General features: G+C 49.8%; 1 protein-coding gene, 1 long non-coding RNA gene and 1 other non-coding gene across 3 annotated transcripts; 1 reads left to right on the forward strand and 2 right to left on the reverse strand.

The window, feature by feature from the left end:
- Positions 1-6,396: 6,396 nt before the first annotated feature.
- LFNG (LFNG O-fucosylpeptide 3-beta-N-acetylglucosaminyltransferase) lies at positions 6,397-30,844 on the reverse strand. Its single transcript, XM_038762845.1, has 8 exons — positions 30,302-30,844; positions 14,517-14,565; positions 12,927-13,026; positions 12,596-12,749; positions 11,987-12,072; positions 11,281-11,446; positions 9,320-9,405; positions 6,397-8,389 (listed from the first exon to the last, which is right to left on the reverse strand). The coding sequence occupies exons 1-8, from the start codon at positions 30,824-30,826 to the stop codon at positions 8,323-8,325; spliced, it is 1,233 nt and encodes a 410-aa protein (XP_038618773.1). The 5' UTR covers positions 30,827-30,844; the 3' UTR covers positions 6,397-8,322.
- A 2,835-nt stretch (positions 30,845-33,679) lies between these two features.
- LOC119942392 lies at positions 33,680-53,261 on the reverse strand. Its single transcript, XR_005455357.1, has 3 exons — positions 53,169-53,261; positions 34,136-34,304; positions 33,680-33,951 (listed from the first exon to the last, which is right to left on the reverse strand). It is a non-coding gene; the product is annotated as an uncharacterized LOC119942392 (long non-coding RNA).
- A 4,567-nt stretch (positions 53,262-57,828) lies between these two features.
- Positions 57,829-57,966, forward strand: LOC119942980. Its single transcript, XR_005455470.1, has one exon. It is a non-coding gene; the product is annotated as a small nucleolar RNA SNORA7 (small nucleolar RNA).
- The last annotated feature ends 13,043 nt before the right edge of the window (positions 57,967-71,009 follow it).

Consider the following 71,009-nt stretch of genomic DNA (forward strand, 5'->3'; position numbering starts at 1 on the left):
CTGCACACAGTAAGCGCTCAATAAATACGATCGAATGAATGAATCTAGTGCCTGGCACAGAGTAAGCATTTAACAAATTCCACAATTATTGTTATTATTATTATTGTTATCTAAGTAGCCGGGGTAGAAGATCTCAGCGCGGCTCAGTGGGAAGAGCACGGGCTTTGGAGTCAGAGGTCATGGGTTCAAATCCCAGCTCTGCCACGTGTCTGCTGTGTGACCTTGGGCAAGTCACTTAACTTCTCTGAGCCTCGGTTACCTCATCTGTGAAATGGGGATTAAGACGGTGAGCCCCACATGGGACAACCTGATCGCTTTGTACCCCCCCCCCAGTGATTAGAACAGTGCTTTGCACATAGTAAGCGCTTAACAAATGCCAACATTATTATTATCTCAAACAGAGGGTGGTTCTAGGCCTTAAGTGAAATGGCGTTGAGAGAGACAGCAGAAAAGGATGTCACCTGTCTACTTGTTTTGTTTTGTCATGTCTCCCCCTTCTAGACTGTGAGTGCGTTGTTGGGTAATAATAATAATAACAATAATAATGATAATAATGATGGCATTATTATTGTACATATTTACTTCTCTATTTTGTTAATGATGATGTGCGTAGAGCTTTAATTCTATTTATTCTGATGGTTTTGTCACCTGTCCACTCGTTTTGTTTTGTCATGTCTCCCCCTTCTAGACTGTGAGCCTGTTGTTGGGTAATAATAATAACAATAATAATGATAATAATAATGGCATTATTATATTTACTTCTCTATTTTGTTAACGATGACGTGCATAGAGCTTTAATTCTATTTATTCTGATGGTTTTGTCACCTGTCCACTTGTTTTGTCATGTCTCCCCCTTCTAGACTGTGAGCTCGTTGTTGGGTAATGATAATAATAATAATAATAATGGCATTATTATTGTACATATTTACTTCTCTATTTTGTTAACGATGATGTGCATAGAGCTTTAATTCTATTTATTCTGATGGTTTTGTCACCTGTCCACTTGTTTTGTTTTGTCATGTCTCCCCCTTCTAGACTGTGAGCCCACTGTTGGGTAGGGACCATCTCTATATGCTGCCAACTTGTACTTCCCAAGCGCTTAGTCCAGTGCTCTGCACACAGTAAGCACTCAATAAATACGATTGATGAGGATGAAAAGGGCTGTAGCCCTGGAGACTCAGCCTGCAGGCAAAGGGACAGGGCCCTGAAAAAGCCCCCTGATTCGCCGCCATTTAGATTTCAGTCAGCAAAGCGGGGAACAGAGGAGCTGGAGCAAAAAATAATATCAGCCTAGGGTGGCTGGGCTTCCCCTGCAGTGGCCTCCCTTCTCCCACTCAATCCAGTGTGTGTGTACCTATCTATTCTATTTATTTTATTTTGTTAGTATGTTTGGTTTTGTTCTCCGTCTCCCCCTTTTAGACTGTGAGTTGGGTAGGGACTGTCTCTAGATGTTGCCAATTTGTACTTCCCAAGCGCTTAGTACAGTGCTCTGCACATAGTAAGCGCTCAATAAATACGATTGATGATTGATGATGATGTTTTCTCTCTCTCTGTCTGTCTCTCCAGTGCTACCCACGGACAGGCAGAGGTGAGACAGGCCGGCTGGCGGATCCCTATTCTCCTCTTGTCTCCCCTCACCATTTCCCGATCCTTCCTCCTCCGGGCGCTGCCAAAAGCGGTGCCAGGGGCGGCTGCCGGGGCATTTCCTCCCGCCCGGCGGCGGGGAGCGAGAGCATTTGCGGACGTCGCGTCCCGCGATGTGGGCTCAGAGGGTGCCGGGGCTGAGCTGCCGCTAGGCCTTGTGCCCGCTGACCTGCTCCCCTGTCGAGTTGGGTGGGGACCCGACACCAGGAAACGGGGGGAGGAGGAAGGGTGGAGAAGGAGGGGGAAGTTGAAAAGCAGGGTGCCTCAGTGGGAAGAGCACGGGACTGACTGACAGTCTGGAGATCGAGTGCTCGTGTTGCCAATTTGCACTTCCCAAACGCTTAGTACAGTGCTCTGCACATAGTAAGCGCTCAATAAATACGATTGATGATGATGATGATGATGATGAGATGATGATGATAAACACCACTGGTGATGGACGGGATCCTGAATCTGCCACTTGCCTGCTGGGGTACACAGCTTAACTCCTCCGTGCTTCTTTCCTCATTTGTAAAAACCGGTTCTCCTTTCTATATGTTTGTACATATTTATTACTCTATTTATTTATTTTACTTGTACATAGCTATTCTATTTATTTTATTTTGTTAGTATGTTTGGTTTTGTTCCCTGTCTCCCCCTTTTAGACTGTGAGCCCACTGTTGGGTAGGGACTATCTCTATATGTTGCCAACTTGTGCTTCCCAAGCGCTTAGTACAGTGCTCTGCACACAGTAAGCGCTCAATAAATACGATTGATGATGATGATGAAAACAAAACAAGTAGACAGGTGACAAAACCATCAGAATAAATAGAATGAAAGCTCTATGCACATCATCATTAACAAAATAGAGAAGTAAATATGTACAATAATAATGCCATTATTATTATTATTATTACCCAACAACGGGCTCACAGTCTAAAAGGGGGAGACAGAGAACAAAACCAAACATACTAACAAAATAAAATAAATAGAATAGCTATGTACAAGTAAAATAAATAGAGTAATAAATATGTACAAACATATATACATACATACAGGTGTTTTGTTTTGTCATGTCTCCCCCTTTTAGACTGTGAGCCCACTATTGGGTAGGGACTGTCTCTATATGTTGCCATCTTGGACTTCCCAAGCGCTTAGTACAGTGCTCTGCACACAGGAAGCGCTCAATAAATACGATCACTTAGTACAGTGCTCTGCACACAGTAAGCGCTCAATAAATACGATTGATGATGATGATGATGATGATGATTCATTCATTCACTCAAACGTATGTGTTGAGTGCTTACTGTGGACCGAGAAGCAGCGTGGCTCAGTGGAAAGAGCCCGGGCTTTGGAGTCAGAGGTCATGGGTTCAAATCCCAGCTCCGCCAATTGTCAGCTGGGTGACTTTGGGCAAGTCACTTCTCTGGACCTCAGTTCCCTCACCTGTAAAATGGGGATTAAGACTGTGAGCCCCATGTGGGACAACCTAGAACAGTGCTTTGCGCATAGTAAGCGCTTAACAAATACCATCATTATTATTTATTATTTACTGAGCACTGTACTAAGCACTTGGGAGAGTACAATATAACCACAGTTGTAATTGTAATTCCCTGCCCACAATGGGCTTACAGTCTAGAGGACTGGAAGCACCTGAGGGACAGGGGCTGTATTGTATTCTACCTAAACCAGTTCTTAGCACAATGCTGGGCACACAGCAGGTCTTTAACAATATTCTAGTTGTGATTATTTCTGCACTTGGACCTGGGCCTTGAATCTAAGAGGCAGCAGGCTTGAGGGAAGGGAGAGGAAGAAGACGGCTCAGTTTCTGCGCCCTCTCTCTTCCCTCCAGCACAATGGGCACAAGAACAGCACTGAAACCCCCTTCGACGCACTCTCATTCTGACATAGCAAACTTCCCTTTCGGGGCTAAAAATACTGATTCCTCGTTAATGGGAAATGTCAGCCTAGTCTGAAATCTAGAAGAGGAGTGAATTTACGTAACCAGGGGGGAAGGAGGGGAAGAGAGAGAAGGCTGGTTGGGCAAGGAGCAGGGTTGTTTTAAAGCAGGAGGTGTTTCTTCCTGCTATGGTGGTGGGGGTCTCTCAGGAGTTTCCCTCTACTCTCTATCCCTTTGAAATCCCAAAACATCCCCATCCGGTTTCCTGGAACAGCACCTCTCTGTTCTATCCCCAGTGAGGAATAATAATAATACTGTTGGTATTTGTTAATCCCTTATTATGTGCCAAGCACTGTTGTAAGCGCTGGGGTAGATACAAGGTAATCAGGTCGTCCCATGTGGGACCCACAGTCTTCATCCCCATTTTACAGAGGAGGTAACTGAGGCACAGTAGGCCTAAGCTAGGGATGTAAAACACTGACTCATGTATCTTAAGTCAGTTACTCAGTCAAAAGTATTTATTGAGCGCTACTAGAGAAGCAGCGGGGCTCAGTGGGAAGAGCCTGGGCTTTGGAGTGAGAGGTCGTGGGTTCAAATCCCAGCTCCACCACAAGTCTGCTGTGTGACCTTGGGCAAGTCACTTAACTTCTCTGAGCCTCAGTTACCTCATCTGTAAAAATGGGGATTAAGACTGTGAGCCCTATGTGGGACAACTTGATCACATTGTATCCCTCCCAGCGCTTAGAATAGTGCTTTGCACGTAGTAAGAGCTTAACAAATGCCATTATTATTATTATTACTGTGTGTAGAGCATGCAGCATGGCTTAGTGGAATGAGCATGGGCTTGGGAGTCGGATGTGGGTTCTAATCCTGGCTTGCCACTTGTCTGCTGGGTGACCTTGGGCAAGCTACTTAACTTCTCTGTGCCTGTTACCTCATCTGTAAAATGGAGCTGAAGACTGTGAGCCCCATGTGGGACAACTAGATTACGTTGTTATCTACCCCATCATCATCACCATCAATCATAATCGTGAGCTGTATTTTTTTAGGCAGGTTCCATGTGCCAGCCACTGTACCAAGCGCTTGGGTAGATACAAGCTAATCAGGTTGGATACAGTCCAGGTCCCACCTGGGGCTCACAATCTTAATCTCTATTTTACAGATGAGGTAAGTGACTGAGGCACAAAGAAGTGACTTGCCCAGAGTCATCCAGCAGACAAGTGGCAGAGTCAGGATTACAACTTCGGTCCTTCTGACTCCCACGCCTGTGCTCTATTCACTAGGCCATGCTGCTTTCTACTAATAACCCTTGTTGTTTCTCCTTCTCAAGGCCTGTCTCGGTATAAATTCAAACCACTTCTTCCGTCTGCCTTGCTTAGCAGCAGGGCTCATCTCAACAGGCTTTCAGCGGCCCGGTCACGTGAGGAGAACGGCGACGGCAAGTTTATGAATTGGTCACAGCCTGGCCAGGTGTGGAAGCGCTGTGTGCCCCTGAGCAACTCACTCACCTTCTATGAGCTTCACCTTCTTCAACCACACCCAAAGAGGAGGTATGATTTCCTTCCTTTCTTTTACTAGAGTGGCTGGGTGGACGGGCCTTTATTCCCAGGGATGCCAGGCTGGAGGGTGGGTCTTGAAAGGGGAAATGACCTCATTCAGTGGTCTTTAGTAGTGGTAACAGTATTTAGTGAGTCCCCGACAGATTGCACTTGGGAAAGTACAACAGAAGCCAGACACATTCCTGGCTCAAGAGGTACTGCGTCTAGGGGTTGCTTTTATTAATGTTCTTCTAGCTTAGTTGTATGTTTATGTATTTGACATAATACGTAGACTGTACGCTTGTTACAGCCCAGTTTGCCCAGTAGACTTCGGAAGGGAACAGGTCTACCACCTGTTATATTGTAGTCTCCCAAGAGCTCAATACAGTGCTCTGCAGTAAGTGCTCAACAGATAAGATTGCTTGATTGCCGTTTGTTTCTATGATGTTGTAATCCCTTTGGGACAGGGGCCTTCCTCTAGCTCTCCAGAGCATTTTGCCTGCTCTTCTGCACACGCTGGGTGCTCAGACCACAGTTGGAGGACTGAAATGACCCATTTCCTCCCTAAGAGTCTTAGCTGTAGTTTTTCAGCAACAAAAAAAAACCCGTTGGCCAGAGGTCAGGTTAGGTCAGTCAGTCAGTGCCCTGTTACTTGTTCACTTGTATTTGTACATTGCCTAGAGGTGGGAGGCACTAAGTGAGCCCCTGCCGGGGAGAAAGCATCCAGAGGATCTGGGTTCTAATCCCTGCTCCACCACTTGTCTGCTGAGAGACCTTAGGCGAGTCACTCAACAACTCAGTGCCTCAATTTCTGTAAAATGGGGATTGAGACTGTCAATCCTGTCTGCTGAGAGACCTTAGGCAAGTCACTCAACAACTCAGTGCCTCGGTTTCTGTAAAATGGGGATTGAGACTGTCAATCCTATGTGGAACAGGGACTGTGTCCAATCCAATTATCTTATATCTACCCCAGTGCTTAGTACAGCGTCTGCAAATAGTAAACACTTAATGAATACCACAAATAGTAAGTACTTAACAAATACCACAATTATTATAAGCTCTCCTTTCTTTGTACCGGGGAAGGGTTAGGCCAACAGCAGACGTTCAAAGTTGTAAAGTCTATTCTCTGGTTTTCCAGCGGGAGTAGTGAGTCGGTAGAGCTTGGAAAGTTATTGTTGGAGAGTAGAGAATTCAAGAAATGGAGGGGGAAGGCAAGACCCCCACTGCGGAGAGCGGAGAGGCTGACTGGGGATAACGCACAGCCCTATGCGGAAGCCAGACAGGGCCCCATCCACCCCCAGCAGGCCCTCCAACACGACCACAGCGGACGGTGAGTTACCAGCAAATAAGCTGCTTTATTGAAAGCCAAGAACGATGGATGCCACAGGGCCCACCATGTAACGATCAGGTTTAATTCCCTGAGAACTTTTATTTCCCTTGTTATTTATTTGTTTTCCAAACTCTAAGTCTTTGTCGGAACAACTACTAAGTAGGAAGGGGACAGAATGAAATTCCAGATACTGGAAACATATAAATTAAGTTGCGAGTTAGACATTTCAATTTCATTTGAAAGACAAGATTATCCGAAGTGGGTTGTTTTTTTTTTTTCCGATCCACAGAAAAGATAAAATTAAAAACAAGAACAAAAAAAAAAAACTACCATTTAAAAAGACACAGTAAAAAATACTGTCACAGTACAATATTTACACACGCACACCCAGTATGGGCCAATTTCACTCAACCTCTGATGGGAAACATTCAGCTCTAAGTCCGCCCCACGATCGGGAGGGTCTCTGTACCAGGTAGCATTGATGACAGCAGCAGGGTGTGCCCCTCTTTCTCTCCCCAGGCCCAGCTTGGCTTTTCTCCCCCGGCAGCGGGGTAGGAACTGGATGTTTGTCCAAACAGCTGCTCTAAGCCAAGGTGGAGGGCCCGCACCTCTTTTCTGGATTGGTGCCCGCAAAGGTTGTGGGGAAGGAGGTGGTGGAGAGCAGAAAGCCCCCTCAACCTTCTATCTCAGGAGCAGAGACCCAGCCCACTCCATCTGAGGAGGGAGCACAAGCCTGCTGCTTTGCTCAGACTCTTAGGCCTTAGGTTACCGAGTGACGACGGACTCTGCAACACCCTCTCACTGAAAAACCCCTCCAGAGGCTATGATAGCTGGGCACTGATTTCGCCTTGAAGGGAGACATTAACCTCAGACGCAGGAGCCCACGCAGCTCACTGTTGTCAATTTTTCTCCCAACCTCCGCTTCCCTTAGAAAAAGACACAAACAAAAACACCTATACATCCTTTTCGCCAATTAACTGTTGCCAATTAATTGTCTATAAATACTGCATAGCTTTTATCTGAGACTGAAAATAGTTCAGTCGATAAAAAGCTCCTTTGGCTGGAGCAGACAAGGACCCTGGGCCTCCTCCCACCTGCCTCCCACCCCTCTGCCGGGTCTCCTTTCGATGCAGGGAGCTGGAATTTCCAGTTCTGCACACAAACTGTTCCCCTATTCCCCCACCCCTCCTTCCACACCTAGCACCTGCTTCCCAGGCCCAGCGTGACACCGACAGAAGCGGCCCTCTTCAGGCTCGACGGTCCCTTGTGTCTTTCAGCTCCTAGCGCTCCTGCGTGTGCAGGTGTGTGTACAAACACGCACAGCTGAGAAGAAAGTTCAGAAACGGAGACTAAGGCATCACCGCACTCCCGCTCCCCACGCCCAACCTCTTGCAAACGTAAACCTTCATCTGACACAGAATCTGGAGTCTGGAAGCCGGTGAGGCCAGGAGAGGAAGGAATGGAAGATGAAAGTCCAGTGGCCGTGGAGGACAGGGCAGAAGGGAAGAAGCACGGGCAAGCCGGGGACGTATAAAGCGGGTGAGAAAAGCAAACCTGGACAGAAAGCAGCTGAGGCAAGACAGAGAGTAAGACTCTGTGATCGTTGGGCGACCCTGGATGGTGGCTCACCCAGAAAAGTCCTCATGGCTCCACCCCAGGCGGCACCAATTGGGGCGGTGTGTGACGTCTCCTCTGCCTCCAGCACAGGAGGAGGGCAGCAGGACTTGGTCCTCCAGGCCCCCGACCCCGCCTGGCCGGGGGAGCTCAGGCCGCACAGCAGCCTATTAACACATATACACACACACACTGTGCACGGGCACAGCAATAAACACTCCATCGCTTCACAGCAAGGACAAGGACAACGCGGGTCCCGCGAGCCCTATGGATACCAGGGGCTCTCGGGACGAGGGTAAGGAAGGACTGGGTGTCTCCTAGTACACGACGTTGGCGGGGCACCACGGAGTGTCCGGGTACAGCAGACAGTGGATGGAGCGGAACCTGCGAGAGGAGCAGACGGAGTCAGGCACTGACGCTCAGGCCCGGCCTCGCCTCAGCTCACCAACCCCACCGCCACGGGGGCTCCTACGGACAGAGCAGGAGGCCCGGTGTAAAACATTCCTGCCACCCCCTAAGCTAAATAAGCACAACGCCTACCCCGCCATTCTAGGGACGGGACAAAAAGTCAAAATGAAATCCACTGCAGGCCAGTAAGAATGTTGGTTAAAATGGAGAACTGAAGGCAGAACACCTCATATATACATGTGTGTGTATCTATGTACGAGATGTTCTGCCTTTTGTTTATATATATATATATATATACACACACACACAAAGAACATAAGCAGAACATCTCTCTCCACCTCTCCCTCTCTAGTGGAGCAGCATCGAGTGGAAAAAGCACAGGACTGGGAGTCAGGACCTGGATTCTAATTCCAGTTCTACTTACTGGCCTGCTGTGTGGTCTATAGCAAGTCACTACCTTCTGTCTCAGTTTTCTCATCTATAAAATGTGACTGAAAATATGAGTTTTCCCTCCTTCTAGACTGTGAGTCCCATGCTGGGACGGGGACTGTGTCCAACCTGATTTAACTCGTATCTATCCCAATCCTTAGTATAGAGTAACTTCTTATGTGCAGAACACTGCACTAAGCACTTGGGAGAGTACAATGCAGAGGTGGTAGTCACATTCCCTGCCCTCTACAGGCTTATCGTCTGGAGCAGAAGGCAGACTAACGTCAATAACTGAGTAAATAAAAATAGTAAGCACTTAAATGCCATTTATAAGACTTTAGCCTCAGTCAGACAACTGGTCTTTGCCTGGAACGCGCCGCCCTTTGTCTCTGGGACACGGGAAAGGGTTAGAGGAAGGAGCCTAGGTTGACCTATTTTCTACACTCATAATCCAGGCTACTGGATCAGGAGTTTTACCTGGACGGATCTGCCTCCACAGAGAACGCGCCTTTCATGTGGATGGAATTCCGCTTGTTTTCAAACATGCCGTAGCTCAACGTCACCTGGAGGTTGGGGGAGGAAGACGAAACAGGTGAGTGGAATTAGGAACAAGGACCAGGAGACTGTGGTTCACAAGCCAAGAGCCTGGTCTCCTTTTAAAAGGAAGCCAGCGCCCAACAATAAGAGTGGTAATTGTGGTATTTGTTAAAGCGCTTGGCACGTGCCAGGCGCTTGTACTACGTGCTAGGGTAGATACAAGATCGACAGGTTGGGCACAGCTTTTGTCCCGCGTGCGGCTCACCTCGAGGGTGGGGTCAAGGATGAGGAAGAGACAGCCACAAGACCCAAAACTGGTGCAGAAAGGAGGAAAGCTGACATTTGAGCACCGACTGCTGCCATTTCAAACACGGCAGTGTGGTCTAATGGAAGTTTGGGGGTTGAAGTCTGTTGAGTCAGACCTGAGTTCTCAGTCTCTGCCCTGCTGTGGGACTTTGGCAAGTTTACTTGCCTGGGCTCTCTGTTTTCCTCATCTCTTCTAGAAATATCTGCCTCTCCCTACCTCATAGGGATTGTTGGAAAGTATTTAGCAGACTAAAAGCATGCTACAAATTCAAGGTGCTGTCGATGGGTCTGGAAATCAGAAGGGACTGGATTCTAATCCCTGCTTCACCATTTTTCTGCTGTGTGACCTTGGGCAAATCTCTTCACTTCTCTATAGCTCAGTTTCCTCATCTGTAAAATGAGGAATGAGACTGGGAACCCCACGTGGGACAGTGACTGTGTCCAACGCGATTATCTTGGATCTACCCCCAGCACTTAGTACAGTACCTGGCACAGTGTAAGCACTTAAATACCACAGTTGTTATAATCATCGTCACTTTCATGAAAGCAGCATTGAGAGAAGGAGTCTAAATGAAATATAACTCATGTAAAGACCATTATAATGTGCTCCCAGGATCCAAAAAACCCTGACCAAAACAAGTATTTTAAAATGTGAATAAATAAGAGATCCACATGACAGATAGCAATGAAGACCAATACTGAGAGATTTCTAAGTAGATGTTTGTGGGTACTTATGTAAATAAAGTACTTAAATTTCCAAAGTTATCTTTTAGGGCTATTCCAGGAGATCTACTTAGCATAGATAGTGACAGGAATGAAATGGCCTCTCATCAAGTCACTCAAAATATTTCAAAGGAAGAAGAGTAGTGTTTAAATCCTGAGGTAAAGGTCTGCAGGGAATCTCCTCAGGGGATGGCTGTGTTAACATTGTGAAGCTTTTGTTGTGGGCAATGGCTCAGATTAAGTGCAGATTAAATCCAGGGCCCGCTCTATAGTACAGATTGATTCCAGGGCAGAAAAGCACGTGGAACCTAAAAAGAATTCAGGCTGGGGCAAAGGAAAATGTTCAAATCCCACAGCACGGGTTGCTAAACTTTAAGCTGCAGGCTGTAAGCTCATTATGGACAGGGAACTGTGCCCATTAATTCTGTTGTGCTGTACTCTCCAAAGTGTTTAGTACAGTGCCCTGCACATAGTAAGCACTCAGTAAATACCATCCATTGATTGACTGATTGATTAAAGCAATCTAGGCTTCTTCAGGGGCACTGAAGGAGTTGGTCGGAATCGTATTTATTGAGGGTTTACTGTGTGCAGAGCACTGTACTAAGAGTTTGGAAGAGTACAAAGCAACAATAGTCACATTCCCTGTCCCCAACGAGCTTATGGTCTAGAGGGGGACATAGACATCAATATAAATAAATTACAGATATATACATTCATTCATTTAATCATATTTACTGAGTGCTTACTGTGTGCAAAATAAGTGCTGTGGGGTTGGGAGGGGGGATAAAGGGAGCAAGTCAGGAGAACTCAGGAGGGAAGAGGAAAGGGTCAGGGAAGGGCAGGCAAAGGCAAACAGCAAGATCCCACATTACCTGTTTATGGAGCTCAGACTTGGGCACCTGCTGGAGGTTTTCCAGGTGGGAGTGAAAGAGGTTACTCCGGATGAGCTTCACTCCCAGTACGGACTCAATGATGTAGCCAATGGTGCAGTCGTCCGGCAGTCGGATCTTCTCTGCAGTGCTCATGAAGTGGCCACCACTGACAGAGAAAACAACTGGCGTTCCTCATCGAGGTCCATACGGCCAGGACCTGGGTTCCGGAGACCCTCCCCATTTTCCCACTTGAATCATTGGGCAGGCCTTCTCTATAAGCCCAGCTCTGTCCCAGAGAAAGGATGAACGAGATGGACTCAACAGATAGCACTGTGGGTGAACATGGTGTCATGGATAGAGCACAGGCCCGGGGGTCAGAAGGTCATGGGTTCTAATCCTGACTCCACCGATTGTCTGTGTGACCTTGGGCAAGTCACTTCACTTCTCTGGGACTCTGTTACCTCATCTATAAAATGGGGATTGAGGCTGTGAGTGAGCCCCACAGGGGACAGGGACTGTGTCCAACCTGATTTGCTTGTATCCACCCCAGCATTTAGTACAGTGCCTGGCATACAAGCAGCACTTAAATACCATAATTATTATTACATAAGGCCCTACACAGTACCGCCCGACCCCACCTTTCACCACCTCCTCCACCCCAGAATACTTACTGACGTGTTGGGGGGGACCCTTTCAGTGGTCTTACCTGGCCCAAGGACTCATCTTCAGAGCCAACCCACGGCTGATACAAAACCCGGCTCCACCAGTGGCGAACCAGAAATGGACAGGCTGCTGCAAGGAGGAGGACCCCGAGTCAACACTAAAGAGCTTAGTACAGTGCTCTGCGCACAGTACACACTCAATAAATTCCACCGATTGACTGCACCTTGTAACCACCCCATCCCAGCCAGTCTCCCGTCCTATGCTTTCCTCTCTCCCTGGCCGGAATTCAAACCTGACGCTCTTTTTCTGAATGGACCCATTTCCTGAACGGATGGGCAAATCTGTCTCCTAAATCCAGTGTCTTTGGGTGGGTTGGGGTGGGGGAGCCGGCTCCAGGGCCTGTCTTTAAAAACAAGGGGGTCTCAGGGGCAGCTCTGCCTGGCAGTAGTGATGCACAGAGTCTGTGAGGCTTATAATTCTATGGGAATCCACCACCGCTCGTAATCTGGAGGGATTCTTCCGGTGACTGGGCAGGAGGCCGAACCGAGGACATCTGCTGAAAATGGCTCTGACGCTTTTCAGTAGTTCTTCATAGCCGGGCCCCAAAGACCCCCCTACTGCACCCCTGAATGCTCCCCCTCCGGCCTCTCACCATCTTATTCTCGTTGATCCTCTCGGTGGCCTGGATGGGTCTATCGAGGCTGGGCTTGCCGATGTAAATGTCCTGTGTGTGGGGGTAGCTGGACAGCAGTTTCACCAGCATCCGGACATTCACGTAGTTATCATCGTCTACATGGCAGAACCACCTGAAGGAACAATCAGAAACCCAGTCAGATCAAGAGCCATTGGGGGCAAGAATGGGAATGTAAACGGAAAGGGGAGATAGTGTCAACACAAGTCTGGGGTATGGGGGGGACAGGGAGAAGAGGGGTTGGAACAGGAGCTGAGTTGGGAGTCAGACTGGAAATAAACAAGTCACTTACTTTCTCCCAGACTCGATGAACTTGTCATACTCCACGGCCATCTTGCAAGACAAAGCTTGGCGGCTGTGGGCTGCAGAGCAATTTGTGTTGATCACGTTGCCTGTGGGAAGGAGCATGAGAGGCGGGACATGAGCCCGGGGGGTTGTTGTGAAGAAAAGGCTATGTGGGGAAATGTGGGGAACCCACCCAGGCCCCCTAGCCCATGAGGTTGCTGCTCTCCTAGAACCATGATGGCAGGCGAAAGAAATGGGCTATTTTCCTTTGTGGGACAAGGGGCAGGAGCCAGGCTAAAAAGCAAGCAAGGATGAAGAGATCTGGCAGGGATCTCTACCCCCTCACCAGCCCCATCTATCCCTTTCTGTAAGTTCCCGGCCCCAGGTCTGCAGCCCTCCGGTAAGCTCTACCGTACTCTCCAAGTGCTTAGTACAGTGCTTTGCATACAGTAAACGCTCAATAAATATGATTCATTGAATGAACAGAAAGAGGCTGGACTCGGCACAGACCGGCAAGACTCTCTAAATCATAAGCAAAAACAAAATACAACCCCTAAGAAATGTCCTCAGGAGAAATCACCACCTCCCTCATCCCAAAGGAAGAGGACAAGGAAGAAATGCCATCCCAGACCATACACCATGGCAAAGGTCCTGCTCAGAGAGAGAGGCTGTGGGCATGGTTCACAGGGGAAGGGAGGAGGAGGAGGAGGGATGACAGCAGGAGAACAGGACCAGGACAGGAAGGGTCCCAGGGCTCCCGATGGGGTGTGTGAGCCAGAATCCTGTCCTCCTCCATTCAGCCAGCATTTTCCCAGCATCAGCCACCTGTTACTTGCTGGGCCCTCTCAATGGGAATTGATTCAGGGCCTGAAAGGGAATCATTTACATGAGAAGAATTGGGGGGGTGGGGGGGGCTGACCCAAACAGGAGGGGAGGAGCTGATGTATAAACACACTGGGCAGCGAGTAAATCCCTGACCTAGTCTACACCCCCAAACTCCCAAGAGGATTTCAGTCAGTCCCAGCTTCCCCAGGGAGCCCCCTTGTTAATCTGGCCACTCTAGAGGAGGACAAAGAGGCCAGGGTTTAGGCCAACCCCTTGAGATCAGCTCCACCAAGCTATTCAAGTCCTGGCAAATCAGGTAAGAGTAGGCTCTTCGGAAATAGCAAGAGACTGTCTTTCTTGACAAAACAGGAAGGCTCAGAGTCCCTCTCATACCCCCAACTCTTTTACGGAGGTGTGGGGTTCACAAATTCTTCCATTCCCCAGTTCCTCTCCCCGCATCAGTGTCAAAGTATTGTTCCGGGCAGAAGAATTCATCAATTACTTGACCTGTGCTGTGGGAGATTTATTCAACCTATTCTTCCTCCCATGTTCATTGAGGCTCACACTCTGTGTTGCTCATTTCCTCAGAGGCCAGCTAGACCAGCAGGGGAGGAGAGGGGGAGGGTGGGGGGGCTGCAGCGGAGATGGACAGCACAGGTGCAGCAGCTGCTGCGGAGCAGAGCCGGACCAGCAGTGCAGCCAGATGGGGCCTCCCTGGGGCAGAGGAGGGAGAGAAAGAGGGAGAGGGCCGGAAGGGAATCAGCTGACTCACCCGTGTGTTTCTTCAGCTCCTCGTCTTCCCCGTCCGTGAAGATGAAAGTCTGAAAGAAGAAAGCACGACCCCGTGAGAAAAATCCAGTCACCAAGTCCCGCCTGGGCTCCCCCAGTCTCCCCGTCCACCCTGGGGAGGACGGACAACCTTGTGATCACAGCCCTCAGAGCAGCACGTGGGGGTTGGCTTTCCTGCTGACTCTCTGGGCCCAACTAGATGGGAGAGGGGCCTCACCCACACTCTGGACAAGACTGTGCATAGGATTGAACACAAAAACACACTGCAGCAAGAACACATCTCCTTCATGAGGCCTGCCCTAAGGTCTCCTCCCACTCCCACCTCCCCCTTCTCCCACTCCCTTCTGTGCCACCTTGCTCCCTTAATTCATTCCCCCCTCCCAGCCCCTTGGCACCTATGTACATATCTGTAATTTTATTTATATTAACTTCTGTCTCCCCCTCTATCACTGTAAGCTCACTGTGGTCAGGGAATGTGTCTGTTATATTGCTGTATTGCTTTCTTCCCAGCATTTATACAATACTCTCCACATAGCGAGCACCCAATAAATATGATTGACTGACCTGGGGTGCGGGGAGAACCGGAGGGGATGGGGCCTGAATTTCCAGGCCTCGGTCCCGAGGCCGTGTCAATTGGAACTGAATCTCCTCCCCAGCTCAACCTCCAGACCCTACTCAGCAGACTAACTGCCCAAGGTCTTTTTTCAGAGAAATCACCCAAACCCAGATTATGGCATCACCCAAATCCAGATTATGGTTTTTGTTAAGCATTTACTATGTGCTAAAAGCACGGGTAGATACCAGATAATCGGGTCTCACATGGAGCTTACTCAGTCTAAATAGGATGGAGAACAGGTACTGAATCCCCATTTTAGATGAGCTGAGGCACAGAAGTGAAGAGGGTTGCCTGAGGGCACACGGCAGGCCAGTGGCAGAACTAGGATTAGTACCCTGGTCCTACTGACTCTCAGTAGGGCCCACGCTCTTTCCACTAGGCCACACTGCTTGTCTCCTACCTCCCCTCCCCTCCCCATGCCCACCTTCCCTCTGCTCCAGCTGCAAGGCCCAGAGCCCCAACAGGCCTTGTCCCGGCCCTGTCCCCGCACCCCATCCCAACTGGCTGCTCCTGCATTTGAACTGAAGGTCGGGCAGCCCTGCAGCTGCTTATCTCCGGCACGAGCCCTGCCTCACCTTGCCGCACCCAACCTGGCGGGCTGAATGTCAGTCTCCATCAGCAGTCTCCCTGCACCCGTGCAGACACGCACGTGTGCTCGCACGCGTACACACACACTCTCCCTAGGCTCAGCTCCCTTTGCCGCCACTGACCCCCATCCCACTCAAACAGACCACACTCCCCCTTCTTCCCTGCCTTCCAGGTAACTGATTCACCGCCCCCCTCCCCACCAGCAGCTTGAGCCCCGGCCAAGAACCGCCTGCGGCCTCCACCCGCCCTACCTGGGCCACCTGCTTGCCAACACGCCCTGTTGACATAGCTAATTCCCAGCATCTGCTGGCAGTCTCCTGGGGAGTAGAGGGGGGGAGAGGGAGGCACTCCCTCCTGCTCTTCTGGAGGGAAGCTGGGGGGAAGGGCGGGCCAGGGGACGGATGAGGGGACTCCGGGCTTTTGGAAGAGAAATCTCAATCAGAGGCGGACAAAAGCAAGAGGAGAGGGAGAAAAAGCAGCCCTGATCAGCTGCCAAGGAGCATAAAAACCCAAACTTGCACAAAAGGGCAGAGAAAAGAGAGAGAACACACAAAGCCGGCGGTGGGAGGAGGAAGCGAGCCCTTGGAATGATGAATTATAAGTGAACTGGAAAGCCGCCACTGTCGGCGCCCAAGTCCCACCCCGGGCATTGTGCTGGGCGAGGGCTGGGATGGTGGGGAGAGGAGGGTGGAGGGAGGGAAAAAGGGGAGAATGGGGTCGGTAACAATGAATCCTGCCAACCCCCGCTCCCCCCCAGCCCCAACTTTAACACAGTCCAGGAGAGTTAAGCAGCAGTGAGTGTTTGCTTGGTATTAGCATACAGCTGGGCTGGTTAACCCAGGGGCAGGGAACAGGGGGAGCAGGAGGGAAAAGCTAAAGTGGCTTGTCCCCTCTGGGGGTGAGGAAGGGGCTGGAAGAGTCCTTGCTGGTGGGCAGTGGCTGGGTCCTGGAGGAAGGGGTAGCTGCAGGGGTTGAGAAGAGTGTGCTGAAAACAAAGGGAGATGGCGAGGGGGAAGGTGACTGAGGGCTAAATTTAAGGAAAAGAATCTGATTCTGAGGATTGAAAGCTGAATTGAAAGAAGGGGGAGAGAAAGGCAAAATTACTGGCCAGATGGCCAAAGGCCTTAGGACAGATTTGGAGGAGGTCACCATGGATTTTGGTTCTGGTACGTTCTCCCAGGGACCTCAAATGGTGCTTGGTGTTCAGAAGATGCTCAACAGTTGATGGAGGCAAAGGCACCCTGAGGGGAGGTGGGGGAATCCCCTCCAGCCGCAAACACAAACTCCCTCTCTCTCTAGCTCCCTACCCGCTACCCCCAACGGGGGGCAGGGGTGTGTCGCTGTTTCTTGGGCTGGATCTCTTAATAATAATACTATTAATAATAATGTTGGCATTTATTAAGTGCTTACTAGGGGCAAGGCACTGTTCTATGCACTGGGAAGGTTACAAGGTGATCAGGTTGTCCCACAGGGGGCTCACAGTCTTAATCCCCATTTTACAGATGAGGGAACTGAGGTACAGAGAAGTTAAGTGACTTGCCCAGAGTCAAACAGCTGACAATCGGCAGAGCTGGGATTTGAACCCATGACCTCCGACTCCAAAGCCCATGCTCTTTCCACTGAGCCACGCTGCTTCTCTGCTTCTTAGTGACAGTGATTAGGCTTGGGATCATAAGGAGAACCAAATCTCCTGCTTGAGTAAAGAGGAATGACCAATGACCCACCGCTCACCCATTTCACCCACCTCAGGGGCACTGATTCTAGCTGTGGGTGCCCTGGGGCAGCAGCCACACACAGGAAAAGGGGTCCTGGAAGGAGCAAGAAGAGGTGGAGAGCAGGCAGCAGCTGGGTTTATTTCCTCTTTCCTTCACACTTTCAGCATAAACTGTATAGACAAACTCTAGACTCTAAGCTCACAGTGGGTAGGGAACATGCCTACCAACTCTGTTGTATTGCACTCTCCCCAAGTGCAATGCAATGCTCTGCACACAGTAAGTGCTCAATTAATACCATTGATGAGGAGGAAGGACAGAAGGTTGGTTTTGTTTCCTCTTTCCCTCAATCTTTTAGCGTAAGTTGAATAAGCATCACTTGGCTCTAGAACCAAGATCTGGGGTCTCTCCTCTGTTCCCTTCATTCTCTGGGCTCCAGTGGGAAAATGACAGTCTGCAACTCCCTCCCTTCCAATTCCCAGAAACCCGTAAGATCTCCTTCCTGGGGATGGAAGTAGGGTTGGAAGAAAAGATCAGGTCTGGCTGGGGGTTTGCTCCTAGCTCTGCTCCCCTTCTTCTCCCCCCACCCTCCTACCCCAGCTTCACACCCCCTCTGCTTTTCATCTCCCCTTCTGTCTACCTCATTGATGCAGTGGAATGGGGATGGGAGGGGGTGGTGAGTCTTTTCACAGCAACCTCTGAACTCTTGAATAAAAAAGGGAAGCCACTGCACTCCGAAACCCACTCCTCGACGAGGAATCTTCCTTTAAAAATAGACTGAAGTCGCTTTTGTTTATTACTGCCTGGAAAAGAAAATCCTCTCATCCTGCTCATCCATCCACCTTTCCCCTGAGGCCACAGGAGACAATGAAGCTATCTGGCCCTTGCCACAGGCAGCAGATCAGGCCTCACCTCTACCCTCCAACAGGAAAGAACCATATGGCCTGCTGGAAGGAAAATCCGGAAAGTTGTAGCCTGCCCGCCTGTCTCCTGCTGCCCGGGCAGGAAGGGCACAGACTGCAGGCAGCCCCGGTGGCCACCTCTTGGCCCTGCTAGACCCCTGCCCTCTGCTCCCCTCTCCCCCCACCTCTTCCTGACTCCAGGCTCTGCCCAGCAGGAAGGCAGCCAAGACACCCCAGAGCGTTTTCTTGGCTTGTCTGCCTTACAGATGAGATTTCTCCTTGTCCACAAGCAACCATCCCACACCCTTCTGTAACCCACCCTCCCGCTCACTGCTCCACTGGGGCTGCGTGGGGGGGAGCCGGGGAGGCTATGGAGGTCATGGAGGAAGCGGCTTCAGTTGGCACGGAAAGAGAGACCTCACTCAGGAGAAAGGAGCAAAGAGAAGACACCATTTAGAGTGGGTGTGTCGGCAGCAGGCCGGGAAGGGGACGGCCACAATCCTGACCCCTTGGCTATTTGAGAGGCTGGGGAGTTGCCTTCCTCCAGAAGTGGGTGGAGGGGAGGAGCAGGGACGGAGGAGGTGATGAGTGGGGAAAGAGTCAAGTGACCTTGGGCAAATCACTTAATTTCTCTGCCTCAGTTACCTCATCTGTAAAATGGGGATAATGGTGTGAGCCCCACAGGAGACAGGGACCACGTCCAACCTGATTAATTTGTAATGACTCCATGCCTAGAACAGTGCTTGGCACAGAGTAAGTGCCTAACAAATACCATTATTATTATTAGTAGTAGTAGTAATTCCCATCTTCAGATACAAGGGAGGGCTCAGAAGCACCAGATGGTGCTGGCACAAGTTCCAGATTCCACCAAGAGAAGCAGCGTGGCTCAGTGGAAAGAGCCCGGGCTTTGGAGTCAGAGGTCATGGGTTCAAATGCCGGCTCCACCAACTGTCAGCTGTGTGACTTTGGGCAAGTCACAACTTCTCTGGGCCTCAGTTCCCTCATCTGTAAAAGGGGGATTAGGACTGTGAGCCCCCCGTGGGACAACCTGATCACCTTGTAACCTCCCCAGCGCTTAGAACAGTGCTTTGCACACAGTAAGCGCTTAATAAACGCCATTAAAAAAACAGGGGAGGAGCTTCTTTCATTCACTATGCTCAGATAGACTTCCTCTGTCCCCCCTGGCAGGAGCTCTCCACCTGCCTGGCCGGCCACCCCCAACTGCTCCCCCTGCCCCTCCACCCCTTCCCCAACACACCTCAAATGGAGCTTTCCCTCTCTCAACTAGGCAGGAAGTTTCGGGCCTAGAGGTCGCAGGGGTGGAAAAAGGAATAATTTGTTAAGCGCTTACTACGTGCAAAGCACTATTCTAAGCGCTGGGGAGGATACAAGGTGAGCAGGTTGTCCCACTTGCGGCTCACAGTTTCAATCCCCATTTTACAGATGAGGGAACTGAGGCACAGAGAGGTTAAGTGACTTGCCCCAAGTCACACAGCTGACAAGCAGCAGAGCCGGGATTTGAACCCATGATCTGACTCCCAAGCCCACGCTCTTTCCACTGAGCCATGCTGCTTCTCAATGAGCCTGCTGTGCCCTCTTGGGCACAAGGACAGTTGGGTTGACGATACGACATAGCCTCCATCTCACCCTCTGGTCCCCTCCCTTTCCCCTCTCACTCTGACAACCTAGGCACCGGTGCCCGGGGAGAGCTTCTGCATTGCCACACTCCTCTCGGTCCGACCCTCTGTCCGTCCGTCCCTGACAGCGCATGGCGCCGGCCCTGCCCAGCCCCGCCCCCCCTCCACCCACTCTGTTCTTTTTGGGCTGGGGCGGGGAGGGGGGAGACACACAGGAAGCCACATTGTTCTGAAAGCTGTAATTTAGAGAAACACAGGATGCCAAATCCTCCCCAACCATCAGCCGTCCCAAGCCTGGACAATGCAGTGTGCCCCCCTTAAGGTTTCTGAAGCCAGGGGCGGGAGCAGGCAGGAGCGGGGTGGCATAGGCTGCTGCCCTTTCCCCTCATTCATTCAATCCCCTGGCCAGGTCTCTGCTCCCTGGATCCTGCTCCAAATCAGGGCTGAGACGGTTCATTGGATCTTGGTGTTACCAACTTCCACTAGGAAAGACACAAATGCCCTCAGAAAGAGGATAGGCTGGATAGTCTAACCAGGGGGTTGCAACTCTGACTCTGCTAACGGGCAGACAGTGACAAAGGACCCCAAAGCTCAGCCCCGGTGCTCCCACCGGCCCAGGATGCTGAGGTTTGGGGACGGGGAGGAGCAGGGAAGTGGTGGTCTCTCAGAATGTGTGCATGCCCCATCCACATCCTCTTTTCTGCCAAGATGCCCCCACCTACGCTTGGGGCATCTACACTTGATGTCCCTATGCTTCCTCCTCTTGCTCCCTAAACAGGGGAATTGGGATGATCCAGGGTCCACCCAGGGGTTTCAGGCCACCAAGAGGTCTTTGCTGCTGGCACTGGGAGGAGACCGCATGGGTTCTAATCCCAGCTCTGCCACTTATATGCTGTGTGACCCTGGGCAAGTCACTTAACTTCTCCGTGTCTCAGTTACCTCACCTGTAAAATGGGAATTGAGACTGTGAGCCCTACGTGGGGCAGGGACTGTGACCAACCTTGTATCTAACTCAGGTCTTAGTATAGTGCAAGGCACAGGGTAAGGGCTTAATAACACAATTTTATTATTATTGCAAACAAAGGATGGCAATTCTGAACTCCAGCGGGTTTGGAAATTCCCAGCGGAGGGACAGGGGATGGAGGGTGGGGGAGTGGGGGGGAAGAAATCAACGGGGGGGGGGGGGGGGGAGGATGGGACAGGACAAGGAAGACTTGTCACAAGGTCTAGGTAGTGGGTCTGCCACCCTGCTAAATGAGCCACGGATGGTCAGAGCAGTCTACCTGTCCACCTGGGCCCAGGGGGCCCAACCTCTTTTGTGACTCAGATCACTGGGTGCACATATGGGATCCTAAGCAGGAAGTGACCCTGAAAGGGTCATCCAGTCCATCCCCCTGCCTCCAGGCCCCACCACCCTGACATCATGCCAGGCCTCCAGAAGAGGAAGGTCCCAGGATCTCCTTTGGTCAGCCATTCCAGCGGCAAATAATAGCCTTCTTTAGGTCTAGCCCAAATCCCTTATATTGCAGGGTAGGCCCATTTCTGAGATGAGGGACAGACATACGCACACACCACTGCACTCGTCTCGCATCTGTCACACACAAACACACACACATACACACAAACAAAAATAACCAAGCTGACTAAAGAACAGAATTGCTCTGCGTGGAGGCTCCTAACCTATGTGGTGGTGTTCCCCATGCGTCTGGCCCACCTGCCCGCCTGCAAACATCTGGCGGTTGAGACGAGGGGCTTTCCCCAGGCCACTGAGCAGACGTGGTCACTCCAGGCTTGCTTCATGGCACAGAGCAGTCTCTGTGGGAACTGGATTCCCCCTTCACCACTCTGGAAGGAACCGGGAGTTCTTTCCCAGCCCCAGAGTGGGCCAGCCCTCCAGCCACGGAATCCCAGAGAGAAAATGAGCACGGCTCCCCGGCCCCCCGTAACTTCCGACCAAACGCAAGCTGCCTGCAGTGACCGAACAGTAGCCAGACACCCTCCCAGACGTGGTCTCTTCCCTCTCAACCCGCTGCTTTACCAAGGAGAGAGCAGGGGGAGCCAGGCAGGAAGGCGTTACAGTTTTTGGCTTCCCTCCAGACCCGCCACTGCCTGCGGTGCCCAGAGGAGCGCCCACAGGAGTGCCGTCAGGACCTGCTGGGCGCTGGCTTGGGCCACCGGATCCCATGCCTGTCCGCGCCTGCACACGGGGAGGGCGAATGGTCCACACGCCTGCAGAGTCCTGTTAGCTGTGCCCTCGGGGGCAGGAGCGCACATGCCAGCAAAGGGCGTACCCCAGCGCAGCCGTTACCCCTCGGGACAGGGCCGGGGGCCAAAGCGGCAGGGAAAACCAGGAGGAGCCGCCGGGGCTGAGGTGCGTGGGCCCCAAGGGGCAAACCATGTTCCTTTCGAGCCAAACGGCGGAGACATCGCCTCTCCCCCATACCTGGGGAAATCATCAACAGTTCAGGCTGTCCAGGGCCTTTCATCTACGGGGCTTCGAAGCGCTTTGGCAAGAAGCTCCAGTCTCCACACAGAAAGCCAAAGCCCAGAGAGGACAGGCAACTTGCCCGGGGCCACAGAGCGATTCATTAGCTCGGCCAAGACCAGTCTCCATGCACCCTGGCTGTAGCGAAACAACATTCCTTTGCACCCACGCCTGCATGTTCCCCTGTACGGTACAGGCCCACACCCCTCTGCTTCTGTCTTCATGGGGATAATCCCCACTCCAAAGAGAGCCAGCCCAGTCCCTGTCTACAAGGGAGTCATGCTCCGGGCCTCGGGCAAAGGTGGCAGAGCGGGTGCCTCTCTCGTGCCACTCACACTCCACCTGACTCAACCTTGGCAGGACCCAGAGGCAGGGGGATGGCTCTCCCTCCCCATTTCTGTTCTCCCATTGTGAATTCTCCCTCTGTCCCTCCCCCAGCCCAGGTTGTTAAGTATCACCAGTCAGATATAGCTGTGAATTCTCTTCAAAGAAGGAAGGTAAGAGGGGGGTAGAGGTGAGGGGCGGGTAGAGGAGTGTGAATGTCTCTGTCTCCAAAGCACCTGGGTGCACACCGGGGTCGCAATGGAGCCCGACTCAGTAATCAAGGACAAGACCATCGAGCTCATGAACACTTCAGTTATGGAGGATCAGAATGAAGATGAGTCCCCAAAGAAAAATACACTCTGGCAGATGAACAATGGAATGTCATCTGTGATAGTATCCAGAAAACGGCCATCCGAACGCAATTACAAAAAGGAACGAGACTTGTGTATTAAATATTTCGACCAGTAGCCTGAATCAGATCAGGTTGAATTTGTGGAGGATTTTATTTCATGAATGTGTCATTATCAGCATGGTCATATGAACTCTTACTTGAAGCCTATGTTACAGCGGGACTTCATCACTGCCTTACCAGGTAACTGTACGTCTTCCTAAAGGGTTGGGAGTTGCAGGGGCTGAATATGAAGTTCGTTTGTACTTGGAGCTCTTTCTGCATGCCAGCCATGTTCATCTTTTACTCTGTGAACAACTGAACGTGTTTTGTTCATGTTTTGTTTTATCTGTCTCCCCCTTCTAGACTGTGAGCCTGTTGTTGGGTAGGGACTGTCTCTACATGTTGCTGACTTGTACTTCCCAAGCGCTTAGTACAGTGCTCTGCACACAGTAAGCGCTCAATAAATACGATTGAATGAATGAATGAAAGCATGGGTGGGTAGAAGGTGCTCCCCAGCCTCGCCCCCACAAAACTGAGCACCTACCTAGCGTAGGACACCATCTTCAACGCACTGCAGCACAGGAAATGGGCTCGCCTCTGTGAGGCACTCAACAGAAAGTGCAGCAGCAGCTACGGCGCCTCTGCCCACTTCCTCTCCAGAATGAGGACTCACCTCCGTACCCCCTGACTTTTGCTGGCCCTAATCTCTGCCCCTAACTGGAAGTTTACATTATATAATCCCCCATGACTTCATCCCACATACTCCTCTTTCTTCTCTTTGAGGTGGGGTGGGGGGAACATGCAAGGACAAGGGTGGAAGCCCTCTGAGGTGTGGGGAACTATAAGCCACCTCCGAGTCCTTGGCTCTCATTTGGTAAGGCAGATATAATGGATGAGAAGGAAAGAGAGCGGAATGAGAAGCCCATGATAGGACAGAGGAGGCCAGGACAGCTGGGGACCGGTTTGGAACCCAGGTTACCTGGTCAGCAGATGTGCCCCCTCCACCACCATCCATCTCTGACAGTGTTCTGTTCCAAGGAAACCCCTCTACCCTCACCCCTCCTGCCTCCACGTGGCCAAGAGTCCAGGCAAAGCCATGCCCAACCTGCTCCAGCTGAGTGCACGCACGTGTTGGCAAATGGCCAAAATATATCCTTCCTGGCCTCTGGTTGGGGGGGGCGGGGGTGTAAGAGAGGACCCTGGGGGGAATGGGTAGGATGCCCCTGTGGGTCTTTTGGGATGGTGTAGTGAGCTGGGAGTGCAGGGAAAAGAAACAGCGCAGCTCAGCCAGCTCTAGTTAGAGGCACCTCCATCCCACGTGGGGCCAGCCAGGCTAGAAAACTCACATCCCTTTGACAAAAGGCTTCCCTGCAGAGAGCCAATTCTTTGGTGTCGGTGGTCAGGTTGGTGTGGAATGTCTCGGAGAAGGGTTCCCACCGCTTCCCTTCCTCTGGCCCTCATTCTTCTCCCCACCCTGAATCCGCCTTCCAGGGGAAGGATTACAGCGGCAACGGACAGGCCCTCAAACGGCAGCCCGTCCGTCAAGCGTGTCAGAAGAGCTGTCACTCAGGGCGTGCGGGGCGCCGGACAAAGGAGCTGGGAACTCCGGCACCTCTCTGGGGGAGTCAGATCCCCCGGTGCTTCCAGGCCCTTATCTCTAGGCAACCTGACCTGGCCACTGCGGCCCGAGCTTGCCCGGTTCCCATGGAAAGCACCACACAAGAGGCTGCGGAGCCCTTTTCTCTGAGCCCGGAGAAAAGGGGCTTTGTTAACTTGCCCAGGAGGACAGCGTGAGAGCTGAGCCTCGGGGCTCTGGGAATCCAAACAACCCGCACAGAAGAAACAACAACAGAAAAAGCCCTGCGCTCACCCTCCCTCACCCCTGCCGCCCCCTCCACGAAGTCTGGAGAGAGCTGGAGCCCTCGAGAAAAGGGAGCAATCTGTTCCCAGGATGGACAACTAGGTATCACCCTGAGTAAGGCAATCCAACTCCGGCACCCATTTCCCCCACCTTTCCTTTCCCCTGGGGTGGATAAGAAGTCTCCCCCAAACTGGGGGGAGACCTTCCACCGTGCTCCCCCCGCCCCCACCACTTCCCTCCGGCAGTTTCCCCATCAGGAAGAATAGGATGAGGCTCTATGAGACCTCCTCTCAACTGCTCCTCTCCAGCAGGGAGGCAGTCCCAAGACCCCTCCTCCTTCCTCCGCAACCAAGCCAGGTTTCCAGAAGAGATTCAGCCATCCCTTCCCCTGGTGGTCCAGGGATAAGGACCCGGGCAGATAGAGAATCCGGCACGGTCCGGGGGCAGAGGTCAGGGGGCCAGGTGAGGTGCCCTTGAACCTCCCCGCAGAAAAGTGTCCCCCGCACAGTCCCCGGGCGGATGGGGCTGAGGGACAAAAGCCCCCAGAGACTCGTTTCGGAATGAGTGGGGGATTTTCTCCAGGGAGGATGAGGGTGAAAAGATCCCAGGGTCTCGACTGGGGACGGCTGTCAGACGGCGAATACTGCAGTGCGACTGGAGGCGGAGGCGTGACGAAAATGTGTCAGCGTATTTTTGTCACGCTACCCTGCCTGCACAGAGAAGAGCCCAGCTGCCAGAACGAGGTGACGGAGAGGTTCGGGGCCGGGGGGAGTTTCAAGGCGTCTCAGGGCCATTTGAGGGGATCAGGGTGGCCTCTGGATCCCAGGCACCGGGGGGTCCAGCCCAGAGAGGTTTCTGAGGGTGGCTTCAAGCGGGACCTTGCCAAATACCTGCCCAGATGGGAAAAGGTGGGGAGCATCTGGCCAATGGACACACAGCCCTGTCCCTCAGCCCTGCTTCCCCACCCTGCTTCAGCCCAAACCTCCTTGCCTGGGGACCAATCATTTGGTCTTGACCTCTACAGACCTGGCAGGAGAAAGAGGAGAATAGGGTTCCTGCAGGCTCTACAGCCTCGGATGGAAAGTTATTGTTTTTACTACTACTATTGCATTTGTTAACCTAGCACTGATCTAAGCACTGGGGGTAGATATATAAGTTAATCAGGTCAGAGAGTCTTTTCTCATCCCCCACAAATTACCTTAAGGCCCAGCCCCCACCCCACCCCCGATCCACCCAGAGTCAGAAGCAACAGCCTCGGGCCCCAAGGGTACTATTTCGAGGCCCTGAGGGTACTATTTCAGCTAATAAACTCTGAGGGTACTATTTCAGCTCCTAAGGATTTAAGTATCTCAGGATCCTGCCCTCAGCATGCCTCCTCCTGACAGGAACGCGAGGGGTTCTTCTAATCTGAGCTCTTGTCTTTTTTCCTTTTTGTTCTCCCTCCCTCTCATTAAGCAGTGCAGAGAGTACGCTCTTGGGTCCCCCTCCCTCCTTCCCAGCTTCTCTAAGTGGCGGGAGCTGGCCTCCCCTCTGCCTTGCATCTCACAAGTCCAGTCCAGAAACAAATTTAATTTCATGGTCACCTCCCATTCGGTCCCAAATGGCACAAACCCCTCTGCTCCTCTTCCTCCCTTCTCTGAGAAGTCGAGGTTGTGGGGATTTGGGGATTAACAGGCATCGTAGGGGAGGGCAGAGGTGGAGAAAGGGGTGGCAGTGTCTAGATCCAGCGTTTAGGGGGGCTGTAAACCAGCCAAGGGCGATCGATCGATCAATCAATCAGTTGTATTTATTGAGCGTTTACTGTGAGCAGAATTAAGTGGTTTACTACGTACAAGGCACTGTACTAAGAGCTGAGATGGATGCAAGGAAATCAGGTTGGACACAGTCCCTGTCCCTCGTGGGGCTCACAGTCTCAATCCCCATTTTACAAATGAGGTTGGACACAGTCCCTGTCCCTCGTGGGGCTCACAGTCTCAATCCCCATTTTACAGATGAGGTAACTGTGGCACGGGGAAAGAAAGTGACTTACCCAAGGTCACGCGGCAGACATGTGACAGGGTACTAAGCAATAACAACCGACACGTTCCCTGGCCACAGTGGGCTTACAGTCTAGGGGTAGGGGTGGGGGGGAGAAACGTCAATATAAATGAAGTGCGGCTCCGTTGGGATCGGCCAGTTCGGAGGCGTTTCGGCGATTTCGGTTTCCTCTTGGGGTGGGCGGGTCCGGCGGCGGGCGGAGGAGGCCCGTGGCCACCCTCGAGCCGCGTCAGGATGCCCGGCCTCCCCGCTCAATCCGACTCCCCAGCGGCCTGCCTGGAGGAGGTGGGGCGGTGCTGTGCGATGCGTTGGGGTCCCCGGGGGGTCGCCAAGCGAGGGCCCATCAGTCCGCACCATCCGTCCGGCCTCCGCACGACCCGCGGGGCCTTCGGGCTCGGGATGGGGAGATTGCCAGGGGTCGGGGGTCAGGCGGCTCCGCGCCCGCCAAGCCACCGGACGACCCGCCCTTCAGCATCTGCCCCCCGCCCACACGTCCAATCCCATCTGCCTGCATCCACCCCAATGCTTAGCACAGTGTCTGGCAAGTCACCGCAACTCGCTCCCTTTCCTTTCCCCTCTCCCCGCCCCACAGTACTTATTCATATATATCTACAGTTGTAGCTCTTTATATTGATGCCGGTTTGCTTATAATAATGATGACATTTATTAAGCGCTTACTATGTGCAAAGCACTGTTCTAAGCGCTGGGGGGGGGGATACAAAGTCATGAGGTTGTCCCACGTGGGGCTCACAGTCTTCATCCCCCTTTTACAGATGAGGGATCTGAGGCCCAGAGAAGTGAAGTGACTTGCCCAAAGTCAAACAGCTGACAAGTGGCGGAGCCGGGCTTTGAACCCATGACCTCTGACTCCAAAGCCCAGGCTCTTTTCCACTGAGCCACGCCTGTCTCCCCACCTCTAGACTGTGGAGCCCGTTGTGGGCAGGGACCGTGTCCCTTTAGTAGTACAGTGTACTTTCCAAGCAATTAGAACAGTGGTTTGCACACAGTCACTACTCAATAAATACGATTGAATGACTGGGTGAATGAATGGCACATCGTAAGCGGCTCACAAACGACACAATGATGATTCCCCCGGGGCCCCGACAAGGGAGGGCAGCGGCGCGGGTTTGAAGAATGGGGAGGGAAGGAAAAGACGAGCCCTGCGGGCAGGCGGGCACTCGCCGACATGTCCGACTGCTCTACTCGTCGCATCCCTGGCATAGTTTGGCAGCGGGCTAAGGCTCCCGGCCGCATTCCCTCTCACCTGTCCGGGGAGGGAAGGAGGGAAGGAAGGAACACCTTACCAGAAGCCATCAGCTCCGGAGGCTGGGCCGCATTTGCTTTCATTCATTCAATCGTATTTCTTGAGCGCTTACTGTGTGCAGAGCACTGTAGTAAACGCTTGGGAAAGTACAATGAAAAAATAAAGAGAGATCACTGCCCACAAAGGGTTTACAGCCTGGGGGGTGGGCGGGGAGAAACAGACATCAAAACAAGCAGGCATCGACACAAATATAATTATATTTGTATACACGCACACACACATATATACACGCGTAAGTGGTGTGGGGCGGGGGGTGGGAGGGAAGAGCAAAGGGAAGAAGTCGAGGTAATAATAATTAGAGAAGCAGCGTGGCTCAGTGGAAAGAGCATGGGCTTTGGAGTCAGAGGTCCTGGGTTCAAATCCTGGCTCCGCCAATTGTTAGCTGTGACACTTTGGGCAAGTCACTTGACTTCTCTGTGCCTCAGTTCCCTCATCTGTAAAACGAGGTAAGACTGTGAGCCCCCCGTAGGACAACCTTATCACCTTGTAACCTCCCCAGCGCTTAGAACAGTGCTTGACACATAGTACGCGCTTAATACATGCCATTATGTATTATTAATAATAATAATGATGGCTTTCGTTAAGCGCTGACTACGTGCCAAGCACTGTCCTAAGCGCTGGGGGGATACAAGGTAATCAGGTTGTCCCACGTGGGGCTCACAGTCTTCATCCCCATTCTGCAGATGAGGGAACTGGGGCCCAGAGAAGTGAAGCCTCCCCATCCCCGCTCCCCCCCCGCCCCCTCCCCACAGCACCTGTATATATGTTTGCACGTATTTATTACTCTATTTTATATGTGCATGTTTATTCTATTTTGTTAATATGTTTTGTTTTGTTGTCCGTCTCCCCCTTCTAGACTGTGAGCCCGCTGTTGAGTAGAGACCGTCTCTGTACTTTGCCAACTTGTACTTCCCAAGCGCTTAGTCCAGTGCTCTGCACACAGTAAGCGCTCAATAAATACGACTGAATGAATGAGGCGACTTGCCCAAAGTCAATCAATCAATCGTATTTATTGGGCGCTTACTGTGTGCAGAGCACTGGACTAAGCGCTTGGGAAGTACAAGTTGGCAACATAGAGAGACGGTCCCTACCCAGCAGTGGGCTCACAGTCCCACAGCTGACAAGTCGGGATTAGAACCCAGGACCTCCGGCCCCCTTCTAGACTGCGAGCCCACTGTTGGGTAGGGCCCATCCCCGGACAGGAGAGATACATAACCAGGGTAGAGCTCAGAGTATTAAGGGAGACCAGCAGGAGTCTGGTAACAAATTGTTTTGATGGGGGTTTTTCCAAGGTGATAGAGGTGCTTTATTGCCTTGCCTCCATCTGAGTGCACGTGGCCTTATTCATTCATTCAATCGTATTTATTGAGCGCTTACTGTGTGCAGAGCACTGGACTAAGTGCTTGGGAAGTCCAAGTTGGCAACATATAGAGATGGTCCCTACCCAACAGTGGGCTCACAGTCTAGAAGGAGGCCGGAGGTCCTGGGTTCTAATCCCGGCTTGTCAGCTGTGGGACTGTGAGCCCACTGTTAGATAGGGACCGTCTCTCTATGTTGCCAACTTGTACTTCCCAAGCGCTTAATACATTGCTCTGCACACCGTAAGCGCCCAATAAATACGACTGATTGATTGACTCCCAATCCCGGGCTCTTTCCACTGAGCCACGCTGCTTCTCTGGTGACGCGGAAGAGAGGGCCAGGGGGCTCAGTCCGGGAAGGCCTCCGGGAGGAGGTGCGCCTTCAATCATATTTATTGAGCGCTTAATGTGTGCAGAGCACTGTACTAAGCGCTCGGGAAGTACAAGTTGGCAACACAGAGAGACGGTCCCTACCCAACAGCGGGCTCACAGCCTTCAGCAGGGGGGTGACCGGAGCCGCTCCCTCGACTCACCACGTCTTTGTGCCGGGAGATCCAGGTGTCCAGGAGCAGGTCCAGCCGGGCCTTGTGGAACTTCTTGGTGGTCTTGACGGCGATGAAGACGTCCCGGGGGAGGATGTCCTCCAGCTGGGGCCTGGGCCCGCTTTCCCCGGGCTGGGCGAGGCCGGGCGGCGGCGGCGGGCCCGCGTCCCTCCTTACCCGGCTCAGCCTGCCGAAGTAGTCGGAGAAGCTGCGGACGTGTCGGGGCTGCGGGGCGGCGGCGGCGGCGTTGGCGGGCTCGTCTCCCCGGGGCGGCGGAGGGGACGGATGCTGCGGCTCCCGTGGCCGGGCCTCGGCGGCGCCGGCCAGGCTCCGCAGGGCCCGCCGGCCTCCCTCCCCGCCGCCGGCCGCCGCCGCCTCCGGGGCCTCCTGCAGCAGCAGCCGCCGCCGCTGCTGCTGCTGCTGCTGCTTCTGCTGATCGGCCATGAGGACCAGGAGGCAGGCCAGCAGGGCCCCGACCAGGGACAGGACCAGCCGCCGGCCGCAGCTCTTCAGCATCTTCCGGTTGCCTGGGGCGACGGGGGCTTCGGCTCCGCTCCTTCGCGCCCACCCGCACCGCCCGCCACGCACGCCTCTCTGAGCTGGCGGCGCGGCCGGCTCGCCCTTATAATACCTCCCCCGCCCCAGGCCACGCCCCCCGCGCTCCTGATTGGCCCCTCCCCGCCATAGTCCCCGCCCACCTCCCCTGATTGGTCCCTCCCCAGGCCACGCCCCCATCCTCCGATTAGCCCCGCCCCCCGAGGGCCCGCGCGCTCCCCCACGTGGCTCGCGGCGGGGGGAACAGCTGCGCCGCCCGCCCCTTTCACACGTGCACTCGCACACACTCGACCAGCAGACTTACCTTCCCTCCCCCCCGCCCAAACTCTCTCCTCTCAATCAATCAATCAATCAATCGTATTTATTGAGCGCTTACTATGTGCAGAGCACTGTACTAAGCGCTTGGGAAGTACGGGTCTCTCATTCACTCATTCAGTCCTACTGACTGTGTGCTGAGCATTCATATGTACATATGGTTGTACATATTTATTACTCTATTTATTTATTTATTTATTTATTTATTTTACCTGTACATTTCTATCCTACTTATTTTATTTTGTTGGTATGTTTGGTTCTGTTCTCTGTCTCCCCCTTTTAGACTGTGAGCCCACTGTCGGGTAGGGACTGTCTCTATGTGATGCCAATTTGTACTTCCCAAGCGCTTAGTACAGTGCTCTGCACATAGTAAGCGCTCAATAAATACGATTGATTGATTGATTCATTCATTCATTCAATCCCATTGATTGAGCACTTACTGTGGGCGGGGCACTCATTCGTTCAGTCGGATTTATTGAGCGCTCACAGGGTGCTGAGCGTTCACTCATTCGTCCGATCGTATTTATTGAGCGCTTACTGTGTGCTGAGCATTCATTCAATCGTATTGATTGAGCACTTGCTGTGTGCTGAGCATTCATTCAATCGCATTGATTGAGCACTTACTGTGTGCTGGGCATTCATTCATTCATCCGATCGTATTTATTGAGCACTTGCTGTGGGCTGAGCAGTCACTCATTCGGTTAATCGTATTTATTGGGCGCTTACTGTGTGCTGAGCATTAATGCATTTGTTCAGTCGTATTTATTGAGCGCTTACTGTGTGCTGAGCATTCACTCATTCGTCCGATCGTATTTATTGAGCGCTTACTGTGTGCTGAGCATTCATTCAATCGTATTGATTGAGCACTTGCTGTGTGCTGAGCATTCATTCAATCGTATTGAGCGCTTACAGTGTGCTGAGCGTTCACTCATTCGTCCGATCGTATTTATTGAGCGCTTACTGTGTGCTGAGCATTCATTCAATCATATTGATTGAGCACTTGCTGTGTGCTGAGCATTCATTCAATCGTATTGATTGAGCACTTACTGTGTGCTGAGCATTCATTCAATCGTATTGATTGAGCACTTGCTGTGTGCTGAGCATTCATTCAATCGTATTGATTGAGCACTTGCTGTGTGCTGAGCATTCATTCAATCGTATTGATTGAGCACTTACTGTGTGCTGGGCATTCATTCATTCATCCGATCGTATTTATTGAGCACTTGCTGTGGGCTGAGCAGTCACTCATTCGGTTAATCGTATTTATTGGGCGCTTACTGTGTGCTGAGCATTAATGCATTTGTTCAGTCGTATTTATTGAGCGCTTACTGTGTGCTGAGCATTCACTCATTCGTCCGATCGTATTTATTGAGCGCTTACTGTGTGCTGAGCATTCATTCAATCGTATTGATTGAGCACTTGCTGTGTGCTGAGCATTCATTCAATCGTATTGAGCGCTTACAGTGTGCTGAGCGTTCACTCATTCGTCCGATCGTATTTATTGAGCGCTTACTGTGTGCTGAGCATTCATTCAATCGTATTGATTGAGCACTTACTGTGTGCTGAGCATTCATTCAATCGTATTGATTGAGCACTTACTGTGTGCTGAGCATACATTCAATCATATTTATTGAGTGCTTACAGTGTGCTGAGCATTCATTCATTCATTCAGTCATATTTATTGAGCGCTTACTGTGTACTGAGCATTCACTCATTCGTCCGATCATATTTATTGAGCACTTACAGTGTGCTGAGCATTCATTCATTCGTTCAGTCATATTTATTGGGCGCTTACTGTGTACTGAGCATTCATTCATTCATCCGATCGTATTTATTGAGCACTTACTGTGTGTCGAGCATTCACTCATTCAATCGTATTTACTGAGCACCTACTGTGTGCTGAGCATTCACTCATTCATCCAATCGTACTTACTGAGCACTTACTGTGTGCTGAACATTCATTCATCCAATCGTATTTACTGAGCACTTACTGTGTGCTGAGCATTCACTCATTCATTCAATCGTATTTACTGAGCACTTGCTGTGCGCTGAGCATTCATTCATTCAATCATATTTATTGAGCACTTACTGTGTGCTGAGCATTCACTCATTCATTCAATCGTATTCATTCATTCAATCATATTCACTGAGCGCTTACTGTGTGCTGAGCATTCGTTCATTCATTCAATCATATTTATTGAGCGCTTACTGTGTGCTGAGCATTCATTCATTCATTCAATCATATTTATTGAGCACTTACTGAATGCAGAGCACTGTACTAAGCGCTACATGTAGAGACGGTCCCTACCCAATAACGGGCTCACAGTCTAGAAGGGGGAGATAGATAGACATCAAAACAAAGCATGTAGATGGGTGTCAAAATCATCAGAATAAATAGAATTATAGCTATATGCACATCATTAACAAAACAAATAGAATAGTTGATATGTACAAGTAAAACAGAGTAATAAATCTGTACAAATATATACAAGTGCTGTGGGGAGGGGAAGGAGGTGAGGGCGGGGAGGAGGAGAGGAAAATGTACTATGCCCTTGGGAAACTACGATGCAGCAATGGAGACAATCTCTCCCGATAACAAGCACACAGTTTGGGGTGTGTGTGTGTGTTGGGGGAGAGACGTCAATACAAATAAACACCAATATGAATAAATAAAATTACAGATACATACATAAGAGGTGGGGGAGAGCAAAGGGAGCAAGTGACTGTGTCTCTGATTGTGTCTCTAGTCGGGCAGCTCTAGAACAGTCAACCTGGGGGAAAACACAAGGAAAACTCTATTTTACCTGTACATATTTAGTATTCTATTTGTTCTGATGAGTTTGACACCTGTCTACATGTTTTGTTGCCTCCCCAGCTTAGGGCACAGAGGGTAGAAAGGTGGTGAGAGAAAGGGAGGAAGGGGGAGAGAAAAACTGGAAGCGACTGAATGCTTACCTAGAGAAGGGGGTTGAGATAGGGAGCTGACTCCTCTTGGAGCTTCTTCTACCCCTCCAAGTATCCAGTTAAAGGCAAACTCTTCTCCGCTGCTGTAGCTCCACTTGCAGGCCTCTGAACCAGGTCTCATCGGGGCAAACCCTCATTAGCAGCTGGAGCCTTTTTCACCCTGTCGAAAACCAGAGATAGAAAAGCCCCTAAGATCCTCGGGGAACTCAGTGACCCTTCTAACGACCCAGAGAGAAAGAGCAGGGCCTGACTTATCCTCTTACTCACCCCATTTTACAGAGGACAAAACTGAGAAAATCAATCAATCAATCAATCAATCAATCGTATTTATTGAGCGCTTACTATGTGCAGAGCACTGTACTAAGCGCTTGGGAAGTACAAATTGGCAACACATAGAGACAGTCCCTACCCAACAGTGGGCTCACAGTCTAAAAGGGGGAGACAGAGAACAGAACCAAACATACCAACAAAATAAAATAAATAGGATAGAAATGCACAAGTAAAATAAATAAATAAATAAATAGAGTAATAAATATGTACAACCATATATACATATATACAGGTGCTGTGGGGAAGGGAAGGAGGTAAGATGGGGGGATGGAGAGGGGGACGAGGGGGAGAGGAAGGAAGGGGCTCAGTCTGGGAAGGCCTCCTGGAGGAGGTGAGCTCTCAGCAGGGCCAGCTCTCAGCAGAGAGCTTTTTCTCTCAGAGAAAAAGGGAAAGGAGAAAAAAAATTGATATGCGCTACTGTAGGTGGAGCCTGGAAAGGAACCCAGGACCCCTGCCCTCCAGCCCCAACCTCCTGCAGGAGATTGTTTAGCTGGGTCACACGAAAGGCCACATTCTCACTGGTTCTTCCTTTTTCCTTTCAGCTTCTCTTCGTTTTTCCTCCTGTCACACCGGAGAATGTGGGTGCCTGGACCCAATACCAAGAGGGTGATTCCTTAGAGGAAGAAAGACCTGAAGATCTAGGCCTTTTCTCTCTTGCTTGCTTGCTCTCTCTCTCTCTCTCTCTCTCTCTCTCTCTCTCTCTCTCTCTCTCTCTCTCTCTCTCTCTCTCTCTCTCTTTATTAGTATTAGTGAAACCAAGAAGAGTTTGGATCCTTTCGTTGGCCATACTGTGGAAGGCTACTTCCTTTCTTTAGCCACAGAGGTTTGCAGAAGGAAGACATTGCTGGTTTGGCTTTTCCCCATATGGGGAGTGTTGCCTATTGGTTAGTGCAGGGGTGGACAGAAATAGGCTTTTGCATCAGTCAACTTACCTGCTGTGTGATTTTTCAGGGATTCACTTAATATTCTGTGCCTTAGCTCATCCCCTCAATACCTCCTCTTCCCATCAACCTAACACCCCAACGCTACCACTCCCACCTCTCCCCCCACCCCAACTGCCTTCTAAATGGGATTGAGGACATTGGCCTCTGAGGGACCTCCTGAGGTTTGGGAACAGCCCAAGGCTGGGAAATACTGAATTGAAAGGTGTTAGGGGAGGGCCAGCCGGAGAGAGAGACATCTGAAGAGGCTTTTCAGCCGCTAGGCAGCACCGGCGTGTGCCCCAGGATAGGAATGTGCAGAAAACAGCTGGAAGGGGAGAGAACAGGCGTGGGGTTTGCCCTGCTTGGCGGCTGGCTAGGCTGATGAAAGATGAAGAGAAAACAAAGGAGCCTTATTTTCACACCACAGGACAAACAAACAAACCTTTCCCAGCCTGACACAAGGCAGAGGTCCGGGAGACACTTGGCTTTTTGCTGTGATCTTGCTGGTTTTGGCTCCTTCTGTCATCTGATTTGACTGCTCTCACAACTCCAATTAAGAGGAGGGCCTTCCCTCCACCCCCACCTCTTCTTTTCCTCTCCCTTCCACCCTACCTCGGGAAGGAACACAGAGCCCCTTTCAAGGAGGACCCTGAATGGAGGATGCTTGCTCGTAGCCAGCGGCTGCCTGGCCCTCTGGGGTGGGGGTCTCACTAGGGGCCGGGGATCAGTGAAGTAGACAGATGTGCAGGGACCCTTGGGCAGCCCAGACACCTCCCTGCTGGCATCTTTCACAGTGCCAGGAACCGCTGCTGCACAATACAAAGGCGGCAGTCACAATAGTCGGCCTGTTCACGGCCAGTCCCCAAAAGACACGTCAGGAGTCTACAGATTCCTGACACCAGGACACGCCAGCACAAAGCTCCCAGTCTCTGTTCAAACTAAGTTACCGAAGTTCCACTCCCCATGCAGGGGGCTGGCGGGAAGGAGACTGGTGTTGGGGGCGGGGAGGGGGGGATGCAGCTGTATGCAGAACGTAACCTTCCTCCCCCTGGCCCGGGTTTGAGGCCAGCCAGCTGACGCCAGCCTGGCAGAGGGGTTGTGTCTGCTTTCTGTTCCACTAATGTGCCCCTTCCAGAGCGAAGGTTCCCGCGGCTCCAGAGGCCCGATACTATCTGAGCTCTTCCTTTGGGTGCACAAGTCTGGCCTGTGCTTTTGACCTCCTTAAATGCTCCTTCTCGGCCACCCACACTGATGTATGACTGCTCCATTTCCCCCCAGAGCCCAGAGATGACATTCTCCGCTCCCCACTCTGTTCAGACCCGTTTAAGAGCCCTGGGCAATGTGGGGACCACTAGAGTTTGCTCCTGAGTTCCTGAAGTCAGGGCCGTTCCTCACTTCATTCATTCAATTGTATTTATCAAGGGATTACTGTGTGCAGAGCCCTGCACTAAGAGCGTGGGAGAGTACAATACAACAACAAAAAAAGTCATATTCCCTGCCCAAGGTGAGCTTACAGTCTGGTGGGAGGAGACAGACATCAATACAAATAAATAAAATGACAGATATGTACATAAGTGCTATGGGGCTGGGAGTTGGGAAGAGCAAATGGAGTAAGTCAGGGTAATGCAGAAGGGAGTGGGAGATGAGAAACAGCGTGGCTCAGCGGAAAGAGCATGGGCTTTGGAGTCAGATGTCATGGGTTCAAATCCTGGCTCCGCAAATTGTCAGCTGTGTGACTTTGGGCATGTCACTTAACTTCTCTGTGCCTCAGTTACCTCGTCTGTAAAATGGGGATTAAGACTGTGAGGCCCCCCCCCGTGGGACAACCTGATCACCTTGTAACCTCCCCAGCTCTTAGAACAGTGCACATAGTAAGCGCTTAATAAATGCCATTATTATTATTATTATTATGAGGAAAAGTGGGGCTTAGTCTGGGAAGGCCTCTTGGAGGAGATGTGCCTTCAATTAGGCTTTGAAGTGGGGGAGAGTAATTGTCTTTCGGATCTGAGGAGGGAGGGGGTTCCGGGTAAGAGGCCGGATGTGGTCAAGGGGTCCGCAGCCAGACAGCCAAGATCGAGGCACAGTGAGGTTACAGCTAGAGGAGCGAAGTGCGTGGACTGGGTTGTAGAAGGAGAGAAGCAAGGTGAGGTAGGAGGGGGCAAGCTGGCGGAGGGCTTTAAAGCCAATAGTGAGTTTTTGTTCGCTGTGGAGGTCGATGGGTGACCAACTGGAGCTTTTTCAGGAACGGGGTGACACATCCTGAACGTTTTTGTAGAAAAATGATCTGGGCAGCAGAGAGAAGTATAGACTGGAGTGGGGAGAGACAGGAGCTGGAAGGTCAGCAAGGAGGCTGATGCGATAATCCAGATGGAATAGGATGAGTGATTGTCTTAACATGGTAGCAGTTTGGATGGAGAGGAAAGGGCAGATTTTAGCTATGTTGGGAAGGTGGGACTGACAGGATTTAGTGATGGATTGAAAATGTGGGTTGAATGACAGAGATGATTCAAAGGGCACCCTCCAAAGTGAGGGTGCAAAGAGGCAGCACCCCGATCTCTCATTTTCTTGGAAGCAAAGGGACCTGGACAAGCAGAGAAATGAGCCGCAAACACCCTCTCCCTCCCCTTCTCCTCTGTCTCTTTCCACTCTCATTTCCCTCCAAAGCGTGGCAACAGGTGTGGAAGCTGAAGTTGCCAAGGGGCCAGATGGAATCAGGAGCAGGAAATAATATGGCTGAGATGCAGAGTTCTCTGCTGTCCCCTCCCCGGGCTCCTGGGCTTCTATAGTTCCATTTGATTGTTCCCTGAATTCTGTGACCCTGGCTGCATTTAGATCCCTTGAAGTAAGCTGGGAAAGGCAACGTTTCTCTGCTTCCTAGCCCGGCTTCCCAGAAAGCAAAAGTGCTCAGACCCCACAGTTAGCCCCAGAGGGTGGTCTCCAGGCCTCAGGCGGGGCTCTCTCCCCTCTCCCAGTTGAGGCAGTCACCTCTGAGAGACCAAAACCATTCCCCCAGGGTTAGGTGTTCTTGGTGCCACGATGCAGGCAGATGCGGGGCAGGGATCCCAGAGGGCTCTCTCCATGGGAGAAGCTTCCAAAATCGATTAATCAATGGTATTTATTGGGTACTTAATGTGTGCAGAGCTTGGGAGACTACAATACAATAGAGTTGCTAGACAAGTCAGACTGTAAACTCACTGTGGGCAAGGAATGTGTCCATTTATTGTTATATTGTACTCTCCCAAGCATTTAGTACAGTGTGCTGCACACAGTAAGTGCTCCATACATACAATTGAATTGAATGAATGAAGTCTCCAGCCCACAAGGGCCTTATGGTCTTACCAGGAAAAACCATTAAAGAGCAAGTGTCAGGTTCTACAGGGCCCAAGAGCAGAGATTCTTTCCAGGATTGACTCTCCTCCACTCCCTGTCTTCACCTGCAGGTTGGCCCACAGCTCCCTGTCCATGGAGTCTTCTCCCTCCTCCTCCCTCTCAGAAAATGATCCTTTCCTTCCCGATCCTAAGATGACAAGAGACATTCCTAACTCCACTGGAAAAAGCGATGAAATCCCCAAGCCGACACACATAGTCCTTGATCCACGGACACATGTGATGATGATGACTTTGTTAAGCACTTAGAGAAGCAGTGTGGCTCAATGGGAAAGAGCACGGGCTTTGGAGTCAGAGGTCATGGGTTCAAATCCTGCCTCTGCCAATTGTCAGCTGTGTGACTTTGGGCAAGTCACTTAACTTCTCTGTGCCCCAGTTACCTCATCTGTAAAATGGGGATGAAGACTGTGAGCCCCACGTGGGACAACCTGATTACCTTGTAAGCTCCCCAGTGCTTAGAACAGTGCTTTGCACGTAGTAAGCGCTTAATAAATGCCATCATCATTATTATTATTATTTCTATGTGGCAGGCACTGTACTAAGCGCTGGGGTGGATACAAGCAAATCGGGTTGGATCCAGTCCCTGTCCCATGTAGGGCTCACAGTCTCAATTCCCATTTTAAAGATGAGGTAACTTGGGCACAGAGAAGTAAAGTGACTTGCCCAAGGTCACAAAGCAGACAAATGTCAGAGCTGGGATTGGAACCCATGACCTTCTGTCTCCCAGGCATGCTGCTAAGTCATGCTGCTTCTCCTGCCAGACTCTTCGGGTGGCAGGGGAGACAGCAGAGGATATAAACCCAGTGCTCTGGAGTCCTGCATAACTCAGGAAAAAGAAACTTTTTCTACCTCTATTATACAGATCATTGCTTCAATTCTCTGCCTTGCTTTGGCTCTGGAGGCCTAAGTGTCTGGAGACCTCCAAAATGCTATAAGAGGTGGGCAGGGGGCTAGGGCTTCAAAGTGAGCCAAAAGCATTTGCCTCCACTGCCAGATGGCCCTGGGAAAAAGGCTGAAGTGACAACTATCCCAGGGTTTTATCTCCTGCCATAAACTCATCACAGGAGGTATGGTCAGAGCTTGATGAGCTGTGATCCTGAGGCACGGGAGTAAAATGGATCCTCGAAATTCACAGATAATCAAAACCCCAATTTAGCCAATACAGCCCAACCCCCAAACCATATTCTGCAGCAGGTTAGGGTAGGCGGATTAGTGTGAATTGCCTAGTATGTGCCTGTCCACCTCGGGTGGAAGACTTTATGAAATGGCGTGAAGCCAGGTAGCCGAGAGGTGGAGAAGAGTTTTAGGCCTAGAAAAGCTACAAGCTGGAGGCTCAGACCATGGATAATGAGCTGTCCGGAAGTACCCAGGAATTCCTGCTCCTAACTGGGGTTTAAACAGGGTGGGATATCCCAGGAACTCCGACCTGAGTATTTTTGATAAGTATGGGACAAAAGAGCTAAGAAGTGTCCCCTTGCCAGGCAAGGCTTACTCACAATCAGGGGGTGTGTCTTGTCAGAAGCATACTCACTCTTCCCACTGAATGTATGTAAGAACTACCATAATTAGCAAGAATCATTGGTGACAATTTCTATGCAGTAATTTTTTTAATGTTACTTGGAAAGCACTTATTATGTGTCAAGCACTGTACAAAGGGAACTATGTTGGATACAGTCCATGTCCCACAGGAGGCTCACTGCCTAAGAGGGAGTAGGATTTAATTCTCATTTTACAAATGAGGTAACGGAGGCATAAAGAAGTTTAGTGACTTGCCCAAGATCACACAGCAGACAAATGGCAGAGCCGGGATTAGAACCCAGGTTCTCAGGCCACTGGTCTTTCTACTCGGCCAAACTGCTTCCACTAACCTGTTAACGCTACCACCTCTAATAACTAGAACAACGTTAATACAGTTCAGGAAAAAACAAATCATTGCTGCATTCTATTTTTGAATGTTCCTTCTAATGGCATCTCTAGAAGGGTTTCTTATTATGACCTCCATTTTCCTGCTGGAGAAACTGAGGTCCAGCTAGGTTCAGCAATGTGTCCAAGGTCACCAGTGGTGCAGAGACCAGGAGCATGATGTGCTCCTGGACCAGGGCTTTACGCTGAGGGCTACTGTACACTGCCACTGAACTTGGGGAAGGGGAAGGAGCGGTCCCAGGCCCAGTCTGCAGACGAATCATTAATCATTAATTCATTAATTCATTCAATCGTATTTATTGAGCGCTCACTGTGTGCAGAACACTGTACTAAGTGCTTGGGAAGTACAAGTTGGCAACATATAGAGACAGTCCCTATCCAACAACAGGCTCACAGTCTGGAAGACTGATCAGGGAGGAGACGAGGCAGAGGGCACGGGGAGCAGGGGAGAGGGGTGAATGGTCCACTGAGTGACGGATGTGGGCTGGCTGTGCCCAAGTTCCTTTTTCTTCTGCACCCCTGGACCTGCAGCCCCAGAGTCAATCTGGGGCACTGAAAACAATGGATGGAGGTGGAGAGATGGAAGGGAGAAGCCACAGGGGCCGCTGAGGGAGCAGAAATGGTAGGGCAGTGGGGAGAGCAGGGCTGGAGACTGAATGAGTTAAACCCATTATTGTATCGGAGCAGTTTCCTGCGCGATGCTCCGAGGAACAAGCACCACAAAAGGCCAAGTGAGCATTCTTGTGGAGAAAGTGGGTTCCCTTGAAAAGGATTTAATTTCTTTTCTGTCAGTTGAATGGAATTTCGTGGTGACTCCTTGAGGTCTAAGAATCTGGGAGGAGGGAGAGGGGGGACGGACAGCATAAACTCTACAAACATTCTCTCACCCAGACACACACACACACATACACATACACACGGTCTCTCCTCGCCCCCGCATCCATCTCCCGGCGGAGGCGTTCACCACCCCAAACTCCCCCCACCGCCCAGGCCCTGAGATTCTGCACTCATTGTTGGAGCAGGAGACTGGCTGAGCTAACACAAACGGCCCCAGAGAGCCGGACTCCTGTCAGAAAGCTTGGGGCCGGGACCTGGTCTGTGCTGCCTGGTTTCTCATGCTCGCTATTCAGGGTCTCTGTGAACAGAGGGGAGGGAAAACTGTTCAATTCGAAGGAGAGAAAAGGAGTTGATGGGAACTGATTTATGGGTGGGTGCCAGCACTGTCAGCAGCTGAGACAGATTTCTCCCCAGGGCTTTCCCCATCTCCATCAGTTTTGGGACTTCCCCTCTTTCCCTTCCATTTTCTTTACCGAAGTGATGGGAGCAAATCCATTCTTGAATCAATCAATCAATCAATCAATCAATCGTATTTATTGAGCGCTTACTGTGTGCAGAGCACTGTACTAAGCACTTGGGAAGTACAAGCTGGCAACATACAGAGACAGTCCCTACCCAACAGTGGGCTCACAGTCTAGAAGGGGGAGACAGAGAACAAAACCAAACATACTAACAGAATAAAATAAATAGAATAGATAGGTACAAGTAAAATAAATAAATAGAGTAATAAATATGTACACTTCTCTGGGCCTCAGTGACCTCCTCTGGAAAATGGGGATGAAGACTGTGAGCCCCACGTGGGACAACCTGATCACCTTGTATCCTCCCCAGAGCATAGAACAGTGCTGTGCCCACAGTAAGCACTTAACAACTACGATTGATTGATTGATTACTCTCCCAAGAGCTTAGCACAGCTCCCTGCACAGTCATCATTCAGGAAATGGATTAGACGTCAGAGGCTGCAGCTGGTAGCGCTGGCACAGGGACATGGAGGGAAGGGGGTCAGGCCAATCAGGAGGGTGGGCAGCCCTCGTGGGGGCCGGGGGTCAAAGGTCAGCCCCAGACGAGGCTGGGGGAGCGCGGGGGCTGGGGCCATTCTGAACAGAGTGAAGTGGTGTGGGGATGAGGCAGGTTTGGCAGTGGGGGACTTGTTGGGGGGTTGGCTACCCAGCTGGTTTTCACGCAAGCCATTCAAAAATGGAGGTCTCCAGCCTGGCCAACCTTTACTCTGGGTGCTTGAAGACCAAGTATCTTTCAGTATCTCATCTTCCCGGCCTTTGGAGGCTGCCAGTTCAACCCACATGGAAAAGTATGGGTAGTTACCCAAGTTATTGGGGCTCCTTTTTGAGATACTAACTCTACCCTCAGCTTGCCCCACTTTCTCCTGGGATCCTTGTTGGGGTCCCTTCAAACCAAAGGTGGCAAGCCTAGAGTTGTTAACCTATAAGAAGGAAATTTATTACACGATTCCACTCTGGATCTCCAAGGCCGGAGAACTTTGCCCCTGGTAGAGGGTCTGCACAAGACAATTTTCAGGCTAATTCAAGCCCCTAAAGTACACTTTGGCCTTTATCTTCTGCAACTTTCCAGAAAGAGGAAGGGTTTGGGGATGAAATATCTGAATAATTGAGGACAAACTCATCTGGGGACTGAATTATCTCACCTGGGTAGAGCTGACCCAAGAGAGAAGTCACCTCACCACCTAAGTTCCAGGCAGGATCCTATAGATCCTCTGCCGCAAGAAGTATATGCCGAGTTTTAGATACCTTTCTTAGTCTCAACTTCAGATTTCATATCCAGAGAAGAGGCAACATTGAGTTTAAGTACCCCCAACTCCCAAGTTTATTCAGGTAGGACCAGGCCCAGGTAGAACTAGAGTCCTGAATCCATACACCCCTCCCTTCCTCTTCACCCTAATAATTATTTAATCATTTAATAAGCACCTATGGACTAAGTGTTGGGGTAGATTTTAGATTGTAAACTCCTTGAAGGTGGGGATCATGCCTACCAACTCTGTTGTAACAAGCGGTTAGTATAGTGCTCTGTACACAATAAGCACTCAATAAATACCACTGGTTGATAGATACAAGAGTTCCAGATTGGACATGACCCCTGTCCTGCACAGGGCTCTCATTTTACAGGTGAGGAAACTGGCCCAGAGAGGTTAAGTGACTTGTCCAAGGTCACACAGCATTCCAGTGGCAGAGCTGGGACTAAAACCCAGGCCCTTTGATGCCCAGTCCCATGATTTTTCCATTAGACCATGCTTTCATTCATTCATTCATTCATTCATTCATTCATTCGTATTTATTGAGTGCTTACTGTGTGCAGAGCACTGTACTAAGCGCTTGGGAAGTACAAGTTGGCAACATATAGAGATGGCCCCTGCCCAACAACGGGCTCACAGTCTAGAAGGGGGAGACAGACAACAAAACAAAACATGTGGACAGGTGTCAAGTCATCAGAATAAATAGAAGTAAAGCTAGATGCACATCATTAACAACATAAATAGAATAGTAACTATGTACAAGTAAAATAGAGTAATAAATCTGTACAAACATATATGCAGGTGCTGTGGGGAGGGGAAGGAGGTAGGGCGGGGGGGTGGGGGGAGGAGAGGAAGGAGGGGGCTCAGTCTGGGAAGGCCTCCTGGAGGAGGTGAGCTCTCAGTAGGGCTTTGAAGGGAGGAAGAGAGCTAGCTTGGCGGTTGTGTGGAGGGAGGGCATTCCAGGCCAGGGGGAGGACGTGGGCCGGGGGTCGACGGCGGGACAGGCGAGAACGAGGCACGGTGAGGAGATTAGTGGCAGAGGAGCAGAGGGTGCGGGCTGGGCTGTAGAAGGAGAGAAGGGAGGTGAGGTAGGAGGGGGCGAGGTGATGGACAGCCTTGAAGCCGAGAGTCAGGAGCTTTTGCTTGATGTGTAGGTTGACGGGCAGCCACTGGAGATTTTTGAGGAGGGGAGTAACATGCCCAGAGCGTTTCTGCACAAAGATGATCCAGGCAGCAGCGTGAAGTATAGACTGAAGTGGGGAGAGACAGAAGGATGGGAGATCAGAGAGGAGGCTGATACAGTAATCCAGTCAGGATAGGATGAGAGACTGAACCAGCAAGATAGCGGTTTGGATGGAGAGGAAAGAGCAGATCTTGGTGATGTTTTAGAGGTGAGACCGGCAGGTTTTGGTGACAGATTGGATGTGAGGGGTGAACGACAGAGCAGAGTCGAGGATGACACCAAGGTTGCGGGCTTGTGAGACGGGAAGGATGGTAGTGCCGTCTACAGTGACGGGAAAGTCAGGGAGAGGGTAGGGTTTGGGAGGGAAGATAAGGGGTTCTGTCTCCCATGCTGTCTCCCTCCTCTTCACTCTCCCCAACTCCTGCCTCCACTCTCCCAGGGAAGGAGAGAGAGCTTTGCAATGCAGTCTACCAGTAGATGCAATCTCTCTCCAGCCCCGTGAGGCCTTAGAGTTTATAGTGTTGGGGCAGAGGAAGTTGTTTGAACATGATTTCAAGGAGGACTAACTCAGGTTCCTTCTCCACTTTTAAAATCCTCTCTTTCATTCAATCGTATTTATTGAGCACTTACTGTGTGCAGAGGAATAATAATGATGGTATTTGTTAAGCGCTTACTATGTGCAAAGCACTGTTCTAAGCGCTGAGCACTGTTCTAAGCGCTGATACTGTAATAAGTGCTTGGCAAGTACAATTCAGCAGCAAATAGAGACAATCCCTACCCAACAACGGGCCCTCTCCCCACCTCACAGGCTTCCTGGGCATGGGAGTCAGACATACCTACTACACTCTCAGCATGGTCATGCAGTAAGCTGTCTGAACCAGCACGGCAGAGTGGATAGACCACAGAACCTGGGAGTCAGAAGGACCTGGGTTCTAATCCCGGCTCTGCCACTTGTCTGCTGTGTGACCTTGGGCAAGTCGCTTCACTTCTCTGTGCCTCAGTTACTTCATCTGTAAAATAGGGATTGAGACTGAGACCCCATGCTGGACAGTGAGCTCACTGTTGGATAGGGACCGTCTCTATATGTTGCCAACTTATAATTCCCAAGCGCTTAGTACAGTGCTCTGCACACAGAAAGTGCTCAATAAATACGATTGATTGATTGATTGACAGAGGCTGTGATCAAACTGGCAACTTTATATCTACCCCAGTGCTTAGTACAGCGCCTGGCAAATAGTAAGTGCTTAAGTACCAGAAAAAAGGCAGCCACAAAAAATGGGGGGAAACCAATTGGAGCAAGAGGAATCAGCCTTTGTACCACCATGCAGTACTCTTCCAACTGCAGAGTAGTAATAATAATAATAATAGTATTTGTTAAGCACTTACTATGTGCAAAGCACTGTTCTAAGCGCTGGGGAGGTTACAAGGTGATCAGTTTGTCCCACGGGGGGCTCACAGTTTTAATCCCCATTTTACAGATGAGGGAACTGAGGCACAGAGAAGTTAAGTGACTTGCCCAAAGTCACATAGCTGACAGTTGGCGGAGCCGGAAATTTGAACCCATGACTTCTGACTCCAAAGCCCGTGCTCTTTCATCATCATCAATCGTATTTATTGAGCGCTTACTATGTGCAGAGCACTGTACTAAGCGCTTGGGAAGTACAAATTGGCAACATATAGAGACAGTCCCTACCCAACAGTGGGCTCACAGTCTAAAAGGCTCTCTTTCCACTGAGCCATGCTGCTTTACAGTGCTCTGCACACAGTAAGCGATTGACAAATGCAACTGATTGATTGATTGACGGATGCAACTGATTGATTGATTGACGGGGGCCGGGCGTGGAGAGAGGAATCTGTGACATTGGGTAGGTCTGGAAGTGTCTAAAAGGGGTCCCTGGCCTTCAGGGAGGGGTCAAGACAGTTCAAAAGGAAGGGGAATTGTCGGACCGTCCCTCAGCTCTGTGGGCCGAGTAGCTGCTTCTTCGAAGAGGCGGCAGGAAATGCCTCCGCCGATGAGTAGATAGCAGACTTCTCCTTATCTCTAACCTCCAGTGACAGGAACAGGAACACGCTGGGCTGATGTGCGCGGGTGATGCTAAAGAACCAGACCTCTTACTGCATAGGTGGATGAGTGGGTGACCTACAGAGTTCTCCATTTTGCCGCGGGGCAAAGCCACGGCTGCCGTTATCACCATCTCAGCACTCAGGGTCCAGGGGCCTGGGTAGAATGGCTATGACCAATGTTGGGCAGGGTGTGAGAAGGGAGAGGCGGCTGCTCCACCGTGTGCAAAGATTTGCTGTGAATTAATGCTGCAGTGAAATAAAAGAATAATAATAATGGCTTTTGTTAAAGCACGTAGTAAGTGCTGGATAGTGGGCAAGGAGCTGGGCAGATTTGTCCCTTTGATTTGGTCTGTTTCAGACTTTGGTTGGTAGGGTGGGGGTCTGCTACCAAAGGAGATCATGAGTTCTAATGCCGGCTCCGCCATTCGTCTGCTATGTGACCTTGGGTAAGTCACTTTACTTCTCTGTGCCTCAGTTACCTCATCTGCAAAATGGAGATTGAGATTGTGAGACAGGGATTATGGGACAGGGGCTGTGTCCCTCCTGTTTTGCTTGTAGCCACCCTAGCGTTTAGTACAATGTCTGTCACATAGTAGGTGCTTAACAAATACCGCAGTTGTTATTATTAAAGTTTAAACTTGGGCGGGGGGAGTCAAACACAGGCTGGGGAGGGATAATTTTTTTGTCTGTGTTCATCAGAGAGCCTTTTGCTTTGTTTCTCTCTGAGACTATATGTTTCCTTTCCTTCCCTAATCCTTCTCTCGGTTTCTCTGTTGTCTCTCACCTTGTTAAAAGAGCATGAACATGGGAGTCAGGGGGCCAGGATTGCTCTGTCCCTTGCCTACTGTGTGATCTTGGGCAAGTTCCTTCACTCCTCTGTGCCTCAGTATCCTTATCTTGAGAATGAGGATTAAATGCCTGCCATTCCTCCCCTTTAGATTGTGAGCCACATGTAGGACAGGAAATGTGTCTGCCCCCTGCATTTAGTACAGTGCTTGGCATATAATTGCTTAACAAATACCACAATCATTATTTTTATTATCGTCTCATCCTGGTTGGCCAACAATGATGGAGTCAGATGATGAGACCAATGGCCTTTTCACCATGGCCCACATGCACTGGAAATCAATCAACGGTATTTATTGAATGCCTACTGGGTGCAGAGCACTGTACTAAGCATTTGGAAGAGTACAATACAATACAGTTGGTAGACACATTCACTTCCCACAATAAACCTACAGTCTATCAACCAATCAATGGCATTTACTGAATATTCACTATGTGCAGAGCACTGTACTAAGTGCTTGGGAGAGTACAACAGAATTAGCAGACACGTTGCCTTCCCCAAATGAGCTTACAGTCAATCAATCAATCGTATTTATTGAGCGCTTACTGTGTGCAGAGCACTGGACTAAGCACTTGGGAAGTACAAGTTGGCAACATATACAGACAGTCCCTACCCAACAGTGGGCTCACAGTCTAGAAGGGGGAGACAGAGAACAAAACCAAACATATTAACAAAATAAAGTAAATAGAACAGATATGTACAAGTAAAATAAATAAATAGAGTAATAAATATGTACAAACATATATATAAACATATATACACATATACAGGTGCTGTGGGGAAGGGAAGGAGGTAAGACGGGTGGATGGAGACGGGGACGTGCGGGAGAGGAAGGAGGGGGCTCAGTCTGGGAAGGCCTCCTGGAGGAGGTGAGCTCTCAGTAGGGCCTTGAAGGGAGGAAGAGAGCTAGCTTGGCGGATGGGCAGAGGGAGGGCATTCCAGGCCAGGGGGATGATGTGGGCCGGAGGCCGATGGCGGGACAGGCGAGAACGAGGCACGGTGAGGAGATTAGCGGCAGATGAGCGGAGGGTGCGGGGTGGGCTGGAGAAGGAGAGAAGGGAGGTGAGGTAGGAGGGGGCGAGGGGATGGACAGCCTTGAAGCCGAGGGTGAGGAGTTTCTGCCTGATGTGCAGATTGATTAGTAGCCACTGGGGATTTTTGAGGAGGGGAGTAACATGCCCAGAGCATTTCTGGACAAAGACAATCCGGGCAGTAGCATGAAGTATGGATTGAAGTGGGGAGAGACACGAGGATGGGAGATCAGAAAGAAGGCTGATGCAGTAGTTCAGAAGGGATAGGATGAGAGCTTGAACGAGCAGGGTTTGGATGGAGAGGAAAGGGCAGAACTTGGCAATGTTGCGGAGCTGAGACCAGCAGGTTTTGGTGATGGCTTGGATGTGAGGGGTGAATGAGAGAGCGGAGTCGAGGATGACACCAAGGTTGCGGGCTTGTGAGACGGGAAGGATGGTAGTGCCGTCAACAGAGATGGGAAAGTCAGGGAGAGGGCAGGGTTTGGGAGGGAAGACAAGGAGTTCAGTCTTGGACATGTTGAGTTTTAGGTGGCAGGCAGACATCCAGATGGAGATGTCCTGAAGGCAGGAGGAGATGCAAGCCTGGAGGGAGGGGGAGAGAGCAGGGGCAGAGATGTTGATTTGGGTGTCACCAGCGTAGAGATGATAGTTGAAGCCGTGGGAGTGAATGAGGTCACCAAGGGAGTGAGTGTAGATCGAGAACAGAAGGGGACCGAGACCTGAACCTTAGGGAACCCCCACAGTAAGGGGATGGGAGGGGGAGGAGGAGCCTGCAAAAGAGACTGAGAATGAATGACCGGAGAGATAAGAGGAGAACCAGGAGAGGACAGAGCCTGTGAAGCCAAGGTTGGATAGCGTGTTGAGGAGAAGGGGGTGGTCCACAGTGTCGAAGGCAGCTGAGAGGTCGAGGAGGATTAGGATAGAGTATGAGCAGTCTAGAGGGGGAGACAGACATAAATATGAATAAATAGTTATTATACATAATTTAAAGATATGTACATAAGTGCTGTGGGGTTTGGGTGAATATCAAATGTCCAAAGGTTAAAGATCCAAGACAAGAGGGGAAATCCCACAAACACATTCTTTCTTTAGCTCTTTTGGCCTCCCTGCCATCCCCACCTTCAACCAGCTGCTCTAAGGATACTTGCTAAGCGCTTACTATGTGCCAAACACTGTACAAAGCGTTGGGGTAGATACAAGATAATCAGATCCAAAGCATCCCAGAAGGTCATGGGTTCTAATCCCAGCTCCACCATGTGTCTGCTATGTGACCTTGGGCAAGTCACTTCACTTCTCTGGGCCTCAGTTACCTCATCTGTAAACTGTGGTTTGAGACTGTGAGCCCCACATGGGACAGGGACTATGTCCAATCCAATTTGTTTGTACCCACCCCAGGGCTTAGTACAGTTCCTGGCACATAGAAAGCACTTAACAAATACCACAATTATAGTTATTATTGTTATTATTACCATCCCAGGAGCTATACTGGCTGCAGGCCTGTTAGAGGTGGGAGCTCAACTCAATCAATCAATCAATCGTGTTTATTGAGTGCTTACTGTGTGCAGAGCACTGTACTAAGCGCTTGGGAAGTACAAGCTGGCAACATATAGAGACAGTTCCTACCCAACAGTGGGCTCACAATCTAGAAGGGGGAGACAGAGAACAAAACCAAACATAGTAACAACTCCTGCCCTTCCATTCCCTCCCCGTGTGGCCTTGGACTTTCCACTTTCCCTCTCTGGGCCTCTGTTTCTCTTGCTGCCCCTCTCTTCCTCCCAGCTGTATTGTGAGGCGTAACCAGTGAAAGTCATGGCAGAGCCCCCCAGAAAATAAAATATACAGCATTCGTGTTAAACCGCACAGCCAAGGTCGTGAACAAGCCGCTTTTCCTCTGACCCATCTCATTTACGAGCAGGTCCCCCAGGGAGTCATGCTGAGGGAGTTTCGGCCCCAAAATAGTCATTCGGTCGGTCGGGACCGAGGGAATGCCGGCAGTGGTGGTGGCCAAGCCTGACATTTGGGTCAGGTCCAGTTTATTGTTCTGAGCCCGGTGTCCAAAGTACCCAGAGGAAGCGGGGCCGGGAAGCAGGGCCGGGGGGTGGGGTGGGGGGAGAGGTGGAAAGGGCTTTGGGGATGCGGTGGCCCTGGCTGGTTTGGGGGGGCACCTGACCCCTAGTCTGGCTGGGACTCCCTTGTCCCGATGGCTGCCAAGTGTGGCTTGAGGCAGACCATTGTTCCCCAGCCCCAGGAGGAGTTGGGCTGGAGCTGAGGCTGATACAGGACCAGCTGCGGGGCAGGGCGGCACCAACCTGCATGGTCCGGCAGCCCTCTCTGGATGCACATATGGTTGCTGCCCCTGTCAGCTCCCCAGCCCTGGGTTTGCTGCCCCTGTCAGCTCCCCAGCCCTGGGTTTCCTCCCCTTGGTGCCCAAGTCCACCTCTAAAAATGATGAAATCCAGAAGGAAGGGAATTCCTCCTCTCTCCTGGCCTCATCCACCAAAATACCATGGAGGGGCGGGGGACGAGAAGCGGCGTGGCATAGTGGATAGATAGGATAGGGTTCTAATCCTGGCTCTGCCGCTTGTCTGCTGTGCGACCTTGGGCAAGTCACTTCACTTCCTCTGTGCCTCAGTTCCCCTCATCTGCAAAATGGGGATTGAGACTGTGAGTCCCATGTGGGACAGGGACTGTGTCCAACCTGATTTGCTTGTAACCACCCCAGCGCTGAGTACAGTGCCTGGCACGTAGTAAGTGCTTAACAGATAGCACCATTATTATTATAATCATTACATCCCAGTTGCATCTGGCTCAGTGGAAAAGAGCCTGCGCTTTGGAGTCAGAGGTCATGGGATAAAATCCCGGCTCTGCCGCTTGTCAGCTGCGTGACTTTGGGCAAGTCACTTGACTTCTCTGTGCCTCAGTTACCTCATCTGTAAAATGGGGATTAAGACTGTGAGCCCCACATGGGACACCTGATCACCTTGTAACCTCTCCAGTGCTTAGAACAGTGCTTTGCACATAGTAAGCGCTTAATAAATGCCATTATTATTATTATCTACCCAACTCCACCATTAGCGTTTATGTTCTAATCTTTGCTCTGCCACTTGCCTGCTGTGTGAACTTGGGTAAGTCACCAAACATCTCTGGGCTTCTCTGAGGGTTAAAATGCCTGTTCTTCCTCTCCCTCGGACTGTCAGCCCTGGGTGAGTCCGGATAAATTTGTATTTACCCCAGTGCTTAGTGTTTGGCATATAATAAGCACTTAACAAAAACCACAATCATTATTATTATTATTACTATCATCATTCCCATTGTACTCTCCCAAGTGCTCAGTACACAGTAAATGCTCAGTAAATGTGATTGACTGACAGACTGATGAGCTTCAGCCCCAATGACCTTATATCTTTATTTGAATGTGTATTTGTACATTCAATTATTTACTTAGCTACTTCACCCAGATATATTTGTTCTATTTCCTGCCATATTCCTTATTCTTCCTCCCACAATTGGCAAATAAGTTTTATCTGTTCTCCCTTTCCCCCACTAGACTATAAGCTCCCTGAATGTAGGAAACAGGTATTCTGCTTCTGCTGAAGATGTTCAAATTCCATTACTGCTGCTGCTGATGACAGATGAGCTAGTCAAACTTCTACCGTATAATAATTTTTTATTTTTGTCTAAAAAGGCCCTATGGTGTAAACTCTCCCAAGTTGACCAGTGTCCAAGGTCAGGGCCAAGCCAAGCCCTACCTGAATTTCCTATTTGCTCTTTTATGATTCTTTCTAGACTGTGAGCCCACCTTTGGGTAGGGACCGTCTCTGTATGTTGCCAACTTGTACTTCCCAAGCGCTTAGTACAGTGCTCTGCACACAGTAAGCACTCAATAAATACGATTGATTGATTGATTGATCTCATCCTTGTAGAGCAGCAGAGGAGGCGTATGAGGGTCTCCTTCCCAGGAACAACCTCAAGCATTCTGGAGGGAAAGTTGCTCCCAGCCGGTTCATTGCCCCAGCATGGTTTGCTGACAAGAGACTATCAGTGGAAACTTGGAACTGCACCTGGGTCCTTTCTGGGGTGCGGAGGAGGATGGGAGTGGATGTCAAAAGGCTGAGGCTTGCTGGGAAGAGAGCAGAAGGCGGGAGTGAAGATAGGGGCATGAAAACATCCCTTAGTATGTCTGCTTCTGGACAGCTCACAAAAATGTGGACACAAAGCATGACTAACACATTGCAAATGTCCACCCCGCTCAGAGATCAGGGGCCGCCCAGCAGTTAGCAGCCCGCTGGACCCCTTTTTTGGCAAAAAAAAAAAATATCTACTATCAGGGGAACAATGCCTGAATTCCAAGGAGAAGCCCTAATTGTTTTCCATTCAGTTCTGTTGATTGCTCCGTGGAAGTTCTTCTCTGTGCTGGGCCAGATCCCTCTGCAGTTTCCCATGTAACTGGGAATGAGAAACAGAGAGCTGCAGGTTTCTGCAGCAAGGGTGCCCTGGGCTCTGGGGAAGCCACCCAGGGGAATCCCATCCAGGAATGTGGCATTAACGGAGAGGAGATTTCGCCACTCCCTTTGCTCGTGAGGGACAGACTAGACCAGGGGACTCTGCGGCCTCACAAGAACCAGTTCGGCCCATGTCACTCTGAGACCTTTAAGGCTCCTTTGGAGGAGGTGGCTCTGTTGGCCTGGTTGCTTACTTAACCCCCATCTCCAACCCCAATTCCTCTCTTACCGTCTTCCCAGATTGCACCTCATCGTGGCCTAGTGGATAGAGGGAGTCGGAAGGACCTGGATTCTGATTCTGGCTCCGCCATTTGTCTGCCGCGTGATCTTGGGCAAGTAACTTCACTTCTCTGGGCCTCAGTTACCTCATCTGTAAAATAAGGATTAAGACTGTGAGCCCCTTGTGGGACATGGACTGGGTCCAACCTTACATTCATTCATTCAATTTTATTTACCGAGTGCTTACTGTATGCAGAACACTGTACTAAGCACTTGGGAGAGTACAATGTCATAATAAACAAACACATTCCCTTACCTTAAGGAGCGTACAGTCTAGAGGGGGAGACAGGCATTAGTATACATAAATAAATTACAGATATGTACATAAGTGCTGTGGGGCTGGGAGGAGGGATGAAAAGAGAGCAAGTCAGGGTGATGCAGAAGGGAGTGGGTGAAGAGGAAGGGGGATGTTTAGACAGGGAAGGCCTCTTGGAGGAGATGTGCCTTCAATAAGGCTTTGATGGCAGGGAGAGTATCTATTTCAGTGTTTAGTACAGCACCTGGCACATAGTAAGCACTTAACAAATACCACAGTTATTATTATTATTCCCAAGTGAGTACGAGTCCTTGGGTCATGATGCTATCAAGTTACACTGAATCGAAGGCAGGGACAGATCATTTCCAACCAGAGGCTGTTTTTCCCCGCCAGGCAGATGTATTGGACATGTGGTTGGCAGCTCTGAGGATTCTCTTCTTTAACAGAAGGGGTTCCAAGATGTAAGATGGGCTCCTGGTTAAGCTTCTTGAGACCAGGGGCTGTGTGATTTTTAAAAGCACTTTAAGTGCCTAATGCAGTACTGTCTACCCAGAATATAACTTAACCCTTGCTGACTGAATCCTCCTGACCGGGGTTTAGCACTGAGACAAAGTTCAGGACCCCACAGTGTCCCAGGTACTGTACCAAACAATCAGAGAAGCATCCCCTCCCCTCAGAGAGTTTCTCATGAGTGGAACATGGAACGAGAGACTGAAAGCTCATTGTGGGCAGGGAACATGTCTACCAACTCTTATATTGTACTCTCCCCAAGTGCTGCTCTGCAAACAATAAGCACTCATTAAATACAACTGATTTCCAATGAAAGCTACTCTTTTTTCATTCATTCATTCAATTGTATTTATTGAGCACTTACTGTGTGCAGAGCACTGTACTAAGCACTTGGGAAGTACAAGTTGGCAACATATAGAGACGGTCCCTACCCAACAACGGGCTCACAGTCTAGAAGGGGGAGGCAGACAGCAATGCAGAAGGGCCATGAGGCTGCTAGCCATGCGCTCTTCCTCAAGGCCTGCCAGGAATGGGCCTTGAGAAGCAGTGTGGCTTAGTGGAAAGAGCTCGGGCCTATGAGTCAGGTGACCTAGTTCTAATCCCTCCTCTGTCAATTCCCTGCTGTGTGACCCTGGGCAATTCACTTACCTTCTCAGGGTCTCAGTTGTCTCTTCTATAAAATGGGGATTGAATACCTGTTCTCCCTCCTACTTGGACTGTGAGCCCCATGTGGGACAGGGATTGTAACCCACCTAATTGCTTTGTACCTGCTCCAGTGTGTTTGACACACAGTAAATACTTACCAAATACCATAAAAATTGAATGGGCTTTCGGGACCCAGTCCCCTCAGAGAAGGAACTTGGGTTGTTCGGAGGGCTCAGGGCCTTGACATTACTTAAAGCTTTATTAAGGTCACAATTCATTCGAGATGCTTTCCCCCATTAAGCCTTCATTTCCCTGGCTCCCTCTCCCTTCTGCGTTGTCTCTGCTCTTGGATTTATAACCTTTGAGCATTTGATATTCACCCCAGCCTCAACTCTACAGCTCTTATGTACATAACTTTAAATTATATGCTATATCTATATTAATGTCTGTCTCCCCATCTAGACTGTACGCTCATTATGGGCAGGGAACCTGTCTGCCATTTCTGTTGTATTGTACTCTCCCAAGCACTTAGTACAGTTCTCTACACCTAGAAAGTGCTCAATAAATACCATTGATCAACTGATTGGTTGTCAGCAGAGTTGAAGGACCCCCAAGACTCAGATCCAGAGTTGGAGCTGCTTCCCTCCTGCCTCTTGGCCCCAGTTTCTTCCTGGGTCTGGTTCTTACTCCATCCCAGCCCATCCGAGTCCCTACTTCTGCCTAATTGCTGGAATGAGTCCACTGGGGCCCCCGCAGCCCTCCCCTCACAATGAACACCCTATTCCCCTTGCCCTCAAATTATCACACCACCCCCAGCCAGAGCCACCCCAAGATCACAGGGGCGGAGACACACAGTCATTTCAAGAGACCTCCCATCTGGCTGAATTCCTCACAAAGCACATTCAGAGCCCATCACCCAAGTGCAGGAAGAATTGAATCCTTTTTAACCAGGTTGGCTCCTTCAGAGGCCCCGCTTAGGAGGGCACCATTGTTTGCTGGAAATGAAAACAATGAAAACACAGGAAATATCTTCCCCTGGCTGTTACAGGTCCTGGAATAGCCTTCTATTGTAGTTTACCTTTGGGGTTGGGAACACCGCTCTGGTCCGGACAGATTCCTGCTTTGGCAGGGTGGTCCCGACCTCGGGGGCGTCACCTTGTCCTGGGCCAGGGATAATTTTAGCTTGCTCCTTTATGCCCCCTCGGCCCTGACATAGAGTGTGCGGACAGTTCTGTGGGGTTTAAGGGGCCAGGAGGGGAGGGGATTGATGCCACTGCAAGGTGGTGTAATCATTATCACATTAACTTTTAACAGGAAAGCATACCCTTTCAACCTCTTCCTCTGAACAGGCCTCAAGACCCCCTGTGCAATCTCCACAGTTCAAGATTTGGGGACCCAATTCCAACAGGGTACATGTGGGCAGAGTAAGCAGTCTCAGCTTGTGCCGTGGGGAAGGGAGCCCAGAACAGGCTGCAGGGGAGGCAGCCTCGATCCCTAGCTCCACAAACAAGCTCTGGAGCAGGGAGCCATAGTCAGGCCCTACATCTTGCCTACTGTCCTTCACTGCGACTGGAGCAGGGGCCCGCCTCCCAGAGAACAATAAAAGGCAGTTGACTGTGAGCACCCGCCCCCCCGCTGCCAAACTTTCACCCTCACCCTCAGAACCCAGGATCTTCCTTCTGGTCTGGCAAAACCCCCAGGCTGGGAGGAGCCGTGGACCAGGTTTGAGGTCAGCTGCCTCCTTCCTCGGCTCCCACTATGCGCTGTCTCAGGTCCGTTCAGGACTCAATGATTCAGGAGGATTTGAGTTGGTCTCTTTTAGTCCACCTGCTTCCATTCCCATCTGTTCTCTACTCTAAGTGGGAAGACCCAGGTGGCCCTGGCAGCTGAGAGCTGCTTCCCTGATTTCCGTGGAGCTCAGAGTTCTGGGCTGGGGATGGTCCTCCTCGGGGTTCAGAACGGGAAGAGCCAGGGGCACGCTGGATGGGCACGAGCAGGTTCTGGGGTGGTAGGGCTTGGTCGCTGGCCTCTCCCATTATGAGGCCCGAGACCAGAGACTCCCTCCCAGGGCCCACTCACCTCTCCGGGGCCTCAACACCTTGTCCCTGGTCCTGGCTCCTCTGGATCCCAATCCTGAGCTGAGAGTATCACGACCCCGTCTGGGAGGACCTGACTATCCCGAGGCACCCTGGCCATTTCCACAGCCCTAGGGGGGATGGGACATCCCCAGTTTGAAGAGAAGTGTGGTGCCCCAGACCCGAGTATCCTGGCCCTGGGATCAGGGAACACCATTTCTGAGTAAGGATTGTAAGGACCGGGGAGGATGAGGGTCATTCTCCCCATCATTTTCAAGAGTCTCTTGCCTTGGCGCACCACAGTCGACCCTGACTTTCTCCAGGAAGTCCAGAGCTGTCTCTTCCTGCTGGGAGCCATGTGGGATGTGCCTCTTAGCTAGCCGGCTGGCACAGAACAAGCCTCTGGACTTCTAGGTCCCTAAACCAGTGTGCGGAGTCTGGTCTCCGAGGCTGACGATGAAAGGCCGATTCTGCTCTGATGGGGGGCGGAGGGCTGGAGCTGGCAACGCTTAAGGGAGAGGGGATCATAAGTTTAAGTTGATTTACACTCCTCATTAAAAAAGGAAAGAGGCCGCCACAAAAGGAGGATGGAGCGGCAAATGACTCTGCAGCCTGTCTCGACGGGCCCCGTTTAATGAAACGGCAGTGATCAGATAATAACGGTGGAAAAGCCAGGAACACACTGTACAAGGCTTTGTTTCAGGAAGAAAGATCCTTTGTAAGCCCTAAGGGTGGGAGAAGCTGTATGTTTGTCCACTTCCAGGCTATGATGACCACAGAGAGCCAGGCTTCGCGAGGATAACCCCGCCTTGGCTCTGCCCCCATTGTGAACCCCTTAGGGCTCTCTGGCCTCCCCAATACAACAGGGCTTGGAAAAATCAGCTCTGAACTTAAATGTAGCTCTTTCCAGGCAGAGCCTCTGAAGCCCAGATTGGTGTTGGATGCTTGCTTTCTAGGTTATTGCATGAATCCATGTCCTTGTGCAAGTCACTTGACTTTTGGTGCCTCAGTTTCCTTATTGGTAAAATGGGGATTCAATTCCTGTTCTCCCTCTCACTTACACTGTGAGTCCCACAACCTAATTTTCTTGTATCTACCCTAGTGCTCACAGTAAGCACTTAAATCACCTCTCAGTGTCACACCTGGAGAGTTTCCATTACTCTACCAGTCTCGACTTTGGGAGGGAGAGTCAAGCAGAGGCATATCCATTCCATTCTTAGCTTGGGCAGTGGCTAGCAAGTGGAAGGCAATCTGCTACAAGTCAAAACTCACCTGTGCTGGGCAGCAGCGGCACGGGAGAGAGTCGAGGGTGGAGAGTCAGGTTTACTGTACAGAAGGAGGCAATGGTAAACCAGTTTTGTATTTTTACCAAGAAAACTCTATGAATACACTACCAGAACGATTGCAGATGGAGGTGGGGCGTTCTGGGAGAGACGTGTCCACGGCATCGTTATGGGTTGGGCACGACTGGACAGCATAAGACAACAACAACAGCAAGCACTTAAATAGTATTATCGTTGTTGTTGTCACTATTACGGCTATCATTATGTCACAGGAAGTTACTTGAAAGCTTTCTCTTCTTCACACCACCCTCTCCCAGAGTCAACAGGGTGATAAGAGATTCCGACTCACCCCCAGTGCCGGCTTTAAGGGGGATACATTGACCATGCAGAATTAGAAAGCAGTTAGGCTGGGCCTTAAAGAAATTAGCATGGGCATGTGGGAATTGAAAAGGCAGACTTAAGGGAATGAAAATGGAAAACTTCCTCCACCCCTCCAGTACTGGTCATCTTTGTGGGCTGCACTCGAGCTGTGACAGTGGAACTCAGAGCTGTCATGACAGGTGAACAGTTTCCAGGCTGATGGGGTCCAGAAGCAGTGTGGCCTAACGGGCCTGGGAGCCGAAAGGGAGTTCTAATCCCAGCTCCTGGGTTTTTAGCACGGCCATGCAAATTTGCAATAGTTTCATAGGCCCAAGACTAGGAGGAAACTAGGTGGAGCTAAAAAGAAATCAGACTTTGGACAAAGAAGAATTTTTGCAAATATTGAAAAAGCAACCAAAGCAGAGATATTGAATGGACTCATGGTCCTCTGGGGAGTGAGAATCAGGCAGAGGAACATTTCGATGGCAGTGAAAAGTTTCAGCAAATTTACATAGCTGTTTTAACTAGTAATGATGGTCACTTGAATGAGCAAGGATGGACCAGCAGGGACAGATGGATCACCTTCTTCCCACCCTGACTCCTTTGATTTTTAAATTTTTTTTAATATTGCCACACTTCCAAAATTAAAATTTACTCTCTCAGTTAGCACGTATAGGGCCTGTTGGGAAATACATCACTGTGGGCACAAGTAGTGTTTTTCAACTTTTAAGACTACCACTAAGAACAGCTTGGCCCTTTCCTGAACACCACAGATCCTCTGATAGGAGGGGAGAACAGCTCTTAAGCCAGAATGGAGAACTAAAACAACACTTCTACGGACAAAGGAAACTTTACCACTTCCTTACATTGAAGGGAACCAAAAGTTACTAAGAGTAAACAAGTAAGCAAACAGAATGCCCTTTCAATGCCATCACGTGTCCTTTGAAGTGCCACTCAGAGCACGATGATTACTAGGTGATCTCTTGAGGTCTCTTACAATCGATCAGGTGTATTTATTGAGTGCTTACTGTGGGCAGCACTGTACTAAGTGCTTGGGAGAGTACCACAGAGTTGGTAGACACCTTCCCTGCCCATGAACTCACAGTCTAATCCCTTAGAGTCAAGACGGGGTTTTTTTTTTTCCAATGGTATGTATTAAGTGCTTACTGTGTGGCAGGCACTGTATTGAATGCTAGGGTGGATTCAAGCTAATCAGGTTGGACATAGTCCATGTCCCACATGCGGCTCATAGTTTTATTCCCCATTTTAAAATCGAGGTAACTGAGGCACAGAGAAGTTAAGTGACTTGCCCAAGGTCACATAGAGCAGTCCATCGAACAAGGAGTCCAGGTTCTTGCAGCCTCCTGTTTTTGAAGGGTGAAGGAGGCTAGGGCGTGGCAGAAGCAGTGAAGTGAGAACCCTGAACCTCCCTCCCCTCATGGAAATATCTGCCCAAATGGTAACCACCTTATCAGTTTCAGATCGGTCTTATTAGTCATTTCCAAGCACCGAGATAGCCCACATGGAAAGGAAAGTCATTCTCATTTGTGAGAAATCGTGGCTGCCACCGACGCACTCTGGATGCGGTTTCTGGACCCCACGAAGGGTCAGTCAGCCAACGAGTACCTTCAGAGAGCCCACCTAGTGCAGGGCCCTAGCTGCCTCGGGGCCAGATTGAAGAATGGACTTGGGTCTTGCCCTTGGGAGTTCACTCACTAATCTACATGATGATTCCTGGAAAAGGGGAAGAGGCAATGGCTCAGTAAAAAGCTGACTTCTTTCCCGATTAGCCCAGAACGAACCCAAGGCATCTGCAATAGGGGAAGTTGGAACGGGGCAGAGGATGATGCAGGAAGTGAGGTCAGCCCAGTGGAAAGATTGCACAAAGGCTTCCTGAGGGCAGGCCGAAAGCAAAATGAAACCAGTATGGTCCGGTCCAACTGTCTACTCTATGCACCAACTCCAGGAGCCTGTTTTCAAGGAAAGGAACCCCTACCGTTTTTCTCCCCTTCACAGTTCTATCCCCAGGGAAATTCCATTCAGGTGTTTCTAATTCAGGTGTTTCTTTTAGACTGTGAGCCCGCTGTTGGGTAGGGACTGTCTCTATGTGTTGCCAACTTGTACTTCCCAAGTGCTTAGTACAGTGCTCTGCACACAGTAAGTGCTCAATAAATACGATTGATTGATTCTAACCCATAGGCACTTAGCTCCTAAAAGGAGGTAGAGCTAGGGTCCACTCAGAAGTTTAGAAAGCTGGGTTTTTTTTTTTTCTTTTTTTTTCTCCTTAACATCTTTTCATCTCCAAAACAGGAAGTCACATGCTGTCAAAAGCAAACAGACTTGAACAGCTAGCAGTTTCAGGTTGGAGTCACCACTCCAGGCCCATGGGGACATGATTCCTTGTCCCTCTCCTTTCCTGGGGTCTGCCCAAGATGGGGTTTTGGAGAATACTTGGTCTGTTCGGTCATTCATATGCAGAGGACTGGGTCCAACACCCATTTCTTTATTCTGGACTTTATGTAGTCCCCAGGGCCAGGGGTCCTGGTTGAGCATTTTCTCCATCTTTCTTCTAACCTTAAATTTATATGGGATTCTGTAGAATTTGCCCAGGATTACCCAAACCCAGTGGTAAAAGCTACATCTTTAATTTCTTCCTGAGTGTCTGGGTAACTCAACTGGACTTTGAGTCAGGAAGACTCCAACTCTACCTGGAGCTACAGAGTCAGTCTCCACCGTCAGGATTCTGTGGGTTCAAACCCTGATGGGTAACTGGGAGGAGGGAGCCACTGAGAGGGTCTGATCCCAAGGATGGGCTAAGATAATAATGATGGTAATAATTGTGGTATAATTGGTGTCCAAGTGCTGGAGAAGATACAAGATATTCACATCAGATAAAATCTCTGTCCCACAAGGAGCTCACAGTTTAAAGATGAGGAAAATGAGGCAAATAGAAGTTAAGTGACTTGCCCAGGGTCCCACAGCAGGCAAGTCCCAGAGCTTGGGTCTTTTGACTCCCAGGACTATGCTCTTTCTACTAGGCCAAACTAAAATATCTGGTCCTCTGTAGTCTGGAGAAAATACAACTGAGAGGGGACTAAATATCAACTTTTAAGTATGTTATTATGATTATGGTATTTATTAAGTGCTTATTATGTGCCAGACACTGCACTAAGCACTGGGGTGGACACAAGCAAATCAGGTTGGACACAGTACCGGTCCTACATGGAGCTCACAATCAATCCCCATTTTACAGCTGAGGAAAATGAGGCACAGAAAAATGGAGTGACTTACACAAGGTCACACAGCAGACAAGTGGCAGGACTGGGATTAGAACCCATTTCCTTCTGGCTCCCAGGCCTGTGCTTTATCCACTAGGCCACGCTGCTTCTCTTTCAAGTATATGAAAGTATATTATTTGTAAATCAGTAAAAAATGTGCTTACTGTCCAAAAACCCCCCAAACCCAATATGTTCTTTTCACAGGCAACCTTCATAAGGGAAAACCTTAAAGTAAACGGAAAAAATTTCAGTGATGTGCCATTGCCTTAAAAACACTAGTGCTATCTGACTCTTCCTTCCTCTCCCCCTCGTCCCCCTCTCCATCCCCCGCCATCTTACCTCCTTCCCTTCCCCACAGCACCTGTATATATGTATATATGTTTGTACATATTTATTACTCTATTTATTTTACTTGTACATATCTAGTCTATTTATTTTATTTTGTTAGTATGTTTGGTTTTGTTCTCTGTCTGCCCCTTTTAGACTGTGAGTCCACTGATGGGTAGGGACTGTCTCTATATGTTGCCAATTTGGACTTCCCAAGCGCTTAGTACAGTGCTATGCACATAGTAAGCGCTCAATAAATACTATTGATGATGACTGATGATGATGACTCTTCTCCAGCTATGGGTAAAGGGGTCAGATTTTCAAAAGGCAAAAAAGAAGAATAGTAGAGGAGTCATTTTGGAGTCAGACCAGTGATTTAACCAACCCAAATCGGTCTGACAAGGGCAACAGTTGCCAACTTTTCCTTGTGAGATTTAGGGTGGAAAGGAGGCAGGGTGTTTACCAGGGGGAAGGAGAGGGTGGAGGGCGAGGACTGGGAGCAGGAACCCTTCAAAGAGCTAATAAACCAGAAACCCACCATTTGGGGCCTTTCCAGCCCTCACTGGAAACTCTCCAGTCTTGTCAGAAACTAGAGAAGAGCAACACTGGGAGTCAAGCTCAAAAAACTGTGGTGGCCATTGCTCCCATAGCCTCCATGGTGTGGGTGCCTGTGCTTGGAGAAATCAAGTAATGGTTGCTGCCCTTCTTGACATCCTTTCTCATGTTGAGGGTTCAATCAGTCAATCGAGCTTTATATGCAGAGCACTGTACTAAGCACAGCAGGGTAAGGGGACACTATCATTCTCAAGGAGCTCACATGTAGCAGGGAAGCAGCTAACATCCCTAACTTTTCTCCTTTACAGCGTTAACTTTCCCTCTAGTAATCCAGTTTGGGTAACTCATCTATGAATTTATTCTAATCTCTCCTGAACCTACTTAGAGTTTCGGCCCACACAACTTCCTGTGGCAATCAATTCTATATCCTTATCGCCCACTGCCTGAAGAAATCTTTCCTTTTGGTTTCTTTTGAACCTACTACTTTCCAGCCTTACAGGTGTTCCCTGGTCCTGATGCTGAGGGATTTGGTGAATGACAATTTTGCATTTACCTTGTTCATTCCCTTCAAGAGCTGGTAGACTTCCACCATGCCCCTCTCATCCTGCGTCTCTCCAGACTGAAGAGTTCTGATTCCCCAAGACCTGATCTTCTTGGTTGTCCACCTCCTGACCTTCACCACCCCTCTCTCATGACCTTCCTACAATCTGCTGAGCAGAACTTCATGCTGCTTTCCATAGGTTGGCATAGAATGACCCAAGATAGTAGCTTTCTATTTGATTTTCTAATCCCTGCCTCCTTGACAGTAACAAGCATTAGGTTGGATGGTCTCCTAGGTTGCTGCCTCATATAGATCCAGTGAATTAAAAGATGCCAACATTGACTCCAAGATCTCTTTCACTCATCTATTCATTCAATCACCCATACTTATTAAGCATATACTGTGTGCAGCATACTGTACTAAGGGCTTGGGAAAGTACAATACAACAATAAAGAGTGACAATCTGCCCACAGCGAGCTCACAGTCTAGATGTAGGGGGAGACAGACATCAATACAAATAAACAGACATCCAAACAAATAAATAAAATTTCAGATATGTACACAAGTGCTGTGGGGCTGGGAGAAGGGGGAAGAGCCAAGGGAGCAAGTCAGGGTAATACAGAAAAGCGTAGGAAATAAGGAAAAGTGGAGCTTAGTCTGGGAAGGCCTCCTGGAGATGTGACTTCCATAAGGCCTTGAAGGAGAGGAGAGTAATTGTCAGGAGGTTTTGAGGAAGGAAGGTGTTCCAGGTCAGAGGTAGGACATGGGCCAGGGGTCGGCGGCGAGACAGGCGAAATCGAGGCACAGTGAGGAGGTTAGCACCAGAGGAGTGAAGTATGCAGGCTGGGTTGTAGACAGAGAGAAGCAAGGTGAGGTAGGAGGGGGCAAGGTGATGATTGCTTTAAAGCCAATGATGAGGAGTTTTTGTTTGATAGGGAGGTGGATAGACAACCACTGGAGATTTTTGAGGAGGAAGGTGAGATGTTCTGAACATTCCTGAGTTGTGACTTGTAGCTTTGAGCCCATCACTGGATTCCTTTCCTCCCTAGGTTCCTCATCTGGAATCCCCTCCCTCTGAAGTTCATCTGTCACTTTTCAGTCCACTGCCTCAGCTTCTTGCAGTTTATAGCCAATGGCTTGGCATTTTGCCACCCAGAATAGTTTAATGTCCTCTGCAAACTTGGAAAATTCACTGCACACTTCCAGATCATTTGTGAAAATGTTCAACAAACCAGTCCTAGCCCCACCGTGCCTTAGTTACACTATTGACATTTCAACACCTCACCTTGAGGTGTGGCTGTTTTGGCCTTCTCTTTGTTTCCTACCTGTTAGCCAGCTCTCTAACCGTGATGGAACATTTCCCCCAATCCCAAGATTACTCAGGTTTTTTTAAAACCTTTAGAAAGGAACCTTGTCAGAGGCCTTTTACAATCTAAATATATTACATTTATCTTCTATCTACATGCTTGCTAACTCCCTCAAAGAACTCCAGCAGATTAGTGAGGCTTGATTTCCCTTTTCAGAAACCATGTTGTCTTTTCCCCAACAGGGAGTGTTTTCCTAAGATCTGTCTGATCCTTAACTTAATTATCAATTTCACAAATCTGCCAGGTATAAAAGGGAAATTTAACAGCCTATAATTCACAGGATCACCTCAGGAACTATAGATGGGAATTCCACTGGCTGTGATCCAGCTCTCCTTTACAGTGGCCGTTTGTTGAGACAGGTTCCACACACTTGCCAGGAGCTCTGCAGTTCCCCCCTGAGTTCTTCCAGCACTCCCAGCAGGGTCAGGGAGAAAGTGAAGGAGGGAGAGGTACCATCCAGTCCTGGTGTTTTGGTTACATCTAGTTCAACAGTTTGTTTGAAAGTATCTTGTGTGGTGGCCACAATTTGATCTCTAAAAACCAGTTTGGATGGGAGAATCTCTCAAACCTCTTCCTCAGCACAGACCAAACTAAATTAATTGAGCCTTTCAGCTTTCCTTTTTCACCCCTGAATGCACCTTCTACCCTTTGATCATCATCCAATGACCCCTCTGATTCCCTAACCAACTTCCTGATCTGCATATATTTGAAGACTGTTATTTGCTTTGCCAGCCTTTTCAAGGTAATCTTCAAACTTTTTTAGCCCACTTAATTTCCTATTTGCACCTGTCCTGCCATTCTTTATGGACTTTCCTGAACTCCATATTTGGCATGTATTTATTGCACACTTTAATTCCAAAGCACTGTGCAAAACACTGGTGCAGCTACAGGAGAATAAGATTGATGCGGTTCTTGTCCTTGTACTCCCCAAGAGCTTAGAACAATGAACTGCATCGGGTAAGTGCTCAATAAATATTATTATGACCTTATTTATGTCATCTTTAGGGCTCATGTAGGTATGTCCACTCAATTTGTTTATTTCGATCACCGCACTTGTAAATATCTTTATCTCCCCTCAAAGTATAAACTCTTTGTGGGCAGGAAACACAATCACTTCATTACTCTTTACTTACAAAGCATGCAGTACAGTGTGTGCCTCACTTAGTGGGTGCTCAATAAATGTGACTACAACTGCTACTATTAAGACGTAGGGCGAGTAGGTAGCTTATTCCCATTTTACAGATGAGGAAAAAGAGGTACAGAAAGTTTAAGGGACTTGCCCTTGGCAATGGTAGGCTACTGTCAGAGCTGGGACTAGAACCTGAGTCTGCTAATTCTCAGCCACTCTTTCCACAAGACCTAGCTACCTCCCGGGGGTTTTTTTTCTAATTATTTTCCCCCTTGTTGATCTCTTTTACCCTGCCATCTAGCCATGCAAGATTTCTGTTTGGATGCCAGTTTTTTGTCCTGTGGCACACATTTTTCCAGGCTTCACTGACACTGTCCTCTCCTGGTTCTCCTATTTTTCTGGCCACTCCTTCTCGGTCTCTGTCACGGGCTCCTCCTCGGCCTCCCACCCCTTCAATGTGGGAGTTTCTCGAGGCTAAATTCTGGAACCCCTTCTATTCTCCATCTACACCCACTGCCTTGGAGAAATCATTCATCCCCATGGCTTCAACTACCACCTCTCTGTGCAGAGCACTGTATTAAGCACTTGGGATATTCTTACACTCTGCCATTTCCCTTATCTGGACTATATTTTAATGTCTGTCTCCCCCTCTAGTCCCTAAGCACCTTGTTCTAGAAACTCTATTGTATTGTATTCTCCCAAGCGCTGAGTACAGAGTTCTGCACACAGTAACTGCTCAATAAACACCACTGATTGATTGATTGATTGACAAAAGAACCACCCTAAGGCAGGCCCTAGGGAGCTCAAAATCTTGCATTAGCCTCGGCCAGGGTTGGGCCATCCCTCCCAGGCTGCCCTGCACTGGAGAGAACCCGCACCTCCCAGGCTGCTCTGCACCTTCAAGGCTGGGAAGAACCAAATGGAAGCTAGGCACATTTGTTTCACCAGGCATTTGGGGGGGTGCTAGCCCACAAAATGAGCAGTTGTTCCAAGTGACAATACCCAGCAGTGATCCTTCTTGAGCCTGCAGGAGCTGAGAGAGTCTCTCCCAGGTGTCACCAAGGAGTAATTTAAATCTGGTTCCCATCTCATTCCCGATTCCCACCTTGAGGTCCTCTGCAGCAGCAGTTCAGAATCCTTAGTACCACTAGCTTTGTCCTTTGGAAACCCCTCCCCATCAGAATCAAAGCCCTCTATTAGCTCTGTCCTCACTCCTTGGGGTCCCACTTGGCATGCACACCCAACATGCACACTTTCCTCCTCTTATCATTGCTCTCACCTCACCTGCCATCCACCCCATCCTCACACCTTTCCTCCTGCCTGAAATTATCTCACAGATCACAATTCTCCCCCTCTTCAATCCCCTAAAACCATACTGCTTCCAGGAAGCCCTCCCTAAAAATCTAATTTCCCCCCCTCATCCTATTTTCCCTCCCTACTGTCTCCACCACACTTAGTCCCACTCTCTAAGTGCTTAGGTTCCCACCCCACCCACACAGAATTTATATTTCAATCCTTATATTCCATTACTTCCCTTAACTATACACTGTAAGTTCATTGTGGGCTGGGAATTAATCTACTTACTCCATTGTATTGTACTTTCTCAAAGGCCAGTACAGAGCTTTGCACACAGCAAGCACTCAATGAATACCATTGATTGACTGAAGGCAGGACTGCTGACAGTGAGACTATAACAGTGGATATGAGTGTCATTGAGAAAGAATCACTAGTACACAGTGTCAAGGAAAATACAGTGATGCTCATTTCTTGCCTTACCTAGGCTGATTACTGCATTAGCCTCCTCTCTCTGGTCCATACTTCATTCAATTGCCCAGATCATTTCTTCATTCATTCATTCAATCATATTTATTGAGCACTTCCTGTGTGCAGTGTTCTTTACTAAGTGCTTGGGAGAGTACAGTACAACAACAAACAGACATATTACCTGCCCACAACAAATTTACAGTCTATGGTGGGGAGAGAGACAACATAAATACAACAATAAATACAATTACAGTTATGTACATAAGTGCTGTGAGGTTGGGCGGGGGTGTGGGGGAGGGAGAGGAAAGGGAACAAGTCGGGGTGATGCAGAAGAGGGTGGGAGATAAGGAAAGTTGGGGCTTAGTCTGGGAAGGCCTCTTGGAGATGTGCCTTCAATAAGGCTTTGAAGAGGGGGGAGAGTAACTGTCTGTCAGATTTGAGGAGGGAGGGCGTTCCAGGCCAGAGGCAGGACGTGGGCTAGGATTCGGCAGTGAGATAGGCTAGATTGAGACACAGTGAGAAGGTTAGCACTAGAGGAGCAAAGTGTGCAGGATGTGTGTGGGCTGGGTTGTAGAAGGAGAGAAGCAAAGGGAGACAGGAGGGGGCAAGGTGGTGGAGTGCTTAAAAGCCTATGGTGAGGAGTTTTTGTTGATGTGAAGGTGGATGGGCAACCACTGGAGTTTTCCTAGGAACCGGGTGACAGATCCTGAACGTTTTTGTAGAAAAATGATCTGGGCAGCAGAGTGCAGAATGGACTGTAGTGAAGAGAGACAAGAGATTGGCTCTGCACACATCTCCCAACTCCTCCAAAACCCCCAGTGGTTGCCCATTCCCCTCTGTCTCAAGCAGAAAATTCTGATCATTGACTTCTCTCCCTCCAATTTATCCATGCTCTTTTCCCACCACAACCCAGCTCACACTCTTCGTTCCTCTCGAGATAACCAATTTACTGTATCTCATTTTCATTTCTCCCACCTCTGGTCTTTCCCCTTGTCTGGGACAAATTTAAATCTCCCAGTTTAAATCTGACTGATCACAGCCCTCCTCACCCTCATTGTCCTTCTGAAATTATATTTTCTTCAAGAGGCCATCCCCAAATAATGTCTAATCCCGCCAGGTTATATTTCCTCAACTACCACTTCAGCATGTGGTGTCACCTAACACTGGTATACTCACCACCTCCTGAGGCACATATTTTAAAATACCCTTAAGGACTTGCTCACGTGTAGAGTTATTACTTTATTTTACTTGTACATATTTACTATTCTATTTATTTTGTTAATGATGTGCACAGAGCTTTAATTCTATTTGTTCTGACAATTTTGACACCTGTCTACATGTTTTGTTTTGTTGTCTGTCACCTCCTTCTAAACTGTGAGCCCGTTGTTGGGTAGGGACTGTCTCTATATGTTGCCAACTTGTATTTCCCAAGCGCTTATTATGGTGCTCTGCACACAGTAAGTGCTCAATAAATACAATTGAATGAATGAATGAATGTGTATATCCTCTTTTCATTTGTTCTTCTTCCTGTTTGTTAATTATTTTCATCTGTCTCCCCCTGCTACCTCCCACATCCTTGGGAGGAGAGATTGTACCTAGTTATTGCATGCTCCCCAAGCACTTAGTACAGTGCTCTGCACACAGTTAAGTGCTCAATAAATACCACCGATTGATCACTGAGTATGACACTCAGGGTGGCTTAACAAGGGTTCAGCGGGGTGGGGGAGGAGGGAAATCAATCACTGCTACTGACCGAATGCTTACCATGTGCAGAGCACTATAACTAAGCATGTGGAGAAGTCCAATACAACAGCGTTGTTGGAGACCACAACAAGCTTTCAATCTACAGGGTGAAACAGACATTAAATGACAGATAAGGGAAACCATAGAATATAAAAATATGTACATAAATGGTTTGAGGCTGGGATGAATATCAAAGTGGTATAAAGAGTGCTCAGCCAAGTGTTGACGCAGAAGGGAGGGTGGATAGGGGAAATGAAGGCTTAGTCACGGAAGGCCTCTTGGAGGAGATGTGATTTTAAGAGGGCTTTGAAGGTGGGGAGAATGGTGGACTATCGATTATGAAAGGGGAGAGAATTCCAGGCTTGAGAGGGAAGACATAGGTAAGGAATTCACCCCTCACATCCAAGCCGTCACCAAAACCTGCCGGTCTCAGCTCCGCAACATTGCCAAGATCCGCCCTTTCCTCTCCATCCATACCGCTACCCTGCTCATTCAAGCTCTCATCCTATCCTGTCTGGACTACTGCATCAGCCTTCTCTCTGATCTCCCATCCTCGTGTCTCTCTCCACTTCAAACCTTACTTGATGCTGCTGCCCAGATTATCTTTGTCCAGAAGCGCTCTGGGCATATTACTCCCCTCCTCAAAAATCTCCAGTGGCTACCAATCAATCTGCACATCAGGCAGAAACTCCTCACCCTGGGCTTCAAGGCTGTCCATCACCTCGCCCCCTCCTACCTCACCTCCCTTCTCTCCTTCTACAGCCCAGCCCGCACCCTCCGCTCCTCCGCCGCTAATATCCTCACCGTACCTCGTTCTCGCCTGTCCCGCCATCGACCCCCGGCCCACGTCATCCCCCGGGCCTGGAATGCCCTCCCTCTGCCCAACCGCCAAGCTAGCTCTCTTCCTCCCTTCAAGGCCCTGCTGAGAGCTCACCTCCTCCAGGAGGCCTTCCCAGACTGAGCCCCTTCCTTCCTCTCCCCCTCGTCCCCCTCTCCATCCCCCCCATCTTACCTCCTTCCCTTCCCCACAGCACCTGTATATATGTATATATGTTTGTACATATTTATTACTCTATTTATTTATTTATTTTACTTGTACATATCTATTCTATTTATTTTATTTTGTTAGTATGTTTGGTTTTGTTCTCTGTCTTCCCCTTTTAGACTGTGAGCCCACTGTTGGGTAGGGACTGTCTCTATATGTTGCCAATTTGTACTTCCCAAGCGCTTAGTACAGTGCTCTGCACATAGTAAGCGCTCAATAAATACGATTGATGATGATGATGATGATGAATTGGTGACGAGATAGACGAGACTGAGTCACAGACAGTAGAGTGACAGAGGAGAGTAATTTTTGATTTGGTTGCAGTAAGGGAAGGGGGTCTTTTTCACTCTCTTGTCAAAGCCCTAAGACGACCAAAAACCAGAAATGAGAAACAAATCAGAGAACCAAACGCAAAAAAACATACAGATCAGAGCCAGCAAATGGCAGAAGTATCGAGACAGGGCACGTGCAGACCAGGGTTGCTGTTCCAGGGGATGAGGGAAGGTCAACCAATGGGTAAGTCTACCTCTGGAACCTACCTCAGTGATTTTCCAACTGCAAAACCACCCATCCAGCTCATGGATTCCCAATGATAACCATCCTTTCTGCATGATGACTGTGGTCATTGTCACAAGGAGTACATTAGGGAAGTAACGCTTTGAGATTTTTGTCAAAGTTAAGATTTTGAAAAAGTTAACACCCATTTCTCTTTTTCATGTGTTCTTCCTCTGGCCTGACCCAGAAAACGGGGCCTCTGGGGAAGTAGAGTTCCCTGATCTCGGCTTCCTGGCTGGGCTGGTGCAGAGTGTGGGTGTTAGCATTTTCAGGTTTTCATCTGTTGCTCTCCCACTCCATCACATCAGCACCTGCGTTGGCAGCATTTTTAAAAGTATCAACTCTGTGCAAAGCACTG

Source organism: Tachyglossus aculeatus, chromosome 21 (genome assembly GCF_015852505.1).
Source record: "Tachyglossus aculeatus isolate mTacAcu1 chromosome 21, mTacAcu1.pri, whole genome shotgun sequence".
Classification (NCBI taxonomy): Eukaryota; Metazoa; Chordata; class Mammalia; order Monotremata; family Tachyglossidae; genus Tachyglossus; species Tachyglossus aculeatus.

What these genes read in the sequence shown, in the direction of transcription:
- LFNG (XM_038762845.1), bottom strand. Translation starts at nt 30,826, where the DNA reads ATGCTGAAGAGCTGCGGCCGGCGGCTGGTCCTGTCCCTGGTCGGGGCC. An exon ending in TCTCCCGGCACAAAGACGTG is followed by an intron (nt 14,566 to 30,301) that starts GTGAGTCGAGGG and finishes TTCTTCTTTCAG; the next exon opens with ACTTTCATCTTCACGGACGG. An exon ending in AAGATGAGTCCTTGGGCCAG is followed by an intron (nt 11,447 to 11,986) that starts GTAAGACCACTG and finishes TTTCTCTGTCAG; the next exon opens with TGGTGGCCACTTCATGAGCA.